The 72,089-nt window shown below is 49.0% G+C and overlaps 1 protein-coding gene and 2 pseudogenes across 1 annotated transcript; 1 reads left to right on the forward strand and 2 right to left on the reverse strand.

The window, feature by feature from the left end:
- Window positions 1–753: 753 nt before the first annotated feature.
- LOC129528166 (glutathione hydrolase 1 proenzyme-like) lies at window positions 754–18,305 on the reverse strand (annotated as a pseudogene).
- LOC129528466 (immunoglobulin superfamily member 3-like) lies at window positions 18,012–57,557 on the reverse strand. Its single transcript, XM_055368862.2, is given in 12 exon segments — window positions 18,012–18,312; window positions 18,856–19,029; window positions 19,353–19,421; window positions 21,352–21,421; window positions 26,798–27,208; window positions 37,996–38,400; window positions 41,672–42,073; window positions 44,537–44,596; window positions 49,011–49,277; window positions 49,280–49,399; window positions 54,839–55,249; window positions 57,141–57,557. Coding segments are annotated over 11 exon segments (2,694 nt in total). The 5' UTR covers window positions 57,547–57,557; the 3' UTR covers window positions 18,012–18,312; window positions 18,856–18,956.
- Window positions 45,234–46,692, forward strand: LOC129528165 (N-lysine methyltransferase KMT5A-like; annotated as a pseudogene).
- Window positions 57,558–72,089: the final 14,532 nt, after the last annotated feature.

Raw genomic sequence — 72,089 nt, forward strand, 5'->3', positions numbered from 1 at the left:
CCAGGTGCTGGGCTGTGATCACCGCCTCCCACCAGCCCACCTCCACCAGCCCTTCCCAGAACCCTGCTCCAGGTGTTGGAACTGTGCACAGAGGAGGGAGCAGGCCCCGAGGGCGGCCTGGAGGGGCTGCCAATGGTGAAGGCTGCTGTGTCTAGCTGTTTCCTTCTGGACCCACTCCCTCTGGGCTGCGTCCCCGGCTGGACCAAGCCCTGATCCCTGGGATCTGGGGACATCTTCCCGTTTGCTGTTCCCTGAGAACCAGGCCTCCCTCTGGAGAGGATCACAAGCTTGGGTTTCACTCTGGGTTTGCTCTTGGGAACTCCCCCAGGGGCGTGGCTCTGACCGAGATGTTTTCCTCCAGCCTGTTGCCCAGTCCCCATTCCTCGGACCTCAGCTTCACCGCCAGTGTCATCGGCAGGTTGAGCTGGAGGCCTACGGGTCTGAGAAGGCGCCCGGGTTCCCAGCATCAGCTGGCCACCCTCTGCCTAAGAAAGCGCCAGGGTCGTGACACCCCCTGGTGGCTGCTCCTAGGTAGTGTCACTGCCCAGCCCCAGTAAGGGAGGGCCTGGCCCCAAAGTCCGAGGGATCAGGGTGGAAAGGGGCAGGGCTTGGTGTGAACCTTCCCCTGGCCCCCAGCCATGAGCCCCACTCTCCCCATGCTGAAGATGCTGAGGCTAGTTCCAGTGCCCGCATTGTGAAGATCTCCGAATCCCACCCCTCTGTTCCTCCCCAGCCAGATGGCTCCATTTCACACACAATACACTGAGGCCCAGAGAGTGGGGAGACAGGCCAGGGAGGCCACCTGGAGCCTGGCACAGTGGCCTCATTTATTATGCTGCTCTGCTGCTCACAGGGGAAGCCCGTCCCCCAAAGTCCTCTTCCTTATCCTCGTGAGTATCTTGTCCCTGGGTTGCTTGTCAGCCTTGTCTGCCTGGAGCAACCAGTAGCCAGCAGGTTCCCTGCCTTTCCTGGAGTCCGAGGCAGCTGCCCAGCCACCAGCCGTGCGGACGATGGCTTGCACCACAGCGATGAAGGTGGACGCGATCTGGGTGTGATGGTGCCGGGTCTCCAGGGCTGCAGTCACTGCCTGGGGGTGGGAGGAGAGGGGAAGCCTGAGCAGGGCTCCAGATGCCACCTGAACCACGCCTGTGTGGTCACAGGCCTCAGCCCAGGTGGTGCCATTTCAGGCCAGGTCATCAGGAAGAGCAGGTTGGGGCATTCTGGGTCTCATTGGAGCAGGGGATTTGGCCCTCATGGCACAGGGGCTCCAGATGGCCCAGACACTAGAGAGAGGACACCAACCATTGTCCACTCTGTGATGATCCAGGCCTCCAGCCCAGGATGCTCTGGGGCCCCACACCGTGACTCAGTTTCTCCAACCCCTGGCCCACCTGGTCAATGTTTCTCTCCACTGTCGTGATGTTGGGCAGAAGCTGGTTGTGCAGCTGGGGCTCCTCCACGGCCCGCTTCACGTCATAGCTGAACCAGAGGTTGTAGATGATGGTCTGGGGCATTGGGAGTGTGATCAGCATGGCTTGGGGGCTGTGCGGAGTGGGAAGGGCCAGGGAGAAAAGGGGTGACGCATACCAGTGCAGTGGCTGTGGTGATCTGCGTGCCCCCAGCAGCTCCCACCACCATCCGGACCTGGCCGTCCTGGCCCACCATGATCGTTGGGAACATGGATGAGAGCGGCTGCTTCCCTGCGGCTGATGGGAGAAGACAGGGATGCCCGTCAGCTGCCTGCCCAGGACACCCGCCCCTCTCCACCCCAGTCCCCCACCCCCGGACTTCCACCCCATACCTGGCTGGATGAAATTGGCAGGTGAGGGGGGTACCCCAAACTCATTGGTGATGCTGGGAGAGCTGAAGTCGTCCATTCATTATTGAACAGGATCCCGCTGACCAGGGAGCAGACCTTGGAGCCAAAGCTACCACCCAGCCGGGTCAGACAGCGCCCGACCTTGCCTGGCCCAGCCTGGTCCCTATCCACCCACTGAGGCTGAAACATACTCACTGAGAGGCCCAGGATAAGCTACCAAGATTGGGCCTCAGTTTCCCACCAGGAAAAGAGGTGACGGAGCCACCTTACTGGATAAGTGGGCGGTCCCTGGGCCACCCGCCTCTGGCACTTTCCCACCCAGGCATCCCAGCAACCCCTACTAGAGGTTGATGGTGCTGGTGGCGGACACAGCACTGCCGTCCTCTGTGATGACAGACAGGTGAGCAGTGCCCCTGTCATCCGGCGTGTAGAACTCGGGCTTGTAGTAGGAGATTAGGTGAGTGGTGTTGTCAGAGATCTGGGCCCGGAGCTGGGCAGCGAAGAACTCAGAGGTCATGTTGCGGACCACCTGCCGAGACCCCAGAGCTGGCCTGATGAGGTGGGGAGGGAGGGTGAGGAGGGGGCACAGGTCTCAGAAGGCCCCTGACTGTGACTCTGACCAAAACCTTCTAGCACCCACAACCTTCCGTGGCTCCCCAGGACCCAAGGGCAGGCCCAGGACCTTGCACGACCAGTCTGACTCCCTGTCTTTGTTGCGTTTCAGTAACTCTGAATGTCTGTCTGCCTGGTCCTGAGCTTCCAGACCCTTGCCGCATTCAATCACTCATTCCTTCATGCAAAAAATATTTCTAGAGTTTGCACTGCATGCCTGGCACTGGGGAATCAACAGGGAACAGACACTTACGTCCTGCCCTCATGCCAAGAAAAACAAAGACACACAGGGAAAGTGCTGAAACCACAAGCCAGGTAAGGGGAATCAAGAGGCATGAGGTATGGGCAGAGTGGTCAGGGAGGGCTTCTCAGAGGAGGCAACGTGTGAAAAGAGCCTGGAATGCAGCCTAAATGGTCAGTGCAAAGGCCCTGAGGCAGGTGGTATAGGCTGGTGAGCGATAGGCAGAGAGTGAATGGAGTGGGGTGGGGAGAAGAGGATGAAGATGCAGGCTGGGGCCCAACCCACAGGACCTCCTAGGTCCCATAAAAACTGGCTTTTGCTCTGTGCCATGCAGGCTTAGGGCAGAGGAATGAGCAGGCTGGGGAGTGTTTTCACAGGGTCCCTCTGGCAGCTATGACAGGGATAAGGATAAATCCCAAAGGGGAGGCTGTGGGTATCAACCAGGCAAGAGATGATGGCCTGGGTGGGAGAAAGAGAAGAATCAAGGATGGTGCCGACTAGCGAGATAAACCCTGCAGAAGGGGCAGGTTTGGGGATGGTCAGAAGCTTGATATTGGACACTTCATCAGACCTGAAGAGCATGGGTGCAAGTATAAAAAAAATAAATAAATAAGCATGGGTTCACAGGCAAGGGCAGGCTGAGAGATGAACATGGAAGTATTGACATTGAGTGGCTGCTGGATGCCATGAGCCTGGCCAAGGTCCCCAAGGCAGTGGCGAGGAGGAGATGAGGAGGTCAAGGAGGAGACAGAGAGGATGGACCCAAAGGCCGAAGAAAATGCCTCAAGAGAGTTTCAACATCAGGCGCGGTGGCTCATGCCTGTAATCCCAGCACTTTGGGAGGCCGAGGCCTGAAATCCCAGCACTATGGGAGGGCGGATCATGACGTCAGGAGATCGAGACCATCCTGGCTAACACAGTGAAACCCCGTCTCTACTAAAAATACAAAAAGTTAGCTGGGCGCAGTGGAGGGCACCTGTAGTCCCAGCTACTTGGGGGACTGAGGCAGGAGAATGGCGTGAACCTGGGAGGCGGAGCTTGCAGTGAGCCGAGATCTCGCCACTGCACTCCAGCCTGGGGGACAGCCTGGGGGACAGAGCGAGACTCCGTCTCAAAAATAAAATATAAAATAAAATAAAATAAAATAAAATAAAATAAAGTTTCAGCAACACCCCACAGATTAGTTGACCAATCCCAGGGAAAGGTGTTCTGTCTGAAACTGCCCTCAAGGAAACAGAAAGGCAAATCCACGATGTGGGACATTTTCCAAGACTACTGCCCTGGGCTTTAAAAATCAACAAAACAGGCCAGGCACGGTGGCTCATGCCTGTAATCCCAGCACTTTGGGAGGCCGAGGCAGGCGGATCACGAGGTCAGGAGATCGCAATCATGGTGAAACCCCGTCTCTACTAAAAATACAAAAAATTAGCTGGGCGCAGTGGCAGGCGCCTGTAGTCCCAGCTACTCGCGAGGCTGAGGCAGGAGAATGGCGTGAACCCAGGAGGCGGAGCTTGCAGCGAGCTGAGATAGCGCCACTGCACTCCAGCCTCCGTGACAGAGCAAGACTCTGTCTCAAAAACAAACAAACAAAAAAACACACCTGTAATCCCAGCAATTTGGGAGGCTGAAGTGGGAAGATAGTTTGACCCCAGGAGTTTGAGACCAGTCTGGGCAAGACCCTGTCTCTAAAAAAAATACAAAAATTATCCAGGTTTGGTGGCACGTGCCTCTGGTCCCAGCTGCTCAGGGGGCTGAAGTGGGAGGATTCCTTGAGCCCTGGAGGTTGAGGCTGCAGTGAGCCAAGATCACACCACTGCACTCCAACCTGGATGACAGAGACTCTGTGTCTAAACAAAAACACAACAAAAACCAAACAGCCAAGGGAGCCTGCTGTAGGCAAAGAGAAGGGACAGCAGGTTGTGTCACCCCGACATCCTGCTGTGCTATGTTCAAGTCTCACTTTTGAGACACACCCTGAGGTGTGACATCAGTAACCTACTGTGGAATCCTTCAGAAAAACACGAATCCCAATAGATGTGGGTGGAGACGGAGAGAGTTAGGAAATCTGGCAGAAACGTCCACACTGCAGACTCCAGGAAAAGGGAACATTGATGCTTGGGCAGTTTTGGGATTTTTTTACATTTTTGTAGGTGCGAAAAATTTGCAAAATGAAAACTCGAGGAGAGTGTGGTGAGCTGTGTGAGATGCTGCTGAGTGGGGCCTGATGGGGAAACTGAGGCTGGACATGAAGATCTGGTGGCATGGGGATAGAGCAGGGGAGAGGATACCCTGAAGGGAGAGAGGACATAGCCCAGCCATGTTTGCTGTAAGAGGAGCAAAGGACAGAAGGAGGCAGCAGATAGAAATTTCTAGAGCAACAACAGCTGCCTTTCTTTCGGGAATAATCCGTGATAAAGAAGTAAATCGTCAGAGGCAGAAAGGAGCATTGTAGGAACAGCACCCCGAGCCAGCAAGTAGATGAAAGAGCTGGCCTTAGCCAAAAGGGAGGGCAGAGGGAGACGCTGCAGTGGCTCTGTCCCCTCAGAGAGACAAGACACCAGGTCACTGGCTGCAGCGGGAGTCAGAGGTGCAGAATGCTCACGGGGAAAGAGAAGACACCACCCGGGCAGCTGACGCCCCTCCTGGGAGGTCACTGGTCAGTGTGGGGGGGTCTGCAGATCCACCCAGGAATGCCAAGGACCCAAGTAGGTAAGGAGGAATGTGAGGATCCTCAGCGGGAAGGGATATGACAGGGTCTTATAGGGACCCAGCGTGGAGCTGGGGCAGCTACTGAGTGAGTGGGTCAGGTGGTGCAGGGCTGAGGGTGGCATCTGGGAAGCATTAGTTTGGAGTGACAGGGAGTGGGTGGCCGAGGTCTCTGTTCACCTGGCCGTCTCCCTTTCACCCATCCATCTCACCATGCCCGAGGGCTGCAATGCCCCCATGTGTTCCTCATCTCAGCACTGAGCACTCGAGAACCACAGCATGTGCAAAGGACCTGAGGTAGGAGGGTGGCCACTAATTCCCCACACTGTCAGTTCTGTGGGGCAGAAGCCAAGACTGGGGGTCACCCACCAGTCCATCTAAGCACACAGTAGGCCCGCAATCAAAGTTTGTGGCAGGAATGGATTCAGAAAGCATATGTGAGGCTGTAGCCACCCTGGGGAGCCCACCCGATGCCTCTACAGCAGGCCCCACACCCACAGTGGGCCAGCCCCTGCCCCTTACTTCAGTCACATCCACAAACTTGGGGTTCCCAAGCAGGGTCCTCTTGGCGTAGGCAAACCGGAAAGCCTCTATGATGCGGTGGTACGTCAGGCCCTTCTGCTCGGGGGTCTCCACGCTCTCCCGGGAGAAGCTGTACCCTGGTTGATCAGAGCCAGGTGCATGTTGCTGAGCCCCAGAGACTCTGAGGGGCTCAGAGGGTTAACAACTGCCTGAGCCACTTTGCCCACCTCAAGGAGCGTTTAATAACCAATAGCAGCAGCTGCTTCAGAAGGCTGTGGTGAGAGTGAAGTAAGGTGAGGGCTCCTGAGCCTGGGCCTCACGTCACGCATCAGCTCTGGCCATTCAGTGACCAAGTGGCAGGGTCACCCACTGGACCAGGTTACCCTCTGGACCAGGCCCTGCAGCCCTGAGCTCCTGCACCTCTCTCCCTCCTGATGACTCCTGTTCCTCCTCCAACCCTTGAGCATTGCCTGCTTCAGCCCTGTCGCTCTGCACTGCCTCCTTCAGGACATGGTGAGCTGTGATGCAGGGACACACCTCGGGATCTCAGTGATGGAAAGATGTGGCATGGGGGGCGAGCAGAGATGCAGCAGGGGTGGGGCGTGGGGAGAGAGAGGCAGTGTCATGGGTCCTACCACACAGCTGTGGTGCAACCACTCAGCTTTGAGGATGTTGAGGATGAGGGCCAGCACGGGCCCACTGAGCGGCGCACTGGGCATGTACAGCACTGCGTCTCCCAGACTGATGTTCAGCGGGTGCTCGATCAGCTCAGCACAGTAGTTATTCAGGCCCTCAGCTGTCACAATGCCCCCTGCAATGGGACAGCAGCTCGAATGGGCACTGGGATGGGGCTGCACCACTGCGTGGAGGATGGAGCTGCACCAGTGGGGTTGGGGGCAGGCATGGCTGCACCATGGTGGTGGGGAAAAGCCTGTACCTACCAGGGAGGACAGAGTGCACTACTGGAGGGGTGGGACTGTGCCCTGGGAGGGGGCCACAGGCAACCTCACCTCCTTGGGAACCTCACCAGCTCTGGCACTCGTCTCCCTGACACTGCTCACCACCTGACAGCCGGTCTGGGGCCACCTGCCCTCTGCCTGCTTGGCTTAGTGGCTTCCTGTCTGCCTTCTCTCATCTGTGGCCAGAGAGTGTTTTCTGTTTTTTTTTTTTTTTTTTTTTAGAGATAGGATCTTGCTCTGTCACCCAGGCTGGAGTGCAGTGGCTTAATCACAGCCTTGAACTCCTGGGCTCAAGTGATCCTCCAGCAGACCATCCCCAGTAGCTGAGACTAAAGGCACAACTACACCCAGCAAAATTTTAATTTTTTTTGTTGTGTTTTGCTATATTTCTTTTTTTTTTTTTTGAGATGGAGTCTCACTCTATCTCCCAGGCTGGAGTGCAGTGGCGTGATATCGGCTCACTGCAAGCTCCGCTTCCCAGGTTCATGCCATTCTCCTGCCTCAGCCTCCCAAGTAGCTGGGAATGCAGGCACCCACCACCACACCTGGCTAATTTTTTTGTATTTTTAGTAGAGACAGGTTTCACTGTGTTAGCCAGGATGGTCTCGATCTCCTGACCCTGTATCCACACGCCTCGGCCTCCCAAAGTTCTGGGATTACAGGCGTGAGCCACCATGCCCGGCCGGGTTTTGCTATATTTCTTTTCACTATGCTTTGAATTTTTTGTTTTCTTGTTCCCCACCCCCACCCCCACTATATTTATGTAGATTCTCAATATTTTTTTTGTAGACTCACTATGTTGCCCAGCCTTGTCTTGGACCTCCTGGCCTCAACTTCTACCTCAGCCTCCCAAAGTGTTGGGATTACAGGCATGAGACACCAAGCTTGGCCTCAGAGGGCCTTTTCTTTCTTTTTTTTTTTTTTTTGAGATGGAGTCTCACTCTGTGGAGTGCAGTGGTGCAATCTCGGCTCACTGCAACCTCAGCCCCCCAGGTTCTAGCGATTCTCCTGCCACAGCCTCCCAAGTAGCTGGGATTACAGGCACAACCCACCATGCCTGACTAATTTTGCATTTTTAGTAGAGACAGGGTTTCACCATGTTGGCCAGGCTGGTCTTGAACTCCTGACCTCAGGTGATCCACCCGCCTGGGCCTCCCAAAGTGCTGGGATTACAGACGTGAGCCACGCACCTGGCTCAGAGGGCCTTTTCTAACTGGAGAATTCCTGCCAGTGTCCCTGCTGCTTAGCCTCTTCTCCTCACGTGAATGGATAGAGGGAGGGAGGGAGGCTCTTAATTCTCCTGGAGTCAGCTCCAAACAGACAGGGTATTGGCATGCCAATTTCCAGCCTCAGTGGTAAAGGTCGACAAGCTAATCACCCTCCTCCATGAAACAGTGACAAAAATTACCTGAAGAAAGCCACAGCCAAGCTCCAGGCCCCTGCCCCACAAATCCCCTTCCCCATGCCTCTCTCAAGGCGACCCTCATCCCTTGTAACCCTCTTGGTGAATCAAAGCCCCCTCTACTGGGCCTTAGCCCAGCTGTTCCTCTGCTAGGAATCCCTTCCTCTCTCTGCCTAACGAAGTAATCTGCAGCCCAGCCACCACCTCCTCCAAGAAGTCCTCCTGGATCTTCAGGCTGTATTCTAGTGCTTCCCCAGCCCTGGCTCTTGCCTACACCTGCATTTACCCCAACAGGGACTTGCTCTCCTGGACTGTGTGGCCTCTCTTGGTTTTGATATAAGCAGGAGCTGTGGACCCACATGGCCAGTCACTGACCCTCCTCCACCAGGAACTTCCTGCAGGCTCAGGCAAGACAGGAGGACCCCATGGCTCTGGGCTACAGCTCAGGGTTTCCACTGCAGAGTTCCTCACCCGGGCCCTTAAGGTTACCCACTCACCGGCCGCCTGGATGTCCTTCACAATCTGGGCCGTGAGGCTGCCATTGTAGAAGGCCTGGGCACCCTGAATGGCCAGCGTCTCGTAGGTGTCAGCCAGCCGCGGCAGGGTCAGTCTCTCCCCCTCCCGAAGCACCTTTCTATCCCGGCAGAACACCTCACTGGGGCAGAGGGGGCTCATGTGAGGCAGCAGGTGGGGTGGACTTAGCTACATCACCCCCCACACCTGCCCACACGGGAGACCAGCACAAAGCAGGGGCGGCGCCTGTCACAGGTGGGTGGCCCCGTCACTCAGCACTCGTCCTCCTAGTGTCCCTTCCGGGAACCTCCTAGTGTCCCTTGCCACTCAGGACACATGGCCAGCCACAGTGGCCACTGGGACCCCACGCTCAGAATGTGTCCCCACACGTGGTGGGAAGGGTCTGTATCTCCTCATCCCATTATCAGCGCAGGGTCCTGAAGGCAGAGGGCCGCTCCACTGCTGCTACAGCCTGCAAGGTCCTTGGGCTGTGCCTGCCCTGCCTGTGTCAGGGGGCCACACCCACAGACATACCACAAGACAGGCTGCTGCTCGATGACCGTCCGCTTGTTTTCCAGGGCTAGTGCCAAGCCCTTGCCCATGGGGAAGCCCTGGCGGGCCAGCTAGATGCTGGGCTGGAAGAGACGAGCCCAGGGCAGCCGCCCATGCCGCTGGTGTGCCAGCTCATAGCCTCGGATCTCCCCAGGCACCGCCACCGACAGCCCTCCTGGGGAGAGAGAGCCACAGTTAGTGACCCTGAGTGGGGGACATCGGGATCTCTCGCAGGCAGCATCCCAGGCACAGTCCCTGACTCGTTTTACAGATGGGGAAATGAGGCTTAGGAGGAAAGGTTTTTTTTTTCTTTTTTGAGTTGGGGTCTTGCCATCTTGCCCAGCCTGATCTCGAACTCCTGGATTCAAGCAATCCTCCCACCTCAGCCTCCTGAGTAGCTGAGATTACAGGCGTGAACACCACACCCAGCAGAAGGGGATTTTTAATTTTTTTATTTATTTTTTAATTTTAATTTTTTTTTTAGGAGGGGATGTTTAATTTTTTTTAAGAGGGGCTCAGCAGGTAGGAGTGTACATGGACCAGGGATGTCTGAGGAGGGCACAGGAGGGGAAGCAGTAGCATGCGGCTGGGTTGTGCTGTCCCAGGATGAGGTGTCTGTCTGTGCAGGTGCCTGCATGTCTAAAATCCTGTGCCAGGCCAGACCCCCTCCCATCTCGCTGACCACAAGGGCTTATCCTGTAAGACTCATGGGCTCCACCAGAATGTGCCAAAACAAGAGCAGATCCCACCCTGACCCAGGTCAAGCACAGGCCACCTTCAAGACACAGCCAGCCCCAAGAAAGGGCTCCCTTCCTCTTTTCTACTGCCCCAGAGAGGCAAGACTGAGCCTTAACCTCCATCCTGTCCCCTCTCGCAGCCTCAGTTTCTCCATCCAACTATAAGGGTTTTTGTTTGTTTGTCTGTTTTGAGACAGGGTCTCACTCTGTTGTCCCAGCTGGAGTGCAGTGGTGCAATCATGGCTCACTGCAGCCTTGGCTTCCCAGGCTCAAGCGATCCTCCCACCTCAGCCTCTGAAGTACCTAAGACTACAGACATACCCCACTACACGTGGCTTTTTTTTTTTTTTTTTTGAGATGGAGTTTCACTCTTGTTGCCCAGGCTGGAGTGCAATGGCACAATCTTGGCTCACTCCAACCTCCACCTCCCGAGTTCAAGTAATTCTCCTGCCTCAGCATCCCAAGTAGCTGGGATTACAGGCATGTACAACCATGCCTTGCTAATTTTTGCATTTTTAGTAGAGACGGGTTTTACCAGGTTGGTCAGGCTGGTCTTGAACTCCTAATATCAGGTGATCCATCCTCCTCAGCCTCTCAGAGTTTTGGGATTACAGGCGTGAGCCACCACTCCCAGCCTAATTTTTTATTTATATTTTTTGTAGAGACAGGGGTCTTGCTACGTTGCCAAGACTGGTCTCAAACTCTGGCCTCAAGCAATCCTCCCACCTCAGCCTCCCAACATGCTGGGATTACAGGTGCACCCAGTCTATAAGGGGTTTTGCCTTCCAGTTCTGACTTTTGAGGAGGTCATTGGAAACAGACCCCTGGGCCTGCTTCCCCCCGATCCCCACTGCCCATATGGACACTACAGACACTGACCCTTTGCCCAGAAAGGTACAACTATGGCCTCTGCCCCCAGGTACTCTCCTGCTCTTGCGAGAGATGTTGGGGCTATTTGGCTTGGCTTGGCGGCTGCGGCTCTAGAACTGCCTCTCCCACCCTGAAGCCTGGCACAAGTTTCCAAGAGCTGGTGGTTTCAATTCCTAGAAGCTGCACATACATCCCGGAAGGTCTGACACCCAGCACATGATTCCTGCCACCTTGTAGTTAGACAAAAGTTCTTTTCTGTTTTGTTTTGTTTTTTTGTTTGTTTTTGAGATGGAGTCTTGCTCTGTCTCCCAGACTGCAGTGCAGTGGCATGATCTCAGCTCACTACAACCTCCGCCTCCCAGGTTCAAGCGATTCTCCTGCCTCAGCCTCCCGAGTCGCTGGGTTTACAGGCACAGGCCAGCACACCAGGCTAATTTTTGGATTTTTAGTACAGATGGGGTTTTGCCATGTTGGCCAGGCTGGTTTCAAACTCCTGACCTCAGGTCATCCACCCACCTCAGCCTTCCAAGGTGCTGGGATGACAGGCTTGAGCCACCGTGCCCAGCCAAGACAGGAGAAGTTCTAATCTTTGATAGCAGACCAGGGTGATGATGCTTAGCAACAGTATTTTGTATATTTCAAAGTAACGAAGAGAGGACTATGGTGCTAACTCCCAGAAATGAAAAATATTCAAGGTGACGGAGACTCCAAATACCCTGCCTTGATCATTATACACTCTATGCATGTAACAAGCACTCACATGTACCCATAAATATAGAAAATATCATGTATCAATATCAGAAAAAAATCTTCTCCTGACCTCAGGCCAATCAGACTCTCATGCCGCCACACTTGCCAAGTTCTCTGGTGACCCCCACACTGCCAGACCCAGTGCCCCTCTCAGCTTTACTGGGCTCATCACTCTCCCTGAGAGCCGCCCCTGCATCCCAGCACCTGGCTCCACCCGAGTCTCCCCGGCCTGCCATCCTAGCTCCTACTCTCCCCTCTGTCTTTGTTCTCTCTCCTCGTGGTCTGCTTGACATCTGAGCTTCAGCCTCCATTTATGCACTAACTCCCAAATTGACCTGCTGGCCTGGACTGCTCCTCTGATCATCAGACCTGAGTATCTACCTGCCTGCTCGAAGAAAGCATCTCAAACTTCAACGTGCCCAAAACCGAGCTCCTGAGTGTCTGCTCAACCTGCTTCCTGAGAACTCTGCCTGTCTCCATTAGGGTCACCCCATCCTTCCAGGTACAGACAAAAGATCAGGGGTCCCCGGGGACTCCCTACACAAGCATCACACCCAACCCATCCTCAAATCCACAGGCTCCACTTCCAAGTGTGTCTGTCCAGCATCAGCCACTTCCCAGCACCCTCTCCACGAATTACTGCAGTGACCTCTGGACAGGTCCCCACATGCTCCCTGCCCCTTACACAGCAATCCGTAGGCCAGATCCATCCCCTTCCACTCACACACTCCACGAGCCCCCACTTCCCTCAGACAGGAAGCAGAGGCTTCACCATAACCTAAGAGATCCCACACAACCTGGGCCATTTCCCTTGGGTCACTTGCTGCAGCCTCCCCAGCTCCCCACAGGGCTCTGTCCCTGCCATCACACCTGGATAGCAGACCAGGAGATAACTCCCCTGACCCCATCTCTGCCTCTGGGTCTTTGCTCAGATGTCCCCTTCCCTGACTGGGTCACCCTCCATAGAGTCCCAGATTTTGAGGCCCTCCAGGTCTGTTTTTCTACAGCCCGTAACACACCCGCACCTGCCTAGTTTCTTTTCCCACCTGGAGTGTCACAGATTTCATCTGCCATCTTTGTTTTTCACCCCAGCTTCAGGAACAACAGCTGATTCTTTAAGACAATGCTCAATACATTCTAGTTAAATAAATGATTCTAAGCATCCACAAGGTGCCAAGCCTATGATTCCCGCATTCTCTTACCCTGAGCAACTTCATGTCTACAGATGCTGAGTTTCTCAATGAGTATTAAAAACAAATGAAAGATTGGCGGGGCACAGTGGCTCATGCCTGTAATTCCAGCACTTTGGGAGGCCGAGGCAGGGGGATCACGAGGTCAGGAGATCGAGGGACCAGCCTGGGCAACATAGTGAAAACCCGTCTCTACTAAAAAATACAAAAAATTAGCCGGGTGTGGTGGCAGGCACCTGTAGTCCCAGCTACTCGGGAGGCTGAGGCAGGAGAATGGCATGAACTCAGGAGGCAGAGCTTGCAGTGAGCCGAGATCGCACCACTGCACTCCAACCTGGGCGACAGAGTGAGACTCCGTCTCAAAAAAAAAAAAAAGAAAAAAAAATCAAAGATTGAGTATGTTGCAGAAGACTCCAAAGGGCACCACCCAGGACCCCCACCTGAAGTCTAAGGCCTGCTATGGTGAGTGGGTCCTGCCCCTCCATCCTCCAACTTGTTTTTTTTTTTTTTTGAGACGGAGCTTCGTTCTTGTTGCCCAGGCTGTAGTGCAGTGGCATGATCCCGGCTCACTGCAATCTCCACCTCCTGGGTTCAAGCGGTTCCCCTGCCTTAGCCTCCTGAGTAGCTGGGATATTACAGGCCTGTGCCACTATGCCCGACTTATTGTACTTTTAATAGAGAAAGGGTTTCACTATGTTGGCCAGGCTGGTCTTGAACTCCTGACCTAGGTGATCCATCTGCCTCAGCCTCCCAAAGTGCTGGGATTACAGGCGTGAGCCTGTGAAAAAAAGGCCCAGCCTTTTTTTTTTGACAGGGTCTCACTTTGTTGCCCAAGCTAGAGTGTAGTGGTATAATCATGGCTCACTGCAGCCTCAACCTCCTGGGCTCAAGTGATCCTCCCACCTTAGACTCCTGAGTAGCTGGGACCATAAGCACACACTGCCATACCTAGCTAATTTTTTTCCCCATTTTTTGTAGAGATGGAGTCTTGCTATGTTGTCCAGGCAGGTCTCCTGGGCTCATGTGCTCCTCCTGACTTGGCCTCCTAAAGTGCTAGGACTAGAGGCGTTGAGTTGTTGAGACCCTCCCATCCTCCAACTTTTATCTCACAATCTATTGTGCCTCCTTTGGGGACAGACAGTGGCTTCCTGGATGGACAGTGGCTTCCCTTCAGGTACCTGGGGAATTTGGGGGCCTCCTCTCCACTTAAGACCAGATTAGAAAAGAGAGACTCCACCTCACATTCTAGAGCGCCATCCCCACAAATGAACAAATGAGTGAATGGGATGCCTGTTGAAAAGGCAGGATATAGACAGCCTGGGTTCAATTTTAGCTTCAACACCTCCCAGCTGTGTGACCTCAGCTGATTTGCATGACCTGCCTGAGCCTCAGCATCCCCACCCTGTAAAATGGGAATCCACACAGCATCCCCTAGCCCAAAGGAGCACGGAGGGTTGTGAGAGGCTCGTGGGTGAAAAGCGCAGAGCAGAGCGTGGGCCCCAGTGAGCCCTGGTCCATGAGGTCTGCTAGCATAATAATTATTCTTTCCATGTGCTGCGCAGAGTGGCCCCGGAGGCCTTAGCAGAAATAACAGAAGCTCCCCGCCCTTTACCGTGGTGATGATGGTCCTGACCACTCATTGTGGGAGGGTGCTATGGGGCCAGGAAGGGATGGGGGGTACTAGAACTGCCCCTGAACCCTGACGGGAGCAGGCTCCTGTGGGCAAGGCCCCTTCCCGGTGGCTCAGCCAGCTCTGCACCCATGCCCCAAGTCTGCAGCATGGCTTACCCTTCTGGGACTGCTCCGAGCTGTTGAACATGCTGGCAAAGGCCAGCCTGGGGGCCACCTCGCGGGCATTGACGACCTCAGCTTTTCCTAGAAGGAGAAGCAGGTAGGCAGGCCCACCCACCCAAACCCTTTATGCCACGTGAGCCTGGGGGCCACCGAGCTGTGCCTCGGCCCAACCCACAACCCCTGCCCCTCTCCCTCTCCTCTTCCGAGGCACTCATGGGTGGTGCTGTTGTAGATGGTGAGGAAGAGGCCACCCTCGATGCTCATGCTGTGGGCATTCATGAGCCCCACACACAACAGGGCTGCAATGGCTGCATCCACTGCAGAGCCACTGTCCCGCAGTGCATCCCTGCCACGTGGCACTTAAAGGCATGAGAACCTGCAGGTTTCCACCCTGGCCCCGCATACACACCCTGCTGCCCACCTGCCCAAAGGAGGATGGAAGAGAAGTCCATTCGAGTTTTGGGGTTTTTGTTTTTAGTTTCTTTCTTTTTTGTTTTGAGATGGAGTCTTGCTCTATTGCCAGGCTGGAGTGCAGTGGCACAATCTCAGCTCACTGCAACCTCTGCCTCCCGGGTTCAAGCCATTCTCCTGCCTCAGCCTCCTGAGTAGCTGGGACTACAGGTGCATGCCACCATGCCCAGGTAATTTTTGTATTTTTAGTAGAGACGGGGTTTCACCATGTTGGCCAGGATGATCTCTATCTCTTGACCTCATGATCCGCCTGCCTTGGCCTCTTTTTTTTTTTTTTTTTTTGGAGACAAAGTCTCTCTTTGTTGCTCAGGCTGGAGTGCAGTGGTGTGATCTCAGATCACTGCAGCCTCAGTCTCCTGGGCTCAATTGACCCTCCCATCTCAGCCTCCCAAGCAGCTGGGACTATGGGCACATGCCACCATGCCCAGCCAATTTTGTTTGTTTGTGTATTTTGTAGAGATGGGGTTTCATCATGTTGCCCAGGCTGGTCAAGAACTCCTGTGCTCAAGTAATCCACCCACCTTGGCTTCCCAAAGTGCTGGTATTACAGGCATGAGCCACTGTGCCCAGCCTTTGTTTTATGAGACAGGGTCTCACTTTGTCACCCAGGATGAAGTGCAGTGGCACAGTCTTGGCTCAATGCAGCTTTGACCTCCTGGGCTCAAGCAATCCTCCCACTTCAGTCTCCTGAGTAGCTGGGACTACAGGTAAGAACCACCACACCGGGCAATTTTTGTCTTTTTTGTAGAGATAGGGTCTTTCTATGTTGCCCAGGCTGGTCTCGAACTCATGGTCTAAAGCAATCCTATTGCCTCAACCTCCCAAAGTGCTGGGATTACAGTTTCTTCTTTTTCTTTTCTTTTCTTTTTTTCTGAGACAGAGTTTCACTCAGTTGCCCAGGCTGGAGTGCAGTGGCATGATCTTAGCTCACTGCAACCTCTGCCTCCTGGGTTCAAGCAATTCTCCTGCCTCAGCCTCCTGAGTAGCTGGGATTACAGGCACACACCACCATGCCCCGCTAACTTTTTATATTTTTAGTAGGGACAGAGTGCACCATGTTGGCCAGGCTGGTCTCGAACTCCTGACCTCGGGTGGTCTGCCCACCTCAACCCCCCAAAGTGCTGGGATTACAGGTGTAGACCACCTTGCCCAGACAGTTTCCTCTTTATGAAGCAAACAAATGTACATGATTTTTATAATTGGGACAAAAAGGGAAATTGCTATACTTCATTAATAACAATTTTTTTCCCTGCTAGAGATGGTGGCTTACACCTGTAATCTCCGCACTTTGGGAGGCCAAGGTGGAGGATCACTTGAGGCCAGGAGTTCAAGACCAGCCTGGGCAACAGAGTGAGACCATATCTACAAAACAGTCTTTTTAAATTAGTCAGGTGTGATGCATGCCTGTAGTCCTAGCTACTCAGGGGGCTGAAGTGGGAGGATCGCTTAAGCCCAAGAGTTCAAGGCTGCAGTGAGCTATGATCATGCCACTGCACTCCAGCCTGGGTGACAGAACAAGACCCTGTCTCAAAATATGGAAAACATAATATTTTTTCTGTTTAAGTCTTTAGAAGGGAACTGATCTTTATATATAACATGAGAATAGAGTCTAAAATAGAATAAAACAGTAGAAGCCAGGCACCATGGCTCACACCTGTAATCCCAGCACTTTAGGAAGCTGAGGCGGGAGGATCACTTAAACCCAAGAGTTTGAGGCTGCAGTGGGCTATGATCGCTCCCCTATACTCCAGCCTGGGTGACAGAGTAAGACTCCACCTTAAAAAAAGAATAAGCCCTTCATGTCCCTGTTTGGGCAACAGCGTTCCTTGGGGGGAGGGGGAGGGATGGCATTGGGAGATATACCTAAAGCTAAATGACGAGTTGGTGGGTGCAGCACACCAACATGGCACGTGTGTACATATGTAACAAACCTGCACATTGTGCACATGTACCCTAAAACTTAAAGTATAATAATAATAAAATAAAATAAAAAAAAGAAAGAAAGAAATTGTCTCCTATCCAAAAAAAAAAAAAAACAGAAAAGAATAAGCCGGCCATGGTGGCTCACACCTGTAATCCCAACACTTTGGGAGGCCCAGGTGGGTGGATTACCTGGGTCAGGAGTTCGAGACCAGCCTGACCAACATGGTGAAACCCCATCTCTACTAAAAACACCATAATTAGGCCAGGCGCAGGGGCTCACACCTGTAATCCCAGCACTTTGAGAGGCAGAGGTGGGAGGATCACAAGGTCAGGTGTTCAAGACCAGCCTGGCCAACATAGCAAAACCCTGTCTCTACTAAAAATACAAAAATTAGCTGGGCATGGTGGCACATGCCTGTAGTCCCAGCTAATGTGGAGGCTGAGGCAGGAGAATCACTTGAACCTGGGAGGGGGAGGCTGCAGTAAGCCAAGATTGCACCACTGCCCTCCAGCCTGGGTAACAGAGTGATATTCTGTCTCGGAAACACACACACACACACACACACACACACACACACACACACACACACAAATTTGTTGAGCGTGGTGGCACACGCCTGTAATCCCAGCTACTTGGGAGGCTTAGGCATGAGAATCACTTGAACTTGGGAGGCGGAGGTTGCAGTTAACTGAGATTGCACCACTGCACTCCAGCCTGGCAACAGAGCAAAACTCCATCTCTAAATAGATAGATAGATAGATAGATAGAAAGTAGATAGATAGATAGATAGATAGATAGATAGATAGATAGGAAGAAATAAGTAAAAATAGCCACCAAACAACAAAACAGTGGAGTTTATCCAAAGAGACAGAGACTCTTAGAACTGAGAAAAGGGGCCCTGTTTGGCTCTAGGAGACCCACACCCTGGTCTCGGAGTCACCGTCCCCTTCCCAAAGGCTACTGAGAGAGTCCAAGCAAAGCTTACATGTGGGGAAACTGAGTCTCAGAGGGGTGAAGGTATTGCTCTGGTCCACTTGCCCAGTTTTCAGGGCCCATGTCCCATGCCCTGCCCCACTCACCTCCCAATCTCCGAGCACTGCTTGGCATCCGCAGCCACGGCAGCCCTGGTATACACATGGTTGTCAGGTTCCTTGGAGGCTGAGGGCAGCCAGAGACAGAGGACGACAATGAACAGCACCAGGACCACGGCCAGCAGGCCCAGCACCACTAACTTCTTCTTCATGGCTCTGCTGCTCCCACGGGGTAAGGAGCAGGGTCAGGCCCAGCCTCAGACATTCCCTGGCCCCTCCCCAACAGGGCACAGTCTAAAGTCGGGGCTCAGAAACACAAGGCCTGTGTCTCCTTCCTGCTTCCCAGAATACGTACAGGCTGTCCGGCCCCCAGACCTTTGCGCAGGCCATGCTCTCTGCCAGAAGCTCTGGGCCTCATCTCTGCCCTCCCAAATCCTCCCTGCTTATCTTCAGAGCCCATCCTGGTAAGAACCCCATCTCCAGCAGCGACCCTTCCTGGGAGCCCCCAGATTTCCTCACCCCTCTTTCTGCAGGGCCTTGCCTACCTCCTCACAGTGGCTGAGCCTCCACTGCTTAGGGAGAAACTCCAGTAGGGATGGGCCTGGCCTGGTTTCTCCTGTGTCCCCCACCTCAGCCTAGAGCCTGGCACTGTCCAGGAGTCCTCTGAAGACCCTCCACCCCACCTGGAGCATGGGGTTTAGCTTCCATAGTGCCCACAATCAGAACACCCCACAGATTCACTGCCACGGGGACAGGACTTACCGTCCAGCAGCAGACGGGGACCCCAAGCCTTGCCTGGGGTGTTGGCCACGAAATACAGGAGGATTTGGTGGAAACAGCTGAGGAAATAACTGGGGTCTCCTTCACACTCTGCTGAAGCCTGTAGCCACAGGATCTTCTTCAGAGACTCTCTGATCAGGCAGCCTTCTCGTTCTCCTGAAGGTCAAGGGAAGTTACCTGAAGCACGCACAGCCCAGACCTTTCTGGGGGAGTCCGTGTTACCTCCCTCTGCCTCTAGCTGGCTTCTCTGTCTCCAGTTGAACTCTGGAGGCAAAGAGGCTGTCAGTAACACATTTGTTTCCATGAATTCTCTCAGCACGTCTCCCAGGCACGCTCAAAGAGGGTTTTGCATGGAGCAGGGCAGGTAGGGGACAGGGCATTCCTGCAGAAGCCCAGGATGTGCATGTGGTAAGCATGGCAAAGGGGGCTCAGGGGGCACTGCCAGCCTGCCCTGCTCTGACACTGGACTTGCCACTCACCTGCTGTGGGGCCTCAGGCAAATCACTGAACTGTCCAGCCTGGATGACAGCAGCACCTCACTTGCCTTGCTGCTGGGAGTGTTGTGAATAGAGTAGGTTAGACTGTGGGCAGGACTTGGTGAATGGTAGCTGTAATTATCATCATGGCTGCACTGGGGACACCCCCAGGAGGCCTGAGTGGCACAGGTCTCTTGCTCACTCTATGTCCCCTGTGGACTCCCTTCCAGGCTGTGCAGTGAGTGGCAGCAGTGACCCTTGGGAAGTCTCATGGATATGGCAGCAGGTGACAGGTGTGACAACAGGGAAGAGGGATGTGGTGACAGAGGTTGGAGTTCCCCTCTCCCACAGTCAGTTTCCCACAAAGGGAGGTGTCTGCCAGCAAGCCCCTCCAATGAGCCCCAAGCTGGGTTTCCCTCCACTCCACCCTGTCCCAGTGCAGAGCGTCTGACCTCAGAGGCAGACACACTGTCCAAGAGGTGGTCTACGAATGGAGTCCCTGTGCCCTCCCCACACACAGGGAACATCCAGATGCCATCGTGGAAGTGTGGCCACCTCCCCAGGCTTGGTGGGCCTGGGGCCGATAGTGTGATACATTTGACCCCCTCCCAGCCCTGGATGCAGACACCAAGAGCAGAGAGACCTGGCAGTAGTCATGCAGCAGCACACCACCCCACATCCCCAGCACAATCCAAAGCAGCCCCTCATCCCCACCGTGACCACCACAGCGTGAATCCAGGTGCCACCTGTTTCTGACCTGAACTCCCTCACAGCCGCTGCCTGCTCTCCCTCCCTCCAACATCGCCTGCCCTTCAGTCTTCCATAAAGCAGCTAGAGGGCTCTGTCTGTCCAACTACAGAACAGGCCCTGCCTCCTCCTTGCCCCGTTGGACAGCTCACACCCTTCACCAGGCCTGACAGCGCTCTTGCCACTCCAACACCCTGGGTCCCAGCCGGGAGTCCGGGTCAGGATCAAGGGTTCCTGATACAGACACCGATTCCTGGAGGTCCAAAGAGCCTCAGGAGCTGGGCCAGCAATATGCAGCATCTATTATGGACACAGAACATTCCCATCACATGGCCGGGTGCAGTGGCTCACGCCTATAATCCCAGCACTGTGGGAGGTAGAGGCAGGTGGATCACCTGAGGTGAAGAGTTGGAGACCAGCCTGGACAACATGGTGAAACCCCCATCTCCACTAAAAATACAAAAAGTTAGCCAGGCATGGTGGCAGGTGCCTGTAATCCCAGCTACTCAGGAGCTGAGGCAGGAGAATTGCTTGAACCCGGGAGGTGGAGGTTGCAGTGAGGCAAGATTGCACCACTGCACTGCAGCCTGGGCAACAAGAGGAAAACTCCGTCTCAAAAAAACAAAAACAAAAGGACATTTCCACCACAAGTCATGGGGCATGGGCCTGGCCTGGTGAGTGACCCTGTCCTAGCATGACAGCCCCCTGCACCAAGGAAGCTACCCAGTCCCGTCCACTGGGCCGGGTCATGCTGAGTGCCCTGGAGGGCATGGCCTCATCTCTCCCAGGCTCAGGGTCATGAGCTGAGCCCCCGGTCAGGGTCCTGGGGTGGTCCAACCATGACCCAGCCTCCCCTGTCTGTTAATCTGTCTACCCAAAGGCCCAAGTAGGCACCTGGAGGAGCAGGGGGCACCCAGCCAGGCTTAGACTGCTGGGAAGAACAGGGAGGGGAGTAGGCAGTGCTGGGCCCTGTCCCTTCCTCCCAGGGCAGGTCAGCAAGGGAGGGTGGGCCCAGCCTCCCATAGGCAGATGTCCCCGGCTCAGAGGAAGACACCCTGCTGAGGTCCTGGGCTTCCATTTCCCATCCCTCCACCCTCAAAACTCACTGAAAGAATGTCCAAGCCCAGAGACCTGGTTCTCACCCAAACAGTGTGAGAGCTGCACACACTAGGGTAAACTGAGGCTAGAAAGTAGGTCAGCTGCCATGGTTGGCCTCAAACCCAGAAACCCTTCCTTGTGACCCTGATGGGCTTACCTGAGGCCTGGGGACAGTGGGGGCCCAGGAGAGCACCTCTTCCTCAGAAGACAGTTCTGGGCTGCACCCGCTGGGGAGGAAGAGACAGACTTGTCTGCCTGGGAAAGTCCCAGCCACAGAACTGGCTGGGCCCCCCCACTCTCCAGAGTGGCTCAGAGCCACGCCTGCGGCCCCCTGCAGCACTCCTCAGGGGGCCTCCGAATTGGGAGTGGGATCTGGGGGTGGCCACCTCCGAGGAGGAGCAGAGGCAGGGAAAGAGCAGGAGCGGCCAGAGGACCCATGAGCTTACCTAGTCCAAGAGACCAGCCAGGGGGTGCCCAGCAGCCCTGGTGGACAGTGGGAGGCATCCGCACAGGGTGCAGGACAGGCAGGCCTCTCACAGAGATCCAGCCTGGCTGGGAGGATAGGGAAGCTGACGTCACAGCAGCAAGGAGGCACACAGTGACTTGGCACGGTGACTCGGCCTGTCACCACATGACTAAAGTTCACGCAGCCCTGGCAGGTCCCTGGATGGCAGGTGCTATGAGCCGGGGAAAGGGTTTCTTTCCTTTCAGACTCAGTTCCCTCCAAAGGGCACTGTCTGCCCACGAGCCCCTCCAGTGAGCCCCAGGCTGGGTCCCTCTGGCTCTCCCTGTCCCTGTTCAGAACATCTGAACTCACAGCCAGTGTCCCAGAGATGGCTCTGGAGGTGGTGGAGTAGTGGTGCCCCTGGCACTAGACCAGAACCCAGACTAAGGGGCCTCACCACACGCTGCTGTCAATGCTAAAAGTGTGTTCCGGGAACATGGCCTGGGGCCCTGAGTGCAGACTGGTTCTGCTGCCCATCCAGAAACATTAGCACCCCAGGCCCAAGGAACCACCTGAACAGCCCAGAAAGGCAGGGCCCAGAGAGGGCCTGAGCTGGCCCAAGCTCACAGAGCCCAGCAGTGCAGACTTGGCCACCTGGTAACTGCCCCAAGTTACTGCATGTTTCTGACCAGCCCACCAAGAAGTCTGAGCCAGGAACAGCTGCAGACCCAGCCCAGGGGACTTTGGACAGTGTTGCCCATTCCCCTGTGGCCCTCATCTGCCAAGGATATGGGCCAGAGTCTCCCTGAGTCATGGCTCCCTCCCCTGATCCTGGCCTGCTGTGTCTACAGTGCCGGAGAGCCCCTGCAGCCTCCACCTGAGGTCTATTTCGTGCCCATAACACCTACCCCACAATCATCCTTCCAGGCTGCCCCAAGCTGACAGAAGGGGACATGAAGGCTGACCCAATATTGCTGCCTGCCTGGGTCACATAGGCCTGTCCTGTCATCCACTGCTCTCAAACGGGCTCTGGACAGAACCCACCAGACACACAACTGTGAGATCCTCAATATCCCTAGGAGGGAGGTGCTATGACCAAGCCCTTTCTCAGGCTATTCCTCCCCCTGAAGATCAGGGTGACTGGGAAGATGACAAGGCAGGAACCAAGGCCCCATGACCTGTCCCTGAAGGCTAGACAGCCAACAGGAACATCAGGGGATTTGGCCCTGCTAAGTGGCTGCATTCCATGGCAGTCAGCCGGGAGGGGTCTAAAGTGGAGAGCCACAGGGCTCTGTCCCCTGCCCTGCTCAGCAGTTTCCTCTCTGCCTGAGAGCATATAAGACATGCATGTTCTCACTCATAGGTTGGAATTGAACAATGAGAACACTTGGACACAGGAAGGGGAACATCACACACTGGGGCCTGTCGTGGGGTGAGGGGAGGGGGGAGGGATAGCATTAGGAGATATACCTAATGTAAATGACAAGTTAATGGGTGCAGCACACCAACATGGCACATGTATACATATGTAACAAACCTGTACGTTGTGCATATGTACCCTAGAGCTTAAAGTATAATTTTATATATAATACTATATATTTATATATTATAATATATTATATAAATTACATAAATATAATAATTATATATACATATACACACATATATATGACATACAGGATTCACAGCAGCAGGTGGGCAGGAAGAAAGTCTGAGTGGGTAAAGGATGGCCCAGATCCCTGCAGCTGACCCCAAAAGGAAAACCCTGGGCTGGGGAAAGTAGGGAGACAGAGCTGCCTTCAATAGGGCACAGCTGAAGCCTGGCAGCAGCTGAGGATTCCAGAGAGGGGAGACAGGAGGGGAGTCACTTTATCAAAGGACATGTTAATAGAGGTAGGGCCTACAGAATGAAGGAGGCATTTCCTCACATGCTGAGTGTGTCACATTCTGTCCCAGTCAGCTCTCTACCCCCTGAATGCAGAGAGGGCACCTAGGGGTAAGTGGGTCTGGGGAAGCCATGTCACCTGAGGAAAGACTGCAGGGGCTGGCCTAGAAGTCTTCTCCAGACCCCACAGCTCTTGTCCTGGGCACATAAGGTAGTGAGTTCCCTTTCCCGAGAAATGTGCAAGCCTCACTCACCCAGAGACACTGACTCTGGTATCAATACCACCCACTTCCAACACACGTGCAAGCACGTGCACACACACAACTGAGCCTCATCTAGGCTGAGCAGAGCAGCTTCCCAGGATGCAGCAGAGAGAGCAGTACAAGGAAGAGGTAGACACGGCAGCCAGTCTGAGGTTTCCTGGTTAATCCTTCAACCCAGCTTGATGGCTTTGTCACCACAACCCCAGAGCCACAAAGGTGAAACCAGAGCACAGCCCCAACCCCATTCACAGGCAGGAAACTGAAGCTTAGACAAAAGGGATTTACCAAGGTCAGCTGGCTCCAGGAAGTCTGCAGACCTGCGGGTGAGCCCAGGACCCACCCACCCCTTACCCTGTCAGCCCCCAGCCTGGAGTCGCTATCCCTGGATATGAGAATGTACAGATCTCTGGCTGCTTCCCCAGGACCGTCTACACCCCTGGAATGGATGCTTACTACCCAGATGTGGAGATGGAATCTGTCTCTCACAGTTTCTACCCTTGTGGCACAGAGTTGAGAATCAGAAAAATCACCCCTTCAGTAAGATTTAATAACCACTACCTGCTGGAAACCTGTCGAAAGAACTATATATATCCCTATATATATAGCTGAGAGGTAGCAGGTGCCCCCTGGAGTTGGGCAATGACCCCTCGCACAACCGGCCCTGCCCCACCCCAATCCACAGCCACAAACAGAACCCAGGAGTGAGGCAAGCATGGCCCAAGGACACAGGGTCCCCCAACCCCATCACAGCTCTGGCTCTACTCCAGAGCTGGCCCCCCACCCCCACTCAGGGCTGCCAGATCCTCCAGGGCCTGTTTGTTCATGCTGCACTCTTTCCTCTTAATTCCAAGAAGCCACGGCTCTCTCAAGAGCTTCTTCGCACAAGTCAGGTGACTCCCCCCAGCCCTCCTTCACCCACCCGCATACCTCACTCAAACTCACGTAAACTCATCAGCCAAGAAACAGAGCCCCCCCCGCCAGCCCAGACCCAGTCGGATAAAGAACCCAGGGCTCTCCCCTTCTGTGGGATCCCTCTGCAGGATGCGCCCACACAAGTCTTGCCCCCTTCACCCCAAAGTGCAACTCACTCCCACTGCACGGGTACATAAACCGAGGCTCGGAGAGGAAGAGGAACTCCTCTAGAGCGCAGCAAGCATATGGCAGAGCTGAGAATGGGACTCAGGACTCCAGACACTCATGGGAGTGCCCTGACCTGAGCTTCCCCACCCATGATGTCCACCAGCTCAGAGAGGGTGAGTGGCGCCTCTGGGTCACACAGCACTGGGGCGCAGCCAACTGCTCTCACTTCTGGGCTCACCCGACGCCCGGTCTGGTCGTCCAGCAGCACACCAAAACCAAGCTAAGACTCCCTGCTGTGACCCAGCTCCTCCTTCCCTCCCCCAGTGGCCTGGGGGCGGGGCAGGGAGGAGGGGAGGCTTTAAAGGCACAGGAACTGCTGCAGGTGGGATGTGGGCTGGCTCCTGGTCCCATCCCTGGGGCTGTGTGATCTGGGACCGCTGCAGGCTGCAGGTCTCTCTGAGCCCGGTGGGGTCTCAAACCCTGAATGAGAGACCTGAACTCTGAAAGCCTCGGTGGGGCTGAATGAGGCTGGGTTTCAGCAGGAGGCAGATTAGACCAAAGGTTCCCTGGGAGATGGGGCCACAGAGCTGGGCTGCAGCCAGATGCCCATGCCAGGAGGAGCTGGAGATGTAAGCATCTGAGGCCCCACAAGGTCTGAGGAGCCTAGATCACCTCTACAACCTCAAGGCAGGGGATGCTTCTCCTAACAGGCCCTCTCCCCAACTTTCAGGGCTATAGGCTGGGCTCTAGGAGCTGTTACTCCAAGGACCATGGTCACCTGGACTGAACGGAGTCACGTGATCCAGGAGGGTCCTTCCTCAACCCCCAGTTTCAGGGGTCTGAGCAGACAGGCTGACCGAGGACCCCAGGCAACGGAAGCAGGGGGATGAGGCCCATCCGTCCATCATGCCCTCACCTGCTCTGCCCCATTCAATGAGATGAGATAGGGTGGGTGCCCCCACAGGGCTGGCAGGCCGAAGCCTCTAAGCCCTCAGATCAAGGTCCACACATGGTCTGCAGCCTGCCAGAATTGTCACTCTTAACAAGGCTAAGAGTGGCAACACAGCACCCTCCATGGCCCATCAGGAAGGACAGGCAGAGACAACAACGAATTGTAGGGATGGGAGAATGAGGGATGGAGAGGCCCTTAAGGCTACACTATGTGAGAAGTTGAAAGAACCAGAGATTTTTAACAGAGAAGGGGCATACATTTCATGTATTTGAAAGGAAATGACGCAGATTTCTCTTTGGTTTTTCCATGGGCAGATCTCAAAAGGGAAATTACAGGAAAGTGAACTTTTCAACAATCGGAGCTGCCCAAAAGTGGAACTGAGGCTTGCAGAGTGAGTATTTCTACCTCCCTGGAAGCATTCTGGCAGAGGTTGAGTGCCACCTGTGAGGGAGAGGAATAAGGGCTACACCATGGGGTCGAGGAAGGGCCAGAGGAGGAATGATTCAGTTTGGAGACAGGAAAGGCTTGTCTGGGCTGGGCTGGGAGCTAAGGAAGAAGGGGGATGCAGATGCATAAGACCAGAAAATGCCTTCTAGGTAGGAACTCTGGGTGTGGAGCTGGTGTCAGCCCAAGATTCAGGGTGCAAGCTGCAAACCCAGAAGAAGATTCAGGAGCTGCCATGAACCCTGCCTTGCCACATTTTGCTAACCACAGCTGCCCTGCTCCTTGGTGAAGATGCTATCCACAGAAGCAGGGTCAAGGATGCTTCCATGAGTCTGCCGTCAGCATCAGGACCCACTGCAGGTAAAATGGATGGGATTGCAGTGTGCTACGGTGATGGTCTGTGTACCTGCACCCACACTCAGCATGCACCTTGCAGACAGTCTCTCCACACCAGCCCCACAGAGCCCCACCCACCCCCAGGCAGTCTCTGCACTAAACCCACTGGCCCAGGACAGCCGTGCCCTGCGGCCTTACCTGGCTGTTTCACAGTGACTTCTGTGCACCCAGAAACCTCCTCTGCCAGCTTGTACCAGGCGTAGTTGGGGCTTAGCAGCCACTCCTCCAAGTGGCAGTAGTAGCTGCCGCTGTCGCTGACCTCGGCTCTCTGGACGGTGAGGCTGAACAGGCCGCCCGACACATGCCTCTCAAACTGGAGCCTGGCTCTCAGGCCCTCCTCCTCCGCGTAAGTACCGTATTCGAAGGCGGAGTTGTGGGTAGTCTTCAGGATAAGCTTGCCGTTGGCATCTGAGGGCTTGTGGACGTACCAGAGCACCGCAAAGTGGGAGTTCTGGCTGGTCTGAGACTTGACTGAGCAGTTCAGCTGAATGGGCTTGTTTTCCACCAGGGTGAGGGTCCTCTTCGATTTGCTCACCTGCAGCTTTGTCACTGCAAAGGAAAGGGGAACACAGGAATCACCACAGACTCCCAGAAACGTGGCCCATCCACCTTGAGGCTCTGAGTCAGTTTTCCTCCAGCACAGTTCCTGGGGGATTTAACACCGACTGGCTTCAGTGTGAGGAAGGCAGCACGGAGCCCAGGCCACCGCTAAATACCCTTCCCTGTCTCCTCCCTGCCATGTGCCTGGCTTAGGCCTTCACCATCTCTCCCCTATCCACTGCCTGCACAGCCCACCATCACAGGGCCTCTGAGGGTGATCCTGCTGAAGTACAAATCTAGCTATATCAGGTATCTGCTTGAGAAGTTTAATGGCTCTGAACTACTTATGGGCTAGAGAGAAACAATTCCTTTTCACAGCACAAAGTCCCTTCAGGATCTGGCCTTCACCCAAGTGTCCTGACTCATCTCTCACGACTCACCCTCAGGCACCCTCCACAGGCGCACACCCCTGGTGCAGTTTCCCTGAGTGCTGGCCTTTGCCCTTGCTGTCCTCTCTGCCTGTCTCCTTCTGCCACCTCCCACCCTCACCCTTCTCTCCACTTATCCCTCATTCCCATCCCCCTGGGCTCCAAACCCTTCCTCAGCACCCTCTATATGTCTTTGGGCTGTGTGTCCTCACATCTCTCTCCCATATCCTAGATGGTGAGCTCCCCCAGGGCCGGGATCAAGCTCTTTCCACTCAATCAACCAGTATTTACGGAGTGCCCACTCAGTTTCCCACAGGATGCTAAGTGCTGGGGATGCCCTGAAGAGTAAGCCAGAGTCCCAGCCCTCATGGGGCGGAAGGCCTAGCAGACATCGCTGCACCCCCAGAGCCTAGCACAACACCTGGGCCAGGAAAGCATTTGATCAGTGTTTGCTGAAATAGGTGAATGAGTGGGTGAGCGAATGAGAGCACATTGGAGAAACACGGCAACAGGTAATTAGAGGATGCTGCGGGGGCGGGGAGAGGCGGCTTCCTCTAGGGGAGTGAGAGAGAAGGCTGAGAAGACAGTAAACCACGGGACAAGGCAAAGCCAACTGCAATCCTCCCTTCTCCTCACTGTCCCGCTCCAAAAACAGACAAGAGGGCAGCCTGTGGAGCGCCTCCCCAGCAGCTAATTAATGACGATGTTCACCTTGCCAGTGGCAAGAAGCCAAGGTCTAATGAAATCCATCTTAGGAAGGTGATTTGAGATCTCACCCACCCTATCATCATTAACCTTGGCTCTTCATTCCCCCACCCATGCCTCTCATGCTACTAAAAATGAAAAAAAAAAAAAACAATTCTAAGTTCCTCTTAGGGAACTAATAGCACAAGCATTGTTTCACCTCCACCACTCTCTTCACACTTAGTTTTTCCGCCACAGGGACCAAACCACTTCCCAGCTGAGAAAGAAAGCAGGGGCAAGGTGCAGATTCCACCCAGGGACAGCAACCTAGGCCTCCTCCAACCGAGCTTGTGTGGAGGGCAGGGGCAGGGGCAGGGCAGGGATGCCTGGCCAGGCTCCAGCACTCTGCTGGTCAGACTCTTGTCTCTTTAGTCCAGCTCAACCCCAGGAACTGCATCCAGACCCAGGACCCAGCCCACTGGTCATGACCCTGGCCTGCCAGCTGGCTTAAGCTTGGTTTGGCAGCATCAAGGGTTGATTGAGTCCCATGCATCACAGAACCAAAACTTGTGAAAGCCACAGACTGCCACTTGGTCTCCCTGTAACACACAGACAAATGTTCTGAATGGATGGAAGGATTTAGCAAGGCAAGGTGTGGCAAAGTCCAATTCCCAATGCCATGACTGAGCAACACTGCGGAGCATCTCCCGGCGGTGAATCAGACATTCTTTCCAGGAAGACTTGTTGAATTCACAAACCCACAGACCTTCTCACGCCATCAAGAACACACCAGGCACCACTTAGAGAGAAATCCTGTGTGCCACGGCCCCACCCTCCCGGGTTCATCTTTTTTGTTAGCAAGTCCAATCTTCTGCCTTCTCCCTTCTTCAAATGCAGAAAGTCCTCTAGGGCACACTAGGAATCCAGGACAGGGTTTACCATTAAGCTCCCAAGCTCTGGAAGTTAGATTTGCATTCACTTGCCAGTCGACTTTTCAGATTGGATTCCTATAATACTTGAAACAACCGGCTCCCTTTTCATTCTTTTCCAACCCAATTCACCGCATGCAAATGATATCTATATCAGTGCAAATGACACCACCTGAATTATCTGGTACTTGGCCAAAAAAACTGGGTTGTTCAGCATGGAGTAGAAAGAGGTTTAAAATGTATTATTAATTGGGACTGGATTATTTTTGCAACTGTTACTAAGGAAACCTCAATTGCTATAGTAACTGCATATGTTAAACTGGAATCCTGTGAGCAAACTTCTATTCAGTCACATGGTCTGAGAACAAGAATTCAAGGAAGAGAAATGTTCCAAAGCATTTCCATTTTTTTTTTCCTTCCTGTGTCAAAATATTGTGAAGTGTTGAGAAGTTTGAAAGAGAGGCATTTTTTAAATTTGGTGCATGTCTGACAGGTGGGCAAGGGGTCAGCTCCTATTCTATGCTCTGGATTTCCTCCCACATCTCCAGGGCAGGTAGGACCTTTCCTGAGGCACAGGGGAGACTGGAATCTCCACATATAATTAGGGAGCCCTCCCATGTCCTGCCAGAGCCCTGCCCTGGGTGGTGTACAGCTTGCGTGCACCACCTTCCTCCACAGAGCTAGGAGAGCCCTGCCCACTTAGAGACCACAGGTGTTTTCATCTGCAAAATAAGAACAATGTCTCTATCTCCATTAGGAGTTTTGTGCAGACTAAAAGCAATTGTCTATAAAAAGAGTTTAGCACAGAACCTGGTATATAACAAACACCCAGTGAATTTTAGCTATTCTCATTCCTTTTTGGTTTCTGTGCCTTGTCCCAAGTTCAAAGTTCAACACTTAGATTGGGAGTTGTCAAGCATAAGTGGTAATCTTCCTGCTCAAAGTGCTGTTCTCAGACCAGCAGCACTGGGAGCTTGTTAGAAATGCAGACTCTTAGGCCCCACCCCAGACCCAGTAAGTCAGAATCTGCACTTTAACAAGATCCCCAGGTGATTCACAAGTAGCTTCAAGCCTGAGAAACCCTGGACTTGGTGTGTGAGTGAACGGGCTTTGAGAGGCCATAAATGCGGACGTGAAAGAAAAGAGTGAGGCTTGGTTAACCCCCAACAGTGAATTGGCAGGAGGAAGAAAGAATCCAGCAAGAGACAGGAAGAGGGTCCGAGAGCTGCTCCAGCTCACGCCAGCAGCTGCCTTCAGAGCAGCCCCCAGGGGCCAGGCCCTGCTTTGAGGGAGTGGCCCTTTCTTTCTGCAGCTGGAGAGTTTCCTTCCCAGGCTTGTGATTAAAACTTGGAAGATCTGTGTTTTGTATGGTAGGAGAGGCTGTTGCGTTTGTTACAAGCCAGGGTAGGGTGGTTTCAAGGTGAGACAACAGGAAGAGGGAAGAACTCCACAGCGGAGACCAGCAGCAGCTTTCTCAGCCAGCCTACCCTCCCTTCAGATTCCACTCTGTGCGTGCTCTTCTCACTCAAAACTCATTTATTTCTTCAATAAAGGATTCCCTTATGCTCCACTATAGCTGTTACTGCTGCCTTACAACGAAGGTAATTTTTAAAGTCTTCTCTTTCTTACAAAATTCTAAGCATATGCAGGGCAGGGACTCTGACCCAATCATTGTTAAACTAATCAATGAATAGTTGAATAAATGTGGTTACTTTTTAAAAGGAGGGGCAATTCTGATTTTGATAGAAAAGAGAACATTTCAAAAGGTATGTGGCCTCTGAGCTAGGCCCTGAGAAACAAGTGGAGAAGGAGAGTGAAAGGGCACGCCAGAGAGAGGGGACAAGTGAAGAAAGATGACAACTACCCTGTGCACTCTATTCAAGGAGGAGCAAGTGCTCAGGTGTAGTGGATGAGGTTAGAAAGGTAAGCTTCGGCCACACTGCAAGGGGCCTGCAGCTTGTACTTGATCCTGACCACCTGTGGCCCTCAGGGTGCATGCCATGGATCTGCAGATCAGCATCACCTGGGAATTTGCCAGCACCTGCTAAGTCAGAAAAACTGCGAGTAAGGCTCAGCAACCTGCAGGCTCATGAGCCCTCCAATTGATTCTGATGCACATTCAAGTTTGAGAAGCAACAGCTGTGCTGCTGAGGTGGTTGCCGGTAAGTCTGGAGAAAGCGGTTTCTGTGCAGTGGTGTGAGCAGCAGCCAGAGTGGCAGGTGCAAAGAGATGGGCACTGAGGGAGGAAGACACTGCTCTTTATTAAAGACAACAGACAGTAATGCTAGAGATAGAGGCGGCCAGTGTCTGCGGCAGGAGAGATGTTTCAAGTGGAGAGAAGCAAGTCAGATGAGAGACAAGGAAAGAATGCAGGGTGAGCTGCATGGGAAGCCAGTGGCACAGGCGCCTGCCAGTCAAACTGTTACTACCCCTGAGTCCCTCTGTCCTTAACACCCCTTGGCTCCCTGCTCTCTCCACATGACCATTCCCTATTTGGGCCCTCAATGATCTCCTTCTCAGGCTCTTATAATTGGCCTGCATATGACACTCCCTCCCTCTCGGCCTAGCCACAGCCAGGGGATTTCCCTAAATGGCAAATGGGGCATGCTACTGCCCACAGCTGCCCACCCCACAGCCCATGACAGCAGTTCTCAATAAGGCAGCTAATTGCGAGCAGGTCTCTGGTTGCCATATTGATTTGGGGAGGGGTATATATTCAATGGAATAAAACCATTAAAGATGTAAAATCATATCTGGGACAACTCCATGCAACAAAACTCTGCCTCGTGTCCTGTGTGACTTTCAAATGACATTCATGTGGGCAAAAATTATGCCTCTGAGCCTAGAACCTACTTTCATTTTACTATAATCACAATACTTTTATTTTGCATGGTTTTAATATATGCCAGGTCAGTCAAGAGAGGATTTTCCTTTGTTTTGTTCAGAATTGTAGCAAGAGTTACTCAGGACTTCAGAAACCCTGTCAGGATGGCAGTCCTGCTCATGGTGCCAAGTCTGATACGGTGACTGTTAGTGTGCATTTAGGGACAGCGTCGACTGTGACTGTGCCTCCTAGCATAGGTGTCCTGAGCATTTACACATTGAAACACATTATTTTACTATGAACTACTTTATAAAAAAAATTTTCTTTATCCCACAACTACGACAGTATAGCAAATTTTAAAGATATGATTAGGAATGTTATGTTGTATATGAATTTCATTTCTGGGTAAAGGGAATATTATAAATTATTACAAAAATGGAGTATATGATCTGGGTATGAGCTAAAGTCCTAATTTCTGAGTTTAGGATGTTCTTATTTATTTAGCAAACTTTCATCTGGTCCTATGTGCTCAGCACTATTCTAAGCACTTTATAGATATTAACTATTTGGTCCTCACCAATCCTGTGAAATAAATATTATTCCCAATTTTATAAAGACACTTGCCCAAGGTCACACAGCTGGCTTAGTGGTAGAGCTGGGATTCAAACCGAGGCTGTCTGGTCTGTCCTTGCTTTGAGCTATTACATATGCCCACCCTCACCCCATGCTCCCATGTACAAAAGGGACTTCTTGATCCCTGCCAGCTTGCCTGGGGGTGAACCCCTCCCAGATCCCATGCTTTAGTCATCTCAAGATAAGCATGCTGCTCCCACCCTCCATGACTATCTTTATTCACACTCTTCTCTGAGCCTGAAATGCTCCACTCCTCCTTCCCAACCTCCCACCCTCACCCCTACCCCATTCCCTCCTCACGCCCCCTGCCCCCTGCCCCGTGTTCATGCCCTGTGCTGGCTCTGCCTCCACACCTGTAATGCTTTTCTGCTCTCCTCTGTCCCTAGGCCTCCTGCCTCCCACAGAGCCCACAAGGCAGGAATGTGACACACCCATCTCAGCAGCATCACCAGCATGGCAACCTGGCACTTAGTAGGTGCTCAATGCATGCAGAGAGACAGGGAGGGAGGGGCAAGGGGAAAGCAGCAAGAGTCTGCAGGTGGAAATAGCTAATGAAGGTTACCCAGATGTGCCCTACCCTGCCTTACCTGTCTGCAGGCAGGGCAGTGACCCTGGCTCGTTGATGCCAATAACAAGTGCCCCGGTGTTACCATGACAACAGGCCTGAGGCATCTGGGAGGGGCTGGGCTCTCCTCTTAGGGCTCTTGCACTCATGCCCATTCTATCTTGGCACAGACAACAGGCAGAAGCCACCTGGGATGGAAGAAGGAAAACCCCAGACTCCCATGAAAGAAGGCAGAGGCCAGTCCTCTGAGGGATGGGGCAGTCATCCCTCAGAATGTGAAAGGAGAGCCAGTGTTCACATGCTCTGGACTCATGGAAGTCAAAGAAAAGCCCTCCGCTATCCCAATCTGCCAGGTCAGCAATAAGAAATAGAAGAAAACCGATTTGGCAACATCCAGAGGGTATTAAATATTCATCCTGAGTGCCCATCAGTAAAATCCCAGCAGAATACACCCTCTGACAAGTCAGCTTTCCACCACTGGAGGCTGTCCTCATGGGAGCTTGTTTATGGCTTTGTCAATTTTAATAGCCAAACCAAGATATTGTCGTAAACATTTGAAAAATGACTGCTGACATTCCCCTTACTGCTTCTGTATTTAGGGATGTGTAATTGGAGGGCGTTTTGAGCTAAAGAAAATCAGAAGGAAGCAAGGCAATTATGCTTTACAATTAAAAGAGAAAACTGATTAAGAGCTAACAATCAAATATGTGAACTGGCTGAAAGTCTTGCCTAAGCACCCCTTGAGGGGTCACACTATGTGATCAATGGGGATCAGACGAAGCTAGATCAATGGCAACATGACAGTGATGGCATTCCTTGAAGATTCTGTTGGGGATGTGCATACGCAACAGGAAGCACACACAGGGCATGGTCAAATAACAGATCCACAAGTCAACTGTGCCATCCAACCAGAGATTCTGATGAATACTGATATGGGGGCAGGATCAGCAGGGACGAGTCTGGGGCACAGACCACAAAGAAGCTTGCTGTGATAAATGATATCACAGCAGTGGAAGGCTGATGGTAAATGGACCAGCATGAGTGAGTCAACAGTCCCTGGGTTCCTATTTGATTCTGATGGAATACGAATATTTAACACAATATTCTTTAAAACGGGGGTAGCAGGGGACACTTCTATGGAAGACACCAGAGCAGGGCTAAGAATCTATGTTTTAAGGGACAAGGTACGCAGGGAGAGCAAAAGAAGAGAGGATAGCGCTGGTATCCCCAGGTCTTAGAGCCACCTTGTGGCAGAAGCTGGAAGAATCAGGAGTTAAAAGAGGCACAAGATAAAACTTCTACACCATCAGCAAACTGTGTCTTGAGGAACCTCTACCAGTGTCTTATGACCCCAACTTCCAAAAAACAAATTTAAGGATTTGCTAAAGGGGATTAGGAAATCAGGAGTGGTTAACCAGAGAGAGGAAACATTAAATACAAGCATACGGTACCAAAGAGGATTCCTGAGAAGAAAAGCACTTGTCTAGAACATATAATAATAAAATTAGGAACTTGGACTCTGGAGCCAAACTGCCTGTCTGGACTTGAATCCTGGCTCTGCCACTTACTATGGCACACTGGGCAGTTTATGTAACTTCTGTGTCAGTGTCCTCATCTGTGAAGTTGGGTAAAACGGTCCGCCTCACAGCACTGCATGGATTAAGAAACAAGGAGCTAAGTTATTATGTGTAAAGCATTCCCAGTGGTTTACAAGAAATGCTCAGTGAATATCAGCTGCTACTGTTGTTACTACCAGTAACGCTAGTGCCATAACTCCTCCACATCATCAATCTACAAGGAGAAAATTCTTCTGTAAAGGACAGCATTAACTGAATGCAGAAAGAAGAATCTCTGATTGCATAGCCTTTAAAAAGGTCAAAGTCTCCCTACCGCAATTACTTTTAAACAAGGCACACCTGGATTCAAATCCCAACTTCCCCCACTCACTAGGTGTTTAATTTGAGGAACTGAGAACCTCTCAGAGCCTCTGTTACTTCATTTATAAAATGGGAAAGCAATATGTTCCTCCCAGGGTTGCAGTGAAGATTAAGTGAGATAATATACACCAAGTGTCCAACAGTCTCCAGCACACAGTCAGCTCTCATGTATTTTTCCACTTCTATTTCCCCAAAATCAATGCACCAGCACCAAAGTATACAGGAAAGAGTAAAAACTCTTATGAAGCTCTCTGGAAAATATTAAGTGCTAAATGCATAAATATTTAATAGAGGAGAGACAGTAACACTTAAGGGGATGCACTCTCCTGTTGCCTCAGCTGTCCTCTGGGAGTCCTGCACGGCCTCAAGCACCCACCTTTGCTCTTCCTAGCCTCCAAAGGGCCATAAAAGTATATTACTGTGCACCTTTAAGTAGAGGCCTCATAACAGCCCAAGTACAGTGATACTCATAAGTCTCCTCTGCCAACCACTGTTCATTCTCATTTTACAGTGAAAACACAACAGAAACCAACTCGAGACACCCAAGACACAAAGACAACCTCAGAGCAGATCTGGGGTCTCCCAACCCTCCAGCTACTTTACCCAGGAGGCAATTATGGTATAAAGGAAAATGTTTGCTCTATGGAAGTCAGAGATACCTGGGCTCCAATCTCAGTTCAAATCTCAGTTTTGCCCCTTAACCAGCTGGCTTGCCTCCATCAAGATTCCTGACCACTTTGAGCCTTGGTTTCCTCATTAGCAAAATAGGGAACAAACACCTACATTATTAGGTTGTTGGATAAATTTAAAAAAGAAAACATGAGTAAAGCACTAAGCACAAACCTGGCATCCAAGAGGTACTTCATACATATTTTTCCCTGTCTGCCTTTAGTAACACCATAAATTAATCCAAATAATTAGAACCTTCAATGAACTCATTCTGTATTCTTCCCTTAGGCACTCCAGTCTTAGATTCCAAGTAGTACCAGAAACAGGCAAATACTAGGGATGGATTCAAAAAGGCAATGTCAGACAAGGTCTTGAGGTCAGCATCTCCTCTACCTTCTACAGCTGCAGAACCATGTGATGGGCAATGCTGCTCAGAAAACTGACTTTGAGAGCCAGAGGGGACCAAAAAAGGTGCAATTACAATCCTAATGTCCCACTCAATAACGCAGGCAAGTAGGTACGTCGACATTTTCCACAACAAGGGTTCACATAAAATGGGGTCTCTGCTTAACCTTCCACTAACCTGAAAATCCACTTAAGTAAGACAGCCTCTTCTCTGGGCCTCTTGTCAGTCAAAGTTTAGGCTCTCGTTGGCCAAGGGAACAGTCTCATCATTTATACAACTCACTTGTTCCAAATCTGGTACAGAACAGAACTCTGTTATGGGGTTGGAAGAGGTGAAGGAGAAACCCAAAGGTTACCGTTATTTAACCTCATGTTGATGAAAAAAACACTGTGGCCACCTAAAGTAGTCGGGAAGACCAGGTCAGGCCCTAACCATGGCTGTTAGTGGACAGAAAAATCCCTTTGGCAAGACGTTCCAACCATCTGTGCAAAGTCAAACCCTTGCCCTTGCCTGCACAGGTATGTCTTAGCTGAGGCATAGGCTGGGTGAGGGAAGGAACACAGGAGCCTACTGCCTGGGCTCCACCCTCCACCAGCTTCTAACCTGGCAGGAGACAAGGACAGATGGAGGAAAACCATAAGAGCTGCATGTACTTAACTCCTCCGCATGTCAGCGGAAGAGCCTGATGAAGGCGAGAGTGTTTGCAGAAAGCCTTACTGACTAATGCTCTCCAAATTAATCCATCCTGATGATCCGCTTTGAGACAGACTCAGCCTCTATAGAGAAAGGAGCTCAAATTCAGGGCCCATACAACTGGACAGGGCCTGGGTGCAGGCAACATTGTGGGAGAAAGACAACCGGAGTTCAAATCCTGGCTCCACCATTCACTAGGTACATGACCTTAAGCTAGTCACTTAAATCTTTCCTGGGGTTGTTGTGCAATTCTAATAGAATAACTGACCTTCAGCACCTCATGCAAAGAAGATGCTCAATAGGTGCCTATTACCCTCCCTCTTTACTCAGAATTTCCTTGTCTATGAACAGGAGACAATGATATCACTTCCACATAATTGTATGAGGATTACAGGAGATGAGGTTAAGTAAAGAAAAGGGCTTTCTTTAAAACAATTGGCCTGTGCATTTCACAAATGTCCATATCTACAGACACACACATACACACACACACACACACACACACGCAAACACACAGGTTAGGGAATTGTTCTAGATTAAAGGAGTCTAAAGAGACAGGGTAACAAATGTGATGTGTGATCCCTGGTTGGATCCTAATCTGAAAGGGAAAAATAAAGGGCATGATTGGGACAACTGGGGAAATGTAGGTGATAGGACTACACTAACGTAAAACCCCAAGGGTGTGATAATGGTGCAGTGGGTGGGTAGGTTCTTAGGAGTTACATGCTGAAGTACTTAGGGAGAAGTGTCCCAATGTCCACAGCTTTGCCTCCAATGGCTCAAAAACAACAACAAACATACACACAGAGGAAGAAAACAAATGCCGTCAGACAACAACTGGCTATCAAGGAAAGGAAATACAAGTGTCCACTGCATGATTCTTAAAACTTCCTATTGATTTGCAATGTCTCTAAATGAAGAGCTGGGAAAGGGGGAAGTGATGCTAAGGGCTCCATGCACACTTTTCTTTTTCCCTCACGTCTGCTCAGGCAGCATGGGCACATAGCCCACAGGTCCTCAGCACTCACCTGGCTGCAGCAGCCTGATCACCAGCAGGCTGGAGGTCCTCTCTGCCAGTTGTGTCCAGGTGTTGTTGTAGTTCTTCCGCCACAGCTCTGCCACACACTGGTACTTGCCTGCTTCCGTGTCACTGGCTCGGCTGATGCTTAGGCGGACGTTGTTGCTGGACTCAGCCTTCTCGGTGGCAGTTCGGGTTCGGAAGCTGGAGGACCTGTTCCCCCACTGGACCCCTCCGTCCCGGGTGAAGGTCACCAAGTCATGGAACTCCACCGTGCCCACCGGCTGGAACCGCCATGTCACTGACACGGGGACCTGGGCAGGGTAGTGGGGTTTGATGATACACTGCAAGTCAAAGGAGTCGCTGTAGGTCACCCCCGGTGTCCGGGAGATGGCTGTGACTGCGAAGCCCATTTCTGGAGAGAGAGCAGAGAGATTCAACCAGAGGAGGCATGTGGCTTTCTCAGGGCAGTATGACATCAGCAATGGGGCAGCTGGCAAAGCAAGCAGTGTGGAGCAGAGGCTCTCGGGGCCCCTTTTGGGTTCTCAGGCTAGTGTTGCTTTTACTATCCTGCTGAAGCCCAGTCCAAGAGTTTCCAAGACTCCAAAGAAAGGCCCACCACAATTCCCCCTGAACAGCACTAGCCTAACCCTTCCCAATGAGATCCTCGTGCATTTGCTCCTCCCCTGGAATTAGACATCACAATCCTCTCAGGGACTGATTGCATGTAGGCAGGGTTGCTCCTAGAAATCTTGAGATTCCATGAGAAAACAGGAAAAGAAAACCCCAAAGCCAATTTCCTCCATTGCACAGGAGGAAAACACAACCACACAGCCCCAACACCTCTTTTCCTGGTCCCTTAGTGCACTGGTGCTGAGAAGGGAAGCAGATGGAGTCGGCCTCCAGTCCCTTTCTCACGTCCCTCATGAAATCCAAGAACAGAGCAGGTGGGGACCTCCAGTGGGGTGGGACAATTGTCCTAAATGCAGGGTTCTGCAGTCTCAGTGGCTGTGGGTCTCTCAATATTCCTTATTGAATAGGCAGCACTGCTAAGCTCTAATACTGACTCCTCAATATGAGTACCTCAGAGTTCCTTCAGCCGGGAAATACTGTTTAATATTCATACATTGATCACAATCATAAAGCTAACAGTAGCCAGTATTTATTGAGCACTATCTAGGTGCAAGCATGGTGCCAACTGCTTTGCTCTCATCATGCTCCACTGAATCCCCAAATCAACCTTGTAGAACAGGCAGGCTTGTCATCTCTTCCTGCAGATGTAGAAACTGATGCAGAGAGAGGTTAGATAAATTGCTCAATATCAAGCATTTGGTAAGTCAATGACAGAGTTAGTCTCCAACCACATGTAACTGATTCCAGGGGCCTTTTTAGGTTACTTTACCCATGGAAAGCATAACACGGTGGTTAAAGGTCCAGACTCTGGAGCCAGCAGCCAAGCCTTTGATACTTCCCAGCTAAGTGACATTAAAGTTACTTAACTTCTCTCTGCCTCTGTTTTCCAATCTGTAAAATGAGTCTCTGTGAAGATTAAATAAATCAGTGTTTATAAATATTACAAATAGTACCTGGCACATGAGATATACTATATTTTGTCAAATATTTTGTTAAAAAATGAAATAGAAATTTTAAAAAAGTACTTTAAACACTGTAATGTGAAAGACTGGACACAGGATGAATCTTTTGGCTTTCTATGGGGAGGTTAAGTTGGCAAATAGGTAGGTACAATTTGCTGAAAACTCTGGACCTTTGATTTGGATTTCATGGGCTATCTCTATATACCCTTTAAAAAAGTTTATGACACGGAGGCCCATCCTTAAACATGAAGCATCTCTGACAGTCACTGTGCATCTGTGTGTAGTAGGTGTTGCATGAGGGTGGTGTAGGACAGAACCTCAGGGACAGGACCCACACCAGGTGCTCCTGGCCTCACACCTGAAGGGGAGAGAGCTTCCCCAAGCAAATGACTTTGTCTAGTCCTGACACAGACACATGCCACAGTCACAGAGCACCCAAGCTGCTCTAACTGAACAGCCATAATGGCCCATTGTACATTTGGGACCCGCATCTAATTATACTGATATGAAAATTCATGTGTGTCATTGTTAACTTTAGACTGAAAAGACAACCTCAATTAATCTAGAGTGCCCTCCCATTCTTCCTTGTTTAGTCCTTTGGGCCACCTGATTATGGCTGTAACCAGAGGTATCTCAGTGGTGGAGATCAGGTGAACAGTGCTGGCCTCCAGATCCCAGGGCAGAGCCCCTCAGTGCCCCTGGCTGTGAGAACCACCAGACATATGGTGAGTAAGAAAAAACTCAGGGGATAACCTGATACCATAAATTACTTCTAGAGAAACAATCCTCACTAACTCTAATCACTCATTGGACATTCCTAACCTTCCAGGATGGTTAAAAAAAAAAAAACAGTACTGGACATCCAAAAGTTGTCCCCCAAGTTCCATCTCACTGGGTCCACATAGTTGCTGAGTATGGACACAGGAACTGAGCTGATCAGGAAACGCAATCACTGGAGGAAGTTTCTAAGACGGAAATCTGAGCCATATAATTACTGCAAAAACAGGTCAATCTTTAGGATTAAGCTTTAGAAAACAAATGTAATTCTAATCTCAAAGGGGTAAGAAAATGGAGGACTCTGTCAAGGACAAAAACCACTCGGGGCTGCCGTCTTTACTGGAAGTATCCAAAAGCACCACCATCCCGACCTGCAAGGAAGGTGGTGACACAGTCCCAGGGAGTGGGACATAAAGTTGCTGAGGACAACTGATGTCTCCTGATAAACAGGAAGACCTGACATAACAAATTTCTTTCCCAGCAAAGTCACAGACTGGTCATTTAAAATCTAATATACTGTTTATATCCAGGCAGATAAATGTTGATAGAAGCCTCTTTACCCCAGTGAGAAGCAAATCTAATCTTCCTTGGTTTTAGCAAATCTCAAGGTATCTTTTCATTCCATGCTAATGAGGGAATAGCTTTGTTATGTATGGGCCCCATCAGGTAGTAGAAACTTCTAGCCTTAGGCAAAGTATTTAATGTGTCTCAGTCTCAGTTTCCTCCATAAAATGAAAGTGTCTGTCACTTGGCTAGGTGGGGATTCAATGGGACAACTAAGCTTAAGTGTTAAGGATTAGCCAGGAACATAGTAAATGCTAAATAAATGACAACAGATAATTTTATACCCTTCTCTGCTCTCTTTCAGGAAGGCTGGCCCCTGAGCAGCAGGGCAGGAAAGACATGCCACACAGTGCTCAGCCACTCTGCTGTCTTTAAGGCCAGGCTGGCAGTGGCCATGCTTCTCCACCTGGGGCCACCACTATGGCTGGGTGGCTTCACTAACCTGGATGGAGTTCTGATAACATCACTCTCTCCCAGCCAGATGAGGAGTAGTCACAGCTTCCAGCTATTGCTATCCCTCAGGAGCCCCATCATCCACTGTGGGTCCCTTAGTCCTTGCTAGCACTATCTTAATTAATTAAACCCTTATAAGAAACAAAATAGATATAAAGGAAAGTACTTCAAACTGTATAGGTAAAAGACTGGCCATAGTTTCCTGCTAGAACTCTGACAGACAAAAGTCAGGATAAGGTGTTTGACACTGAAGCTGTCTCCATGCCAGACCCACTGCCAGTCCCACCGCTCACTCACCAAGAGCTATGATGGAGATGGGAGTGCTGGCCCGGCGCTCCCCAACAATCTGCCACTCGCCATCCACCACCCGCACCCATTCAGTCACATGGCATTCATACTGGCCCTTGTCCTCCTTCCTGCTGTTGAAGATGCCCAGGCTGAATGAGTTGGGCTGCACCTGCTCCATCTGGACGCTCCCAAAGCTGCTGCGCTCCCAGTAGGACGAGCCTGGCTGCACGGTGCCATCCCGGTCTAGCCACATGATATTGCTGCGGCGGTTCTGCCTGTCCACAAGCTGCCAGATGACAGAGAAGCGACCCTGCAGCCTGCCTGCCATGCGGACGCTGCAGGAGAAGCGCAGGTCCTTGCCCTCAAGGATGACGCTGGCATTGCTGGCCACCTCCACGGAGATGCTGCTCTCTAGGAAGAGGGAGAGAGAAACACCCTGGAGGCTTTATGGTCTCCACAGCGCCCTCCCCACAGAGGAAACAGGAGGAGGGGTGCAAATGGAATCATATTCAGGTACGGTGAGCCTCAGAGGGTCAAAAACACTCTGACCCTAGCTGATGTAAGCCCTGGCTGGTTCTGGGCATTGCTCCCTGTGGTTTTAGATCTGATAATCTAGGATGTTCTTTGCTGTGTGCAGAGAACTGTGATAACGAGGTTCTAAGACCTGAGCCTGAATAAGAACCTAAGAAATACAACATAGTGGCATGATGATTAGGGCATAAAACAATTTATTGGGTAATCTATTCAGCTGGAGTTCAGGGTTTTTCAAGTTGAATTTTCAGCAAGAAGAGTAACTCCAAAATCCTACTTCACTTCCCTCTTCCTACCATTCGATACTACAGCAGTCAAATAAAAGCTGAACATCCATAATGTGCCATTTGAGTCCTTCAGGACAATTTAGGAAATATGAAAAAAAAAACTGACAGTAAGTATTTGGATGATAACGTGTGCTTAAGTGTGGGTAATAAGGGAGCACAGATGGTCTAGTTTCGCAGAGTGCATGAGGAGCAGGCTTTCATTCTTTCATTAACACACAGGAAGAAAACAAAGCCAGCAGCTCGTCATCCACCACTCTCCCGCCTGTCCAGTCAGCCCTGGGGCTCCTTTGCTCTCTTTCTAGAAACATTCGGCCAATCAAAAGTTTGGGATAAGGATTCCACTCCCTTCTCTGTCTCATCTAGCCTCTGCTGCTCACTTAACTATCTGAATTCACTCAATCAAATTATTTAAACTCGACATGCCTCAGCCTCTTCTTCTGTAAGACAGGTAGAGAGCCACCTTTAATTGTAGAATTCTTTAAATATTAAAAAGTAAATGAGATGATGCGTATAGATTCACCTAACACATAGTAGGTTTTCAAAAACTGGTCATCATGATCATGATTAATTTTACTATTCCACATAACTCTTTGTTTTTATAAACATCACAGATAGCCTAATATGTTTTAATTATGCCTGTAGTATTTTGTATAATTATCTATATTGAGTTCAGAAGGTCTGTAAGTATTAAAGAACACAAAGTAACTAATTTGGCTCCAATTTTGGGGTACCACCCACATTAAATACATGCAATAATTTAAACCAATTAATTAAATCAAATCCCAGATTTTAAGAGGCACACCCAATTACCAAGAGAAAACACACACATACACATAACAATGCATTTGAATCAAATCTTTTCTCTCCTTTATTTCCCCAACAAGCAGAAACAAAGACGAGCACTGAGCCTCAAAATGTAGCTCTTATTATAGTGAGGATGCCTGCTAGCCATTCTGGATGTGCTTGTTTTATGTGAAAAATAAAAGGTCTGGATGGGGCAGGGAATAGCAATTTTCCCAGGAGGGCAACCTCCCCCAGGAGTCATACCAGGATGATTCATAGAGATAATCAGGCTCCTGAACAGTCACCATCTATAGCACTAATGGTTAAGGGGATGCATTTGGAGACTTCCTAACTCTGTAATCCTGTGGTTCTTCCTTAACCTACCAAAGCTCCAATTTCTCATGTGAAAAATTGAGATACTAATAGTGCCTACTTCTTAGGGCATGACATTGACAGGATTAGATGAGGTAATTATTTTTCATCATCATTAATAACAACAATATTCCTCTTTAGATTAAAGACTCATCCCCACTGTTACCAATTCAAAATAAGGGATTAAAAGGGCAACTGCAGCATCAAGGAAGAAAATCCTTTCACTTGTCTTAAGTAGGAGAATGACTTGCAGGACCTTACTCTCATCCCCTACTGTCATCCCAGTGGACTCTTACGCAAGTCCTAGCTCATTTATTGAAAGGGCTACTGTTTGGTGGTGCTCTGTTGCTTGAGCAAGCCTGGAAACCCACATAGTTAGAATGTGGGGCTACAAGAAGAAATGCTATTTTATTACAGCAGCTGAGGCAAAGGCAACTACAGACCTGGTGCCTCACTGCCCACTAACACTATTTACAAGAATCTCCAGGCCTGAGAAAAGGCAGCCGACAATTTTAAACTCTCTGGATTAAGTGAAAACTAGGACAGAACTAATAAAAATCTGAGTACACATTCGCAAATGAAATTTCAAATCAGGAAGTTGATGGTGTAGCACAGGCTAAGCGCAGGGCGGTGGGTGTGGAGTTAGAAGCAAATATTTCCTAATGCAATGCAAGCTCAACCACTAACTGAACAATCAGCTCTGTCACTTCCTGTGTGGTGCTCTGATTTCTTCGTTCATTCGATGGATATCATATTGGCCTCTACGAGGATTTGAGAGGTGGGAGCGGAGAAGATGATATATGCAGAAGCACTTTGGTCTCTTAGGAGGAAAAGCGCCATTAAAATCCAAGGCATTATCACCATTACCGATGTGATTGTTGTTGTTCTTCAGCCGACTTACCCAAGTGGCCTTGGGACAGGATCTGGTGGTGCTGGGGGATTTTAACTACCCAGTTATCTGCTGGAAAAGCAATATAGCAGGCCACAGATAATCAAACCAGTTCTCAGAAGGGGTTGGGGGAAATCTTAGTACAAAAAATATAGGAAGTAAACAGCGTGGCTGCCCTTCACTTGATCCTTAGAAAACAATGAGGAATTAGTTGCAGATTTAAAAGTAGAGAGTCCGTGGTTAAGGCAAGCACAGACTGACAGGAAAATAGTAAAGACAGTGGGCATTCAATTCAATAATTTCAGTTGTACGGTATTCAGCGAGCACCTACTCTATGCAAAGCACCATGCTAGGCATTGCAGGGCGGAAAAGGCTAAGAAACAAAAGAATTTCAAGATAATTAGGTGGAGCGGGTGGGCGGGCAGGCTGCTGAGGACGCACCGCCTGCGCCTCCCTCCCTGCGTGCCTCACCCCGGGCGGCCCGGGGCTGCCGCGGTGCGCGGGTGCCGGGCCCTGCCTTGCAGGCCACGGGGGAATGGGGCGCCATGGGGCGCTGCCGGCCCTTCCCCGGGGCGCCGCGGCAGCGCTGGTGGCGGCGGCAGCAGCAGCAGCAGCAGCAGCGGCAGCGGCAGCGGCAGCGGCAGCGGCAGCGGTGGTGGCCCGGTAGCGGCGGCGGCTAGGGCGCGGGGCGCGCTGCCATGGGCCTGGCCGGGCTGCAGGCAGGAAGATGTCCAAGCCCCGCGCGGTGGAGGCGGCGGCGGCGGCGGTGGCGGCGGCAGCGACGGCCCCGGGCCCGGAGATGGTGGAGCGGAGGGGCCCGGGGAGGTCCCGCACCGACGGGAGAAGGTATTTACCGGGCAGTCAAAGATCTATTCCTACATGAGCCCGAACAAATGCTCTGGAATGCGTTTCCCCCTTCAGGAAGAGAACTCAGTTACACATCACCAAGTCAAATGCCAGGGGAAACCATTAGCCGGAATCTACAGGAAACGAGAAGAGAAAAGAAATGCTGGGAACGCAGTACGGAGCGCCATGAAGTCCGAGGAACAGAAGATCAAAGACGCCAGGAGAGGTCCCCTGGTACCTTTTCCAAACCAAAAATCTGAAGCAGCAGAACCTCCAAAAACTCCACCCTCATCTTGTGATTCCACCAATGCAGCCATCGCCAAGCAAGCCCTGAAAAAGCCCATCAAGGGCAAACAGGCCCCCCGAAAAAAAGCTCAAGGAAAAACGCAACAGAATCGCAAACTTACGGATTTCTACCCTGTCCGAAGGAGCTCCAGGAAGAGCAAAGCCGAGCTGCAGTCTGAAGAAAGGAAAAGAATAGATGAATTGATTGAAAGTGGGAAGGAAGAAGGAATGAAGATTGACCTCATCGATGGCAAAGGCAGGGGTGTGATTGCCACCAAGCAGTTCTCCCGGGGTGACTTTGTGGTGGAATACCACGGGGACCTCCTCGAGATTACCGACGCCAAGAAACGGGAGGCTCTGTACGCACAGGACCCTTCCACGTGCTGCTACATGTACTATTTTCAGTATCTGAGCAAAACCTACTGCGTGGATGCAACTAGAGAGACAAATTGCCTAGGAAGACCGATCAATCACAGCAAATGTGGGAACTGCCAAACCAAACTGCACGACATCGACGGCGTACCTCACCTCACCCTCATCGCCTCCCAAGACATGGCGGCTGGGGAGGAGCTCCTGTATGACTATGGGGACCGCAGCAAGGCTTCCATTGAAGCCCACCCGTGGCTGAAGCATTAACCGGTGGGCCCCGCGCCCTCCCCGCCCCACTTTCCCTTCTTCAAAGGACAAAGTGCCCTCAAAGGGAATTGAATTTTTTTTTACACACTTAATCTTAGCGGATTACTTCAGATGTTTTTAAAAAGTATATTAAGATGCCTTTTCACTGTAGTATTTAAATATCTGTTACAGGTTTCCAAGGTGGACTTGAACAGATGGCCTTATATTACCAAAACTTTTATATTCTAGTTGTTTTTGTACTTTCTTTTGCATACAAGCCGAACGTTTGTGCTTCCCGTGCATGCAGTCAAAGACTCAGCACAGGTTTTAGAGGAAATAGTCAAACATGAACTAGGAAGCTAGGTGAGTCTCCTTTCTCCAGTGGAAGAGCCAGGACCTTCCCCCTGCACCCCCGACATCCAGGGACGGGGTGTGAGGAAGACGCTGCCTCCCAAAGGCCTGGACGGGATGTTTCCAAGCTCTTGTTCTCCTAACGTCTCGACAGGCGCTCACTGAAGTGTATGAATATTTTTTAAAAAGGTTTTTGCAGTAAGCTAGTCTTCCCCTCTGTTTTCTCGAAAGCTTACTGAGCCCTTGGCCCCAAGCACGGGCCGGGCATAGATTTCCTCTTCCACAAGCTGCCGCTTTTCTGGGCACCTTGAAGCATCAGGGCGTGAAATCAAACTAGATGTGGGCAGGGAGAGTGTTGCTTACCTGCCCTGCTGGGGCAGGGTTTCCTGAAACTAGGTTAATTCTTTATAGAAATGTGAACACTGAATCTATTTTAAAAATAATAATAAAAATTAAAAATAATTTAAAAAAAAACCACAGAAAACAACTTACATGTATACAGGTCTTGAAGTGAGTGAAGTGGCTGCTTTTTTTTTTTTTTTGCTTTCTTTGGCTTTTTGTAGAAGAGATTGAGAATGGTACTCTAATCAAAAATAAAGTTTTGTAGTGGAACCAGAGATTACTTACCTGACATCCACCCCCATTCCCCCTCATCCTGCTGGGGTTGAAAGTTCCAGACCTGCTGTCGAGGCCTTGTGTTTGTCAGATACCCAGTGTCCTCCTGCAAGGATGCAACTGAGCTGAGGTGTGAGCCTAGGAGCCCAGGACCCCTGACCCCAGCCGCTGCTGCCAGCCTCAGAAAGGCACCCAGGTGTGAAGGGGAGCACACAGGGCCCGGCAGCCCCCAGGAATCAAGGATAGGGCTAAGGTTTTCACCTTAACAGTGAAGGCAGGAGGAATAGGTGGCTGCTTCCTCCCGCCCTTCACAGAACTGATTCTCACACACTGTCCCTTCAGTCCAGGGGGCCGGGGCTCAGGAGCCATGACCTGGTGTCTCCTGCCCACCCTGGTCCCAGGTAAATGTGAATGGAGACAGGTATGAGAGCCTGTCCTCATCTTTGATTTTCCCCCCAATCCCACCTCGGGCCTTACGTCGGTGTTACCTAAGAAAGTCTTCCCTCCCACCCCCTCCCCCATGCTAGCCTGGTCAGTGGTCAGCAAATTGGAAGAGGATCCGACGGGAGTATAAATGTGAGACACAATGTCTTGATTATACCTGTTTGTGGTTTAGCTTTGTATTTAAACAAGGAAATAAACTTGAAAATTATTTGTCATCATAAAAATGAAACAAATTAAAATATGTATTGCCAGGAAAAAAAAGATAATTAGGTATGTGTGTGCATGGTTTTTAACAAAATAATAATAAGCATAAAAGAAAATAATCCAGTTGATGAGAAAAGAAGAAAAGACTGACAAGAGGACACCTATGGCTACTTTTTACTTCACACTTGAAGAGAAATATTTTAAATATTAAAACATATAAATAAAAAGTAAAGGAAATTATTACAAGGCTCAGAGAAAGAATAGTTTTAGCAGCTGAGAAAAGGTTAAAGGTTAGTCTTAAAACTTTACCACTTGTTTAAAATCAGAGCATCATAGGTTTTTATTCTCTTTACTGAAAACAGAACTATGGGAGAATGAGATTAATAAGAATATCTTGATACTATGAATGTTTAAACACAACACAAGCAAACACCGGTAGTTTCTGGAATCCCTAGCAATGGCCACTACCCACCCACACAAGGCCAGTCTACATGAAGGCTGGGAGCCCACTGAGGCAGCCTCAGAAATCAGCTAAGCTTAAAAGGCTATGCTCCAGGAAGATGTGAGAGGTCCCATCCACTGACTTTTAGAAACACAATTTCAACAGGGAAAAGCCATTTAGGGAAATGCCAGCCTTTATACCTGAAAAACCCAGATGGCAAATCCTTAATAATGCACTTTATGATTTAAAATCCTCCCATAAAAGACCAGCTCTCCTTAAGTGAGATTTCAAGGCAGGCATCTATCTACCCACTTCTTCTGGGACTTGATTCCCACACAAGAGCAAACAGCTTTCTGGGATTCCTGGTTTCCCTCCAAGCTGAGCTGGCACTGCTTGTGTATGCACAGGGCTGCTAGCAATCAGATAGGCCTATTCCCAGCCCTATCTGGGCACCCTGATCCTGGACACCCCTGATCCTGATCCTCTGCTATGGGGAGACTGCTAAATGTAGGCAGGTGGGCTACAACAGGGAAGAGAGGCTCAACGGTTTTTCCCCCAGCTCTGCATTAACCTCGAGGGTTCCATCTGTCTCCCCTCACCCTCACCACACTATTCTCTCTCCCCCTACCTCTCCTAAATGATGCTGAGCCAAAGGAGAAGAAAGCAGCACATCTCTCTACTTACCGAGGGGGAGGACTATGATGGGGATGTTCTTGGGACGCTTGCTCTCCTTATCAATGAATTCCCCCGTCACGGTTTTCTCTCGCTCAGTCACCCAGCAGTTGTATTTCCCTCTATCTTCCTGGCGGAGGTGGTAGATCTTCAGCACAAAGACACTGTCGCTCTCTTTGGCCACGTTAAGCTGTCCCCTGGCTTCCCGGTGAGCAAATTCGCTGTTGAGGACAGGCACAGCGTTAGGGCCTATGGTGGCGATGAGCGAGCTGTTGAAGCCCAGGAGACAGCAAAGTAACGGTCGGGAACATTCCGAGCCTCCAGGATGCATCTGAACTCCACCGGCTCGCCCACCGTGTGCAGCCGCTTCTCTGTTTCCAGCCGAACAGTGAATTCTTTGTCTGAGAGAACAATTAAGAAAAGAGACACATTTTGGGTGAATGAGGGCCCCAGCCAACTAAACCACATTAGCACATTCCCACTATCCTTCCTCTTCTTTACAATACTAATTGCGGGGAGGACCACAGCACTTGGCTTGAGAGTAAAATCCAACTCAGACCCAGGTTATCTGAGGTCCAGAGAAACGCCTGAATATCACAGACAGAATTCAAAACTACTTCAGCCCAGACGGTCTAAGCAAACTGTTACCCCAGTTAAACCAATGGGGCTCAGTCTGAAGCTTTAGATGTCTTGCATGAGACCCCCAGTTCAGTGAGAAGCTACTAATATCACTCAAATGGTGGATTACAAATATCTAGCCTTGATATATGCACCCAGAACTCTATTTAAGCAACAGCATTATAAACATTTTCAGCAGATATTGTAAGACTTACCCCACTGAGGTCTGTGGGAAAAAATTAGAGTGGCCTAGGTGCTGGCCCAATCCTAACAAATGCTCAAAGATTAAAATTCCCTCTCTACCCCCCGCCATGTGAATACTAGAAATAAGATGTAGCTATGACAAAACCCTAACAGAATTACATAGAAAAAATAAAAACTAATGTCTGTTCACTAGTTTACCACCTGTCAGATCAAATCTTTAGGCAGATTTCAATGGAAGTAGGTACTTTCCCACTGAAGTACCTACTAAGTACTTACGTTAGTAGGAAAGTACCTACTTTAGTGGGAAAGTACCTACAAAGTACTCACGCCTGGTTAAACCTTAGTAGGTACTTTCCCACTTAGGAAGTACTTAGTAGGTACTTTAGTAGGAAAGTACCTACTTCTGCTGAAAGCCAGACAGCCTCTGAAATGATTACTAAACCCAAGCAGCCTCCAAAGAGCTAGGTGTTTTTTAAATTTTTATTTATTTACTTATTTATTGTGACAGGGTCTCGCTCTGTTGCCCAGGCTGGAGTGTAGTGGCATGATCATGGCTCACTGCAGCCTCGACTTCCCAGGCTCCAGCCATCCTCCCACCTCAGCCTCCAGAGTAGCCACCATATCTGGCTAATTTTTGTTGAGTTGGGTGTTTAACCAGGCGTGAGGGGGTGACCAAAGAGGGCCTCATCACCACTAACAGCATCACCACAGCCTATGTACCAGTGTACAGTGGCTATTAATCCCATTAGACAGCTATCGTATCTCATAGGCACCCAGGGCAGAAGTCAGGGGGAAGAAAACGGAGTTAAGGGTTAGAGACTGGAGCTGTGACCACTGCCCAGTTCTAGCTCTGTTCCTCTAAAAAGAACACTGAGGTGGAAAAAAATCTCATGGCAGAGATGTTTGAATTCCATGTAGATTCATTAGCTCTGACCTTGTCTGCCTTCCCTAGACTGGCATGTCTAGTCTTTCCCACTATCTTCAAGATCTTGCCCATTCATCCCGTCCTAGGCACTCTTCAAGCGGACGAGGTTTCTGTTTCCCCGAGAAAACATAAGAGTCACGCATGAGCAGCATCCACATTCCTCTTTTCCAGCCCCAGCTCAGCTTTACCCCTCCCGCTCCTCAGGCTCTCCAGCCCCTCCCCCCGATATAGGCCAGTGTCCTGCTGCAAACACCCCTTTCCAGTGACCTAACTACTTCCTCTAGCAGCCAAACTTCCTGACAGGGAAAACCACGTCATCAACTCCAGGGCCTCCCCTCCAATGAAGTAGCTGCCGTCACAGCTTCCAGCTCCCAAGAGACCAGTCTTAAGAGGCATGGATTGAAGGAAGCACATTTCACTCTGCCACCATCTGCCTGGATGAACACACCCATATGGGACAGTCCCCGTGTTATCTGCTGGATATTATCTCTCACGTCAACCCAATTAGTCATTTATAACCCGACATCAATGGCAGAAAAGCACTCCTTCCACATAAACACCACTGGAGCTGTGCAAGGGGTACCCTAGACCTCAGACCTTTCCATTGCTCCAGGTTAGCCTGGCTGTAACTCTGGCTTTCTTCTTTCAGGGGCCAAAGACTCCGCTTATCTCAGGGGAATCCCCCCATGCCTTGGTGACACCTTCATGTTCCCAGGTTGAAGACACAAGATTTACCCGCATCACCCCCGTTTCTGCCCTTGGTTATGCCCAGTCAATTACCTCTCTAGAAACTGACCTGTGCTTTTTCCAATACCCCTTCCACTTCATTTCACTGAAATTAGGCTTCACTGACTTAGCAAATGTCACGAATGATCCACCCTACCCCTACCCCTACCCCCATCCTAACCAAAGGCTTTCCTCAAGCAGGTTGAGGCCTCTGAGCCTGCTCTATGATCCCTTCTCTCCTGCTCTTCTTCTTGCTGGCCTGACCACTCTGTTCCACTCTCTCACCTGTTTGTCTGGTCACCTCTTACTGCTGCTGTTCTCCCAGGGCCTTTCCCATTTTAACCCCATGGGCTCTTCCAGGGCCCTGATCACTCTCACGCTCTGTCTCTGAGCCCCAGACCCCTATGTCTGAGGACCCACTGGGTGTTTCGCATACTGAGCATCTCTATCAGAGTCTATCTGATGGATGGGCTCTTTCATTGGAATTTACAAAAAGAAAAGGCAGCCAATGCTGCCACAAATGCAAAGGTCCAGCATGTCCTCATTATTGTTCCTTCCCTCCCACAGTTCAAGGAACCCCCAGAGCCACAGCCCCAGCCCCTGGGCTTCTAGACAGTTGGACCCCTCCTTCCATTGTGCTCTTTATTCTTTCACCTCTGGCACCCACTGACCTAGCCTTGGCTCTTATTAGCTCTTTTCTACCTGGTCTCTTGGCTTCAGATGCAACGGATTTAATCAACCTCCAGGTGGCCTCCATAGGTGTTTCTTTCTGAAACCCTGATCTGATTGTCTTACTCCCTGCTTAAAAATCTCTACCTCCTCTCCAGCTGTCTGCAGCAGAGGTCTTCAAACTTTATGAAGAAGAGGACAAAGGAAGGGGACTTTTTATTCATATAAAATCTTCTGCTGCCAAACATAGTTGAAGCAAGGGGGGACCACCCAGGCCCTCGCATGCCTTCTCCCTGCACTCCTGGGTATGTACACGTGCACATGAACACCAACACACACCCATGTCTAACCTCCTAGGCACCTTTGAGGGGCTTCCAGGGTTCCAAGAACAGCTTGAAAACTCTTGGCCCACAGAGTCAAGCCCCGGCTCTATATCACTGCATTTGGGGCTTTGGGCTCCCTTTCCTCTCATCACACACATCTGGAACTCAACATCTGGAACTAGTCATACTTGACTCCTTTCTGCTTGCCAAACATATCAAACACTTTTGCACTTTTATGCTTCTTCTACTGCTGACTCCTCAAGCTTCCAGACTCAGTTCAAGTCAAGAAACTTATTGGTGTTCCTGGATTTGTCTTATCAACCATCCCATCCAGAGAAAACTATCGTTGCAAGAACACTTCCTATTTCCGGTATTCCCAGAGCACTCTATACAAATGCTATCAATGCACTTAGCACATTTTACTTGTCCATTGGTTCTCAGGTCTGCCTAAGTGCAGGGACCAGTGCCAGTCATCTTTGAAGCCCTTAATGCCTATCACCATCACACCTTCAATGCTGTGGAGACTGGCTACATGTTTACTGAAATAAACTGAGAAGGGTAGAGTTGGAGATGCAACTGCTGAACCTAAACAGCACAGGAATGCAGAGTGAAGTCATCAACTTTTTTTTCACTTAGTTTTCCTTTTGATGGCTTAGTCTAGATACATTTTCAGGGTAAATTCAAAAAGTTCTAATTCCAAATTGGTAAGATTAAAATAAAGAAGATTAACTGATGCAACCTAATTTAAAAGCATTAAGACTCAAAATTTGGCCCAAATTTTTGAAGTTGATCTTAAAACTATCCAGGAAGGGAAAGGATAAATATAAAATAAAGCCCCTTGGATAGACTTTTTAATACTGAAAAATCCAGAAGCTGCTAAATGTCCTACAGAGCAGATAAAGTGCTCCCTATCCCTACCAACCCCTATGGTAAAGGATTTCACATCCATTAGATGACTTATTAAAGTGATGTCCAGAGAATTGCTTCTGCCCTAGAAGCTTTGCTTGAAAAAAATGTAGATAGCAGAAGAATCACCTGGGAAGCATGCCAGAAATCCAGCTTCCCAGGTCCCATCCCAGGAGCCTCCAATTGAAGACTTCTGGGAAGAAGCCCCAAAATGTGTACTGTTAGCTGGGTCTGAGGCATTACTCTAGAATGGCAGAGAAAGTATGCAAAGACCCAGACAACTAACTGCAGCAAATGGGACAGGGAGCCCAAGAGACAGGTCCTGAAGAAGGACCCCACCTGTACTGCAACTCACCAGCTCATTTCCCACAAAGCCACACTCACTCACCAGAACCACCACAGTCCTCACTGGAAGTGAGCATCCGCACAAGGAAAGGCTTTCAGGCCACTCATCACCAACTTAGTGATGGCACAACAACCACGCTCCAACCAAAGCTGGGGGAACTGAAGGCCCATGTGAGAACCAGCCCTCAGCCCAGCAGAGGCAGCCAGCAACAGCTGTCAGCTCTGACCTGGAGCCTGGTGGGCTCATGCGACTGGGGAGTAGAGTCTGGGGCCACAGGAGATACCAAGAGAAGTCAGGGAGGGTTTCAGCTGGCTGTGCCACCATCATTTTGCCTCAAGACAAATGATGGTGTCTAAAGACATCATGCAACCTCCTCAGGACCCCTTCCAGGCCTTCACTTAAGAAAACATCTACAGTGGAACTTGGTACTCTCAGACTGGCCTCATCAACATGCCCTATGACTCCTCTTGAGCCCCAACATAAAGTAATCTGCATTCAGCATCCTCACCTGCAAAATAGGAGAACTACCACCTACTCACCTCACAGAACGTCTGGGGGATGGTGAAGTAATATGTGATAAAGCATTTTGGAAATTACAAAATATCACCAAAGACTATTATTAGATAAAAAATAATAATTTAAGCCAAAATTTCTCTAGTTCATAATGTTAGACCTTGGATGGAAGTCTCATTATCTCAAATGGCTTCTGCAAATGAAACCAGATGGGTACCCAAGGAAGGCAACATCATTAAACGGGGCAGCAACTGTGGCTAATGGGAATGAAAGCCCAGAGTTTTAAGATACAAATGGTTTCTCAGAAATCTCCCAATTTTTAAAATGAGTTTCTAATTCAAAAAAGTGTAAACACCACATAGGTGGAAGAAAGCATGTCTCTAAGCAGGATTCAGTCTGTGTGGCACCTGCCTGTGACTCAGGTCTTAGGATACCTATGTCCCGCACATCCCTCAGCTCCCTCCGGCCGCACACAAGACCGGCTTTAACTTCACATGAAAACCTGCTGTCCTGGTAGAGGTGCCCAAAGAAGGAGTCTCCACATTCTCCCAGTATCTGACAGCTTTCACCACCAAGTAAAGGACAGGACAAGAGGCTCAGAGGGACTGACCAGTTGGCTGGATGTTGACCACGGCTCCCTCGGAACGCTTTCGGGTCATAGCATACCATGACCCATCCGGATCCTGGATCCACTCGGCGGCCTCGCAGTAGAACTCGCCCTGGTCAGAAGGCTGCAGGTGGAAGATGGTGAGGCGGAAGGTGGTCCTCCCCAGCTTGTCCAGCAGCACCTCCCCCAGGCTCTGCCTCTGGGCATATTCGCTGCCGGAGTGAAGCATGAAATCTCGGCTCAGGGAGATGACCTCCACGGGCTTCTCGCCAACTTTCTGCCAGAGCCAGGCCACAGACAGGTGGCTGTGCTGAACGGTCTCCGAGGCCACCTCACAAGTGAGCTCCAGTGGGTCCTGCTCCACTCTGTGCAGAGTCTGGGGCATGGCAGTGGTCTGCAGGGAGTCTGGGATCACTGCAACACAGAAATGTCCTGAGACTGCAGTCACAAAGCCACAGAATCTGAGACTCCCGGGGCTAAGCTCCCATTCCACGCAGGTGTCACTGCACTGCGTCCCTAACAGTCATCCTTGAACCATCGATTCAAGGCCACAGACAGCCCCAAATGCACATAAACAGAAAGTTTTCTGTTCAGATTTGGAAATGCATTATTTGGTGCTTACACTTACCTGTCTCGAATTTTAATAACACTTGGATAAAACATGGGGTGTATTTCATATTACATAATAAATGAACTCCCTGAAAATACTGTCTTTAAACAATTGTCTTATAGGTCAAAGAACATTTGTTGTTGATTCTGGCACTGCTTTGAGATACTTTAACTTCACTTCTGACTGATCCTCTAATGGAAATACCTCCTGGAACTTTTAGTTTTACATTTCCATACAACATCCTTTCTTTCCTTCCCACATCCCCATCCTGTAACTTACTTCAGCAATGCAGCCCTAGGAAGATGATTTTTTTAAAAAACCATTTTTGGTAGAAACTATAATCATCATACCCTATTTTTAGTGGGTTTAATTTTCACGTAATTCATCGATCAAAGGGGTCCTCACTGGAAGGAAGCCACAGTCTGGAGAGATTCAGGCAAGAGAAGAGATTTTCTCCGTGATCCCTTGGTCAGAATCATACCCTGATCCTTGCTTGCATCTTTCTGGAGATTAAATAGCACCACCTCTCTGTATGATGAGAGTACCCTAGTCACAACTAGTATGTGTTTTCTCCCTGTTCTCACCCAAGGATTGGGTCTTACAGGTCTCCTGCTGGGAACGGCCAAGTGCAGTGGCTCACACCTATAATCCTAATACTTTGGGAGGCTGAGGGAGGCGGATCACCTGAGGTCGGGAGTTCGAGACCAGCCTGACCAACATGGAGAAACCCCGTCTCTACTAAAAATACAAAATTAGCCAGGCATGGTAGTGCATGCCTCTAATCCCAGCTATTCGGGAAGCTGAGGCAGGAGAACTGCTTGAACCAGGGAGGTGGAGGTTGCAGTGAGCCCCATTGCACTCCAGCCTGGGCAACAAGAGTGAAACTCTGTCACACACACACACACACAAACACATACACACAAAAAAAATAAAAGGTCCCCTGCTGGGACACAGACTAGTTAGAGAAAGGAAAAATAAACAAATGATAGTATGTGTATTAATAAAAGAACTAGCAACACCCACTGCTTAGCTGTGATAATAAAAACTGGACATTAAGATAGGCAGAAAAACAGAACAGCCTTGATACGGTTAACCCTTTGATACTGGCAAACACTGTGACCAGTGCTGCCCACACTGGAAGCTCCTGCATCCCTCTTCCTCATGTTTCCTTCAGCATTAAGGAGCAACAAGGGAGACAGCCAGTTCATAGTTCCTTACGCATGGAGCCAAAGGACCTTCAATGTACAAGGTCTGAGCAAGGACCCGCAGCCGCATGTGCTTCCTGCTTCAGCAGTGCCCCGTGGGTCTCAGAGCTACCCAAAGGCCTATCCTTCTGAGAGGTTTCTCCTCTCTTCCAACTGATGTCATAAGTCTCACCTTCCTTGTCATTCAGATCATCAACCACAAACGTCCTTGCCTTATATTTTCATATCCCTTTTCACCAGTTACAGGGTTAGTTAACTTATGAAATTCTTAACATCTGCATTAGATCTTTTTAAAGTTTCACCCTCAACCACCTATTATTTAGAAGTGAACACAGAAATTTAGTTTCCTTGTGCTATCTGTTGACCCCTAAAATATGTTGGGAGTTTTGGGATTTTTTTTAAAGTCAAATGCATGGCATAAAGCAAAATTACACTACTAAAGAACTGAGTCAGGCCAGACGCTGGCAACGTGAAGACAGCTTCTCCTTACCCACTAGGTTCATCTTTGCACTGTAAATCCCAAAGTATTGCTTATCGGTGCTGGGTGTGTGGCATTCATATTCTCCGGCATCCCGGGCCTGAAGATCTGTGATGTGCAATAGGGTTGGGTTCCCCTGGACTCTTTCTATGAAGATCTTCCCTTCGCGGATGCGCTGGGTGTAGATGGCATAGGGGAAGGAAGAGTCCATGGTGCTGACGATCTGCACCTCTCGCTCTGGCGACGAAGGCAGGTAAATGGACCACTGGAAATTCTGCTCAGAAGGTCCCTGGTAGCCACTCACATTGCACCAGATAGTGATGTGGGAGCCCTCCGTGCGGTACAAGGGTCCTTCCTGAACGGTGACCTGCCGCTGTGCTGACACCACACCTACGAGGGAGAGAAACACACGCAACATGCTCACTTACTTCTCAGACCAAAATGCAAAGTAGGCAGCAATCTCCAAAGGGTTTGTTATTTGTGTGACATGATAATAATATAAACAGCTTACTGGCCCTTTCAAAGGCACTCTGTGATTTATAGATATTAATTAAAACACTCTGTGGTAAAGCACTGTCCCTAATTTGCATATATGGGAATTTGATCATGCCAAGATGTGCTTTTGTTACTTACTCAACAGCTGACCCTTGGGAATTTCATTTAGCCCCTCTGTTTGTCATGTATATGGCAGTTTATATCTATTTATTAATGCTGTGTATAAAGTTTTTAATAAAATAAGCAGGAAAAGTTGAATCCCTGGCACAAATTCTGATGAAAACAAATAAAAGCAGCCATCTAGAAATCTGGCTGAAATTAAATGCTTCTTCCTTGGTCCGAGTGCTGTTGGGAGGGAGTCCTGGGAGCACCTTTTTACTGGTGCTGCACCCTTCATTTTCCCATGTAGCTGCTCCCCAACACCACCCCAAGGAGCATTCCTTAGTTTCTCTTCCCTCCATAAATGGAGGCAGAGCTGAGCTCCTGCAGGCTGCTATCGTTTTAAGCTGAGCACACCCAAATACAAATGTGAAGGGCTGAAACAGATCCCTGATGCCCAGATTCCCACAAACTGACAAAGGGGGGAACTAACAGTGCCCAGCTAAACGTGTGACAAGGACTGTCAGGCTACCCTTGAGTTTCCCACTCAAGACTCCCCCGCTGACCTCCTGCCTTCTGGCTCAGATACTGTTCTCCAAGGTCACTTCTGCCTGCCTTCTCCATGTTCTTCTTAAAGTGGCATGGTGAGTTTAAGTTCTCATTTCATGCCAACTCAACACTGATTGTGCCTGAGCCACTCAGAAGGTGGGAGGGGCACACCGCTGCCTCTTCATTTCGGCAGTGCTCACGTACTGCAGGTTGTGAAAAGCGCAGGTGAGTTATAGGCGCAGCTTTGTCACCAATTAGAGCTGGTTGTGTCATCTCAGACAACTTGCTTTTCTTCTCCAGACCTTGATCTTCTCATCTATCACATGATTTCTAGGAAGGCTTTAGAGAGGACTAGCATGGGTTCCGATGCTGGCTTTGTCACTTATTAACTGTGGTCTTGGATAAGCTGCTTAACCTCTCTAAGCCTCAGTTTTCTCATCAGTAAGATGAGGATAATAATGCCTGTCTCATAGGGTTATTGAGAAGATTTAGTAACATCTGTAAAGACCCTAGCACAGAGCCTAGCCCACAATCAGTCCTCAATAAAGAGCTGCTGGCTAAGACATATTTCTGCTGGAACATTCTGTGGCTCTGGATCCATAGAGCACAGGATTTGGCCAATGACTGCTTAAGGACATTTCAATGGCCCCTTGACAATGACACCATCGCTGGGCTGCCTACCTCATCCCACTGCTGCAGCCCATTCTTGTGATAGCTTCCCTTTTCCCCCACAAATGGGAATGGCGGCTGCCCTGGCTATGCCTATCGGAAGTGGATCCAGCTGGTGAACAGCCGGGACAGCTCAAATACTAGTGGAGTGCAGCTCTCTGCCCAGCCCAGCAGGTGACTGTGCCTCAGTGTAAGCTAATCTAATCTGCAAGATGACAGACCTCAAAACAGCCCATACAATGAAATGCCCATGGCTTGCAAAACTTTAATTCATGCAGAACCTTTCCTCACAAACAAAATCTTACACAGAACCCCATCTTGGCTTCAGCAGAATCAGGAAAAATAAAAAATTGGCAGGGGAAGGAAATAAACAGAACAAGTGGTATCTGAATTTATTTGATATATTCCGGTTGATGGCATTAATTATGATACTTAAAGTCACCATGAGGACAACTCATTAGTAATATCAGTATGTTAAAATATGCTGCATAACATTTTTACTATATGTACAGTCATGCACTGAATAACATTTCAGTCAATGAGGAAACACATGTGCAACAGTGATCCTGTAAGATTATAATGGAGCATATATAGAGATCTAATATATGGCACTTAATGTTGGCGTGGCAGATCAAGTAGGGGAAATGACTGCTATTTAGTAACAGTGCTGGGACATTTGATTTTCCATAATAAAATATATAAATGAAAATATATATCCCATCTAGGTTTGTTGAAATACACCCTATGATGTTCACACAAGAATGAAATTGCCTAACGACACATTTCTTAAAACATGTCCCCATCATTAAGTGACCCATGACTGTATACACACACACATATGGTGACATTTGAATCAAGTGATTGCAGTATTCCTGAAACACAGAACATTTTGCAAACAATTTACCTACATTCATAACATTAGGTATCCTTTGAATTGCAGTGTTCTATGACAGAGCAACTACAACCAACCCCCATCCATCTCCTGCAAAGAAGGCTGGAGGCAGGTCAGGGTACACCAGCATCTTCAAGGACTGCTTCTCAGTCCTGGACCTACACTGGAATCACCTGGGGAGCTTTAAAAAAATAACAGTGCCTGGACCCCACCTGACATAACTGGTTTTAGGATTAATTAGGATTTTTTTTTTGAAGCTCCACAGATGATTCAAATCAGGTGTAGCAAAGCACTGTTACTTTAAAGTGTCTCTACCTACATGGTGCCAGCCAAGTGCTCAAATGAAATATCTTAAGGCTCTCACTAGCTTTAAGTTTCTCTCTTTGGTAGAGACCCAATCACTGGTTCAAGGAAGTTTCATTCTCCTCCAGTCTTCCCCAGTGCAAAAGAAAAGAGCTGAGACCCATCAGATACTGGCTTTTGTGATGCAATAATGAGTTTAACCAGAATGCATCCTATTTACAGACCTTACAAAGGCACTCGGCCAGCGGATCATGCATGTCCTCCCCACCCAAAGGTAAACAGTGTTAAGTGGCCTGAATGAGCCAGGACAGAAGGGTCAAATCTACTTGTCTAGGCTGGAAGCAGGTTATAAACAATCCGGACAAATAAATAACTACTGGATTGCACTTTAACCACACACATTCAGCTGCACCTGTTTATTAAATACCTCCTTAATTTCCCTCTGCCCCACAAAGGGCTTCTGACCCCTGAAAATAATGCTTCTCAACATAAAAATAATTGTTTTCTTCTTGGCAGTTTAATTCCCCTTCCACACATCCCACCCCCCCCCCCCCCCATTTCCCTATAATGGTAATACACTGCTGTGCAGACCTCTGCTGCCTCCAAAGAGACACAGGCACCCAACCCTGACCAGGGCATCCTCTGACCCACAGCCCCTCTATCTCCCCTCTCAACCTACAATAGAAAGTTCCTCCCAGGCAAGGATCATTTTTTTTAAATAACTTTTTTAACTTTAGACATTCTGTACTCTTTGGATTACTCTGCAATAAGCAAATATGACTTCTGTAACATAAAAAGAAAGATCAAAATGTTATATATAACTGCATGAAAAGAACTAGAAAGAAAATACTAGGTGACAGGATGGCAAGTGATTTTTATTTTTTCTTAATATTTTACTCCTTCCCCCAGTCCTCTGCAATGAGTGTGTACCAGTTTTATAACTAGAAAAACATTTTAGCCAAAAAGAAAAATAATGCATGTTTGCTATATAAAATTCACTACTGTAGTATTTATATATATATACACATATTTGGTCTTTGTCCCCAGTTCCTGGCACTGAGCTCCTAAACCCCTTGGAACTTCCTAAGCAATGGGAATACCTTTTGTTATTTATAAGAAACCCCTTTTGGCCATCCCAGAGTTTATGCTAATGAGGTGACTGAAGGTGAGCACGGAGGCAGTTTCAAGGAAGGAGCTGGCCACGCTTAGAGTTGTGGAGTTTTCAGCCCCACCCTTAGACCTCCAAGGACAAGAGGGGGACCGCAGATTGATCCAATCAGCATTGGTCAGTGATTTGATCAGTCATACCCATGTAATGAAATCCCATATGAAAACCCTAAATAACGGAGTTAGGAGAGCTTCTGGGTGCTGGAAGCGGCGTGCACCAGGAGAGGGCATGGGCAGTCAGCACTACTCCCCTCTCAGACCTTGCCCTATGCACTAAATAGGACTGACCTATGTGACAAATAGGAAATGCACAAATGGTGGAATGTGACTTCCAGGGCTAGGTCATAAAAAGACAAGCACGATGTTATGAGGACATCAAAGCAGCCATATGGGGAGGACCGCATGAGGCCTCCTGCCAACAGCTAGCACTAACTTGCTAGCATGTGACTGGAAGTAGATTCTCCAGCCTCAGTCAACTCAGTCAAGCCTTCAGATAATGTCAACCCCAGGCATCTTTTTGTTGTTGTTGAGACAGGGTCTCACTCTGTCACCCAGGCTGGAGTGCAGTGGTGCAATCATAGCTCACTGCAGCCTTGACCTCCGAGGCTCAAGTGATCCTCCCACATCAGCCTCCTGAGTATCTGGGACCACCAGCACACACCACCATGCCTGGCTAACTTTTTTATTTCTTATAGAGACGGGATGATATGGTTGCGGTCTGTGTACCCACCTAAATCTCAGGTTCAATTATAATCCCCAATGTTAGAGGTGGGGCCTGGTGGGAGGTGACTGGATCACAGGAATGGATCTTTCATGAAGGATTTAGCATCACCCTTTTGGTGCTGTGCTCATTAGAGTTCTCACAGTATCTAATTGTTTAAAAGTGTGTGGCATCTTCCCCCTCTCTCTCTTGCTCCTGCTTTGGCCATGTAAGGCGTGCCTGCTTCCCCTTCACCTTCCACCATGATTGAAAGTTTCCTGTGGTTGCCCCAGAAGCCGAGCAGATGCCAGCATTATGCTCCCTGAACAGCATGTGGAACTGTGAGACAATTAAACCTCTTTTCTTTATAAATTCTCCAGTCTCATGTATTTATAGCAATGTGAGAACTGACTAATACATAGGGTCTCACTGTGTTGCCCAGGCTGGTCTCAAACTCCTGGGCTCAAGTAATCTTCCTGGCTTTGCTTCCCAGAGTGTAGAGATTACAGGCATGAGCCACTGAACCTGCCCCTTTCCCCCCAACAACATCTTGATTGCAACCTCCTGGGAGACTCTGAGTCAGAAGTATACAGTTAAGATGTTACTGACTTTCTGAACCACAGAAACTGTGAGATAATAAACATCTATTGTTCCTTTAAGCCTTAAGTTTGGGGCTTTTTTTTTACACCAATATATAACTAATATCCCTAAGATTGGATGCAAAATTGTGTTACATACACATGAGAGTGTTCTTCTGGGAAAGAGTCCATAAACTTCAAAAGATTCTCAAAGGCCAAGACCCAAAAAGATTAAGAAACATTGCATCAGACAATAAATTGTCAATGAGCAAGGTCCTGTCCTTTTAGACTGGGTTTTGAAATCACCCATCCCACAAATATATGATACCACTTAACTAGTTTTTCAAGATATTTCTTGTTCAAAGATGCTCCCACTTTTTCTTTGTGCTCAAGTCCTAGATAAACCTGGCTAGGGGCAGGAGGTATGATTCAGGAGTTAGTGAGCCGGGAGGGCTCACTCTGCCTGGGAAAGCCAGCTTCTCATGCAATTTTTGGAATATGCCTTGGCTCAGAAACCTACCTCTCTAGGCACAGGATCCAACTTACATGTTCAAGATGCGTGACTGAGCATGTGAAAGTGTCAGAGGGATCAACCTCACCATTTTACATCTACTTTTCCAGTTGTGGCCCCTACAATCATCAAAGCCCATTCAGCACCATGCTCCTCCAAATTCTGCATGCGACTCAGCCACACTAGTATCTTTCTTCATCTATAAGATGAAAGTAATACAATGCACCATGTAGCAAGCTCACAGGAGACCCTAGGGATCAAATAATACTGTGAAAGCCACCAAATGAATATTTTAAAATTTTATCTCATTTCTGTCAAGGTGAGATATCAATCTAAAAACAGGATAAATCTTTGTAACTACAAGAACATTAAAAAGAACATTAAGTTTGGGTTAAAAATGCAAAACTGCATATGCAGGAAAATTACCTTTAAAAAAAAATCCTACACCTACAAAAACAACCAAACAAAACATTGATGATACTGGGCTGAATCACTGAATGGTGAGAATATGAGTGATTTTCTCCTCTCCTATTTTTCTCAATACCTTTTCTCTATTACCTCCTTTTTTAAATAAGCAAGTATATATTGTTCTAAACTGAAGATAAATGATCATGAGTAGCACTTTCCCAGGCACTGTCCTAGTTGCTCTGCATACATCATCTCATTTAATCCTCACAACAGTGAATGGGGTCGATTTCATTACAGCCGCATTTACCAGACAACGAAATGGTTTTCAAGGTTAAGTAACCTTCTCATGACACAGAATGTGACTAAGAGTTTTCTTATTCCGTGGCAACAGCCCTCTGAGGTAAATACTCCTAGTGACCTCACTTTACGGATGCAGAACCTGAGGCAAGGAGTTAGGGAGTAAATGAAGCTGGCTAAAGACACTTGCACTGGCCAGGCACAGTGGCTCATGCCTGTAATCCCAGCACTTTGTGCTGGCCAACATGATGAATCCCCAGCTCTACTAAAAATACAAAAATTAGCTGGGTGTGGTGGCACACACCTGTAGTCCCAGCTACTCGGGAGGCTGAGGCAGGAGAATCGCTTGAACCCGGGAGCTGGAGGTTGCAGTGAGCCGAGATTGTGCCACTGCACTCCAGCCTGGTGAAAGAGTGAGACTACGTCTCAAAACAAAAACAAAAACAAAAACAAAAACAAAAAAAAACTAAGCATCAGTCAATAAATCAGACAAAGAACAAGTTAAATTCAAAGAAAGAAAAAGGAAAAACATAACAAACAAATGAAATGCAAAAGAAACACACAATAGAATCAGCCAAGCTAAAACTTGTGGTTTTTTTGGTTTTCAGATAGGGTCTCATTCTGTTGCCCAGGCTGGAGTGCAGTGGCTCAATCACAGCTTGGTACAGCCTCCCCCTTACAGGCTCAAGCGATCCTCCCACCTTTGCCTCTCAAAGTGCTGGGATTACAGGTATGAGCCACCATGCCCTACTAAAACCTGGTTCTTTAAAAATACATTATAAAATTCACAGACCTTTAGCAAGATTTGTCAAGAAAAAACATTCAAAAAACAATCTTGCACAGGAGGACTGTACTACAGATAGAAAGACTCTGAAAGGAAGTCGTAACTTGCAGGCCAAGAACGATGGCTCACACCTGTAATCCCAGCACTTTGGGAGACCAAAGTGGAAGGAATGCTCAAATTCAGGAGTATGAGACCAGCCTGGGCAATATGGCAAAACCCCGTCTCTACCAAAAATACAAAAATTAGCTGGGCATGGTGGCACGTGCCTGTGGTCCCAGCTGCTTGGGAGGCTGAATCAAGATGGTGGCTTGAGCCTGGGAGGTGGAGGCTGCAGTGAGCCATGATTGCACCACTGTACTCCAGCCTGGGCAACAGAGTGAGACCCTGTCTCAAATAAACAAATTCATAATGTAAAATTATGAATACCTTTATGCCAACAGACTTTAAAGCATAGATGAAAAATCTTTTTTTTTTTTTTTTTGAGACAAGGTCTCATTCTGTCACTCAGGCTGGAGTGCAGTGGCACAATCACAGCTCACTGCAGTCTCGACCTTCCAGGCTCAAATGATCCTCCCACCTCAGCATTCCAAATAGCTCACACTACAGGCACCCACCACAACACCAAGCTAATTTTTTTTTTTGTAGAGATGGAGTCTCACTATATTGCCCAGGCTGGTCTTGAACTACTGTAGTCAAGTGGTCCTCCCACATGAGCCTCCCAAAGTGCTGGGATTACAAGCATAATCCACCATACTTGGTGAGATATGAATTTCTAGGGAAAAAAATCAAAATTGACTCAAAAAGCAGAAAAAAAACTTACATAGATGAACTATATTGAATCAGTAATGAAAAAACTTCCCATAAAGAAATTTCCAGGCCCAAGTGCCTTCACCAAAAAGTTCCATGAAACATACAAGAGAAACAAACCAACCAACCAAACAAACAAAAAAAAAAACTGCCACCAACACAAACAAATAAAAAAAGAAGACTCCCCAGTTCATTTTACAAGGTTAAAATAAAAATAACCTTGATTCAAAACCCAACAAGGCAAGTGCAAGAAAAAATATTTACAGGCCATCATTATTCAACATGGATCAGCAATTATTTTTAAGATGTACTGGCCAGGTGTGGTGGTCATGCCTATAATCCTAGTATTTTGGGAGGCCCGAGTGAGAGGATGGCCGGAGCTCAGGAGTTTGAGACCAGCCTGGGCAACAAGGCAAAATCCCGTCTTTATAAAAAATACAAAAATTAGCTGGACATGGCAGCACACCTATAGACCCATCTGTTTGGGAGGCTGAGGTGGGAGGATCACTTGAGCCTAGCAGGTTGAGAATGCAGTGATCCCTGATCATGCCACTGTGCTCCAGCCTGGGCAACAGAGTGAGACCCTGTCTCAAAACAACAACAGAAAGATATGCTGACCGCCTATGATGCTGGCCAGGATGGCGTATGCATGCTACGGCCTGTCATTTCCACTGATCACAATTTGAAACTCTGGACAAAATATAAATAGCAATGGCCCAAGTACTCTGAAAAGTAACCAGCAGACAGGTTGGGAAACGTCAAAACCTGAAGAATTATCTGGATGGCGGTGGTGAGAGATCATATTCTGGGTCATAAAACAAACCCTAAAGTTAAACAATTAAAATTCAGTGAATTATTTTCTCTGATGACAGAATTAAACTAGGAATCTAGAACATTTCTAGAACATCCCCAAATATGAGAAGTTAAATGGCGTACTTCTAAATGGCCCATAGGTCAAAGAGAATATCTTAAGACAAACTGGAAAACAGTTTGAACTTAATAAATATGACATCATCTTATCAAAATATGTGCTTACAGGGCAATTTATAGCACTAAATTATGAGAAATGAAGCATCAAATCAATAATGTAAGCATTTACTTTAAGTAAAAAAAGAACCAAGTAAACTCAAATCAGGCATAAGAAAAACAGAGTAAATCAGTAATATTTAAACAGACAGTAAAGGAAAAAAATTCAACGAAATCCAAAGTTGGTTCTTTGCAGGGGTAGTGGGAGGTGGAAATCAATCAAATGAGGAAGCCTCTAGCAGACTGACAAAGGAAGAAGAGAAAACACAAATTGCCAATACCAGAAATGAAAGGAATATTATTACAAATCCTGTAGACACTAGAAGGCTATAAAAACAAAACAAACAACTATATGCTTCTAAATTCTACAAATTAGGTGAAATAGATCAATTCCTTGAAAGACAGACTACCAAAACTCAAGAAGAAACAGACAGCTTGAATACCCCTGTATTTATTAAAGAAACAGAAGTGGCACAGCACTTTGGAAGACAATTTGGCAGGTTCTGATAAAGTCAAATGTACATGGACCATGTGACTCGGCAATCCTACCCTTAGGCATTTGCACAAGTGAAATGAAAACCTATGCTCAGACAAAAAGCACTTTGTGAATTCCAATCCACTTATAATTTACCAAAAAGTGAAAATAGTCCATATTCCTCCAATGACAAACCAATAAGCAAACCATGTAGTATTTATACAATGGATTACTATTTGGCAATAAAAAGGAATAACTGTTGATACAGTACATGAAAGTAGCCAGACTCAAAAGCCTACATCCTGAACGATTCCATTTGTATAAAATTCTGAAAAAAAAAGCAATGCTAGAGGAACACAGATCAGTGATTGCCAGAAGTTTACAATGGAAGGTTTTACTATAAAGGGCAAGGTAATTTTTGGAGTGATCATAGAATTTTGTAATCTACCAAAAACAAACATAATAAATGGGCAGATAAGTAAAGTTCATGGATTGGAAAGTTCAGTATTGCAAAGGTCTCCCAAAAATGACCTATCAATTTAATCCCAGTGGAAATTCCAATCAGTTTTGTGAAGGCTGCTAAGTCAACTCTAAAATGGCCAAGAATAGACAAGATCACCGGAGAGGAAGCAGGGAGGTGGACACAAATACCTTCTGATTGATGAGTGAAATCATTAGAAGGCCAGCAAAAATACAAGCAAGCCAGAATTTCTAAAGCACCACAAAAGAACACTAGTTAGTAGTGCGTATAGGTATCTCTCAAATTTGTTGTAAACATAGGCCTTTAAAAAAATATTAGAAACTGATATTTAAAGAGATATAAACTCATATTAAGCTTTTGAAAAATTCTAAGCAAGGGCCTCACCTAATTTCATAAAAGGTTGTGTAGAACCAACCGTTGCTGCAAACGATGTGCTGCCCTGAGATGTGAGGATCCTAGTGGTCCCTCTGGGTCAACAGCAGCTACCATGGCTGAGCCCAAACTCTGATACATTATCTATCTACAATCTTTATTTTTAACAATTTATATCAATGCTACCCATAAGGCACAGAGAAACAGAAATGTTTATGTGGCCTCCTGCCAAAAACAATCACTTGCACTTATTTCTAGTACTCCAGAAGACAGTAATAGAAGTTTTTCAATTTAGAAAAACATTTACAGCAAAGAAAAAAATCTCTGTAAACTTCCTGCTTAACCAATCTAGTGAATTGTGATGAGCCATATAAATTCATTTAGCCACCTTATGAAAGACTTAATCCAAAGTCACTTCTAACTTCTAGAAGAGCTAATGTATTATAATCACAGTTGTGAAACACTCAAAGGCCAGAAATGTCAAGGTGTGGTCTATATCCTAAGTCCAGAAAAAAAACAAAAGGCAACATGTACAGGCCAAATGATTGCCAATTTCTTCTGCCTATGTCATCTTTCTTCACTATAGCCTGAAATTACATTTCATGTTTGACAATTCTCAGCAAGGAGACAAAACAAGCTTATGAGTAAAATAATAGATAGCAGAGCCACAGAGAGGACGAGAGGCAGGAGTCATCTCCCAAGTCCAAATTCAACTTCTATATTATTAGACAGGGCCTCAGTGTCTTTGAACTGCAAGGAATTAATATTGATTGTAGCATGAGTAAAACCTATCTTCTACTCATCATGAAAAGTCACAGTCGTTTTGTTTAAAGACTCCAGAATTATTATAGACAGAAACAAGAAGGTTACACACCTATTTGGTGAAACGAGGAATCAGGAATGAGCATTCCCAAGAGAATACAATTACAAGAGTAAAATCACCTAGAGTTTTTGCGCTGCTTAAAAAACCCAGAAAGAAGTGCCAAATGAGAAAATAATCAAATTCAGTGGAAAAACTCACTTGAAGGTATCATGGTCAGCTGGGTTTCCACCCCTTTGTTGCACTTCAAATCCTGTGTATTCCACAAAGACTTGCTCCTTTCTAAAGGCTATGGTTCACGTTCAACAGAATAGCAGCAACCACCATGAGCCTGAGGGCTGGCTAGTCTTTAGTATTCTGCCTTATTCAAAGAAATGATCATTTCCCTCATTCCTAAAGATCTCCCAGGTCCATTACAAAAAAAGGAGCAGCAGCCAGGCCCAGTGGCTCACACCTGTAATCCCAGCACTTTGAGAGGCCAAGGGGGGAGGATCACCTGAGGTCGAGAGTTCAAGACCAGCCTGGCCAACATGATGAAACTAAAAATACAAAAATCAGCCGGGTGTGGCGGTGTGTGCCTGTAATCCCAGCTACTTTGGAGCTGGGTAACTGGCAGAGGTTGAACAATTTGCAGGTCTCAGAAGACAGGAAAATGTGGGAAAGTTTGAAATTCCAAGAGACTTGTTGAATGGCTTTGACCAAAATGCTGATAATGATATGGACAATGAAATCCATGCTGAGGCAGTCTCTGATGGAGATGAGGAACTTGCTGGGAACTGGAGCAAAGGTGACTCTTGTCACCTTTGATAAGATGGTGGTTGAGGAGAGGTCTTGGCAAGCGGTGATGTGTGAATGTAGTGAGGGGCCTGAAAACGGAACTCAGAGAGGACACTGGGTTTTAGAGGCTGAAACTACAGAAAGTCCGCTGCGTTCAAGGCCTGCTTCCACCAAAATCTAGCAGTGTGGCCTCAAGCAAACCATTTCACTTCTCTTGGCCTCAGTTTCTACATCTGCAAAATGGGATTTATAATCCTACCCCAGCCCACAGAATTCAGAGTTATATGAGAAGGCTAGAAGAGCTCACCTACCAAGGGACTCTTTTAATGGCAAGGTGGGGAAACTGAGGCACCGAGAGGGCTAGGGCTCTGCTAGCTGTCACCCAGAGTCTGCTGGACCTGCGATGAGAAACCAGAACTCCTGCCCCTAGTTCCCCTGGCTTTCCTCAGGCTGGGGAGTGAGTGCGGTGAATAGAAAGGGCAAGCCCTCCTGCTGTTTCTCTCTGGACAGGGGCGGGATGCTGGGTGAAGGGTGAAAGGAAGAGGCTGGAGAAGGGAGAAAAGCTCCAGCTCACACTCAGTCTGAAATTTTTTAAAATGCGGACTCCGTGGCCCCTCCCTTACCCGCCCCATTCCTCTCTGAAGTCCTGCTTGTGAAGGGCCAAGTCCTAAAGTCTGCTGCTCCGCCTCTCTGTGTGCAGAGCCATGGGGCCTTCACAGGCTGCAGTGGGTCCCGAGCCCCCAGGGCTGTGCCCGCTGGTCCTGACCAAGATCGCGGCTGCCGAGGTCAGTCCAGCGCCAAGGGCACAGGGCCAGGGCAGGCAGGGCAGGGCTACCCGAAGCGCATAGAGGCTGCTGGTGTCAACGGGACGTCTTCTGGGGCGCCTGGCATCCCTAGGAGTGGAAGCCGCTGATGAAGTCAAAGCTGCCTCCTCCTTCAGGAAGACTTTGCTCCCATAGCTGGCGAACAGGAAGCGGAGCAGCGCCAGGAGGATCTGCGGGCGCTGCTGAGGGCTTCTTTGCAGGGACAGTGCAGCAGGCAGCGAGGAACAAGACTGCACGGCAGCCCCCCATGGCCAGGGGAAGTTCAGAACCGGAGTCGCCCGCCGCCCGGCGATTCTCCATCCCTGGATCGGTACAGGGGCATTTGGACGCTGTGGGGAAGTCGCGGTCTGGGGATATTGGGTCCAGCCTTCGGGTAGAAGCAGGTGATAAACGCAGTCAGGCCAGCCCGGAGTGTCAGCCACACTGCGGTGCCCACGATGCCCAGGGTGAGCGCCACGAGGCGCAGGAAATTGGCTAGGGTGGGAGCTCACTGGTAGGCGGCCCTGGAAGTCAAAGATCTGCTGCTCCAGCGCTGCCACCAGTTGCAGGCAGCAGAAGGCGAGGAGCGTGTGGCACCCGCGTACTCGCCCATCGCGGACCTCTTTATCCAACCTTCAATAATTATTCTTTTTATTATATTCAATGATTATCTACTTTTCATAGAGAGCAGCTGTCAGTCCAATAACACACTTAACAAATGATATACCTAGTCCTCAAGGTTAAGAAACACATGAAGACCAGCCCAACACTGAAAATCAGTTTGCAAACCTTCGCTATGTCTGATGCCATTCCTAAAAATTTTTAGGGACAAGTTTTGTTTGTGGTAAACAACATAAGGTGGGGTGTGTGCTGAGCCCAAAGCTGACCGATTGCTCACAATTACTCATAACTACCCATTGACTTGATTTTATCAAACTTCAGACAGTCTTGTCTCCTCTCCTCAGGCCCCTGGACCTTGGCTCACCACCTAAGACTGAACAAGCACTAAAGGACAGACCAGCCAGCTAACAGCTCACTCCAAAAATGAGCGGGACTCCCAGAGAAACTATTTTTATTGGAGCATCCTGGTTTTGCCACCTGCTCACCCCGCTGCCTGTCCTTCTCTCCAAGGAGGCTTCTGCCAGCCCTGCTTGTCCTTCGCTAGAAAAGGAAAGCCTTTTCCTGTTTGATCCTGAGACACCTGTAGATTGAGTTTGGAATATTCTCCCTATTGCAATAGTATTTTTGAATAAGTTTTATTTTTCCCTACCTCTGGTTGATTTTTAATTAATACCAGTAAGCTTGGATGAAAGCCTGCACACCTTAGGGGTGTGTGTGTGTGTGTGTGTGTGTGTGTGTGTATGTACTTTAGCATTACCATGAATGTAATAACAGTAAAATCAAACAAACACAGATGGATAAGCAATATGTTGGACTAGTATGAAAACGGCATTGGCAGCAGTGATATGATTTTTTTTCAAAATGGTACGCTTTTTGAAGTGCAATCTTATTTTAACCTAAAATCTTACTATCAGAAAATGCAGTGTACATTAAAATGTTCTGAACTGCTTTTATTCATATATTAAATGGTTGTACTCAAATATCTACAAATTTGTTTTTCACTTATGTAATTGTCTTATAGAATGTTCAAAAGTCATGCAGAATGTGAGACAATTTTCTATTGAATACGATTGCTTTATCATTGCAAGACATCAAACATCCCTGTTTCCCGCCAAATAAATGTACAATAGCAATAAATGTAAAGATGTGTTTTGTAAAAAAGATATATTTTTGAGTTACAAAACAAGGATTTTAAAACTTGAATTGTTACAGTGAATATGTCTTAATACAGGCCAGAGTCATTTAGGTAAAAAAGTACCTCACATCTATTCTTTGCAGTATCACTTAAAGGTGTTTATTTAGCGGCAAAGATTTTTTTTTGTGCCTA

Source organism: Gorilla gorilla, chromosome 17 (genome assembly GCF_029281585.2).
Source record: "Gorilla gorilla gorilla isolate KB3781 chromosome 17, NHGRI_mGorGor1-v2.1_pri, whole genome shotgun sequence".
NCBI classification, from domain to species: Eukaryota; Metazoa; Chordata; class Mammalia; order Primates; family Hominidae; genus Gorilla; species Gorilla gorilla.